The sequence below is a fragment of the Chroicocephalus ridibundus genome, chromosome 3 (genome assembly GCF_963924245.1).
Source record: "Chroicocephalus ridibundus chromosome 3, bChrRid1.1, whole genome shotgun sequence".
NCBI classification, from domain to species: Eukaryota; Metazoa; Chordata; class Aves; order Charadriiformes; family Laridae; genus Chroicocephalus; species Chroicocephalus ridibundus.
This window is the reverse complement of record NC_086286.1, coordinates 125587267-125657759: the sequence shown is the minus strand read 5'-3', so window position 1 is coordinate 125657759 and position 70493 is coordinate 125587267. Positions and strand designations below refer to the sequence as shown.

Here is a 70493-nt window from a genome sequence, read left to right as displayed (position 1 = left end):
AGGGGAATAAAACCCCACCAAGCAACTTGACACTTCTACCTGTAAATAATTATTCATACAAACCCTAGCGATAAGCACATGACACTGTCCACGCAGATTGGGACCCTGCCAGAGAAAAAAACCCTTCTTGCTTTCCTTCTTCCTATCAAAGGCCGTATTGTTCCCAAAGAGTTAACAGCAAAGCAGGTCTGCAATTACCCGGGAATAATGGGGTGTGATTGGGGCACTAAAGAGTTGGAATTGATTTTTTTCAGGCTTTCAGCCCTAGAAGCTCCTCCCTGACTTCCTGGTAACTCATGACCAGCAGGGTCAATAGAGCAGAAATCCTTCTAAAGGGCCAATCTGTATTTGAATTATTTAAACAATGTAGTACAGCCAAGTTAAATGGGGCTTATCAAACGTTACACCTCTTAAAGCACAATTGGAGACAAGGATATTAACTGCTGAATGCTCCACTGCTGGACTCAGAGAGGGGAGGCGAGAAAAAAGGGGGGACAAAGAGGAAAAATTAAAGGGGGGCCAAGGCAGGCTGGTTTGTACAAGGGGAGGAGCAGGTGTCTGCTGCATGGTCTTGGTCAGAGATGGTCTCTTCTTCCTTTTGGAGACCCTCCATTCTTACCCAAACTGTGGTTGGCTTTACAATCTTAACCCGAGGGCATTAAAAACCCAGACTTGGGGTATTTGAGTGCTTAATCTGCATCATCTTTCCCCCAGGATAAGAGCAGTTGGGGATATGGTACAAGAGGATACAGGTCTTTTCTTCGCCCTTCCCCAAGGAAATGCAGGCAGAGGTTGTTTCCATGTTGGGATAGGCTGCAGGTTAGTAACCCCGTGCATAGCTCGGGTTGTGCACTTTGCTCAGAAAGGGTTGAGACATGGAGCCATCCGCAGGGCGCAGTGGAAAAAGAAAGAGGAAGCAAAACCCCATAATAATAGCAGGATTTTCCTCCAAAGTTGTGAGCCAAACAAAAACCTCTCATCTACGGAGAGGAGCTAAGGACAACTAGGGAAAGTCCAGCTTGCCGAACAGCCCGAAAAAACGGTTGCAAGTATTTTTGCCCATAAAAGTAGTGAGATTGATTAGGTTTAGGAGCCAGGAATTTATCCAGGAAAATAGCTTGTGATTTTCTTGCAAAGGTAAAAGCAAACAAGATTCTACCTGGGTGCTTTTTTGTAAAGCATTTATCCTGCTTTACCCCAACCCTTTTGTGGTGTTTCAGGTCACCGGCCGTGCATTGGGAAGCTCAGAGGGTCCCTGGTGGGGTGCAGGGGGTAAATAGTTCACAGGTAATTCACTGACATTTTCACATGACTTATTTGACCCGGAGAGAAAACAAATATGTTTGCAAGTAAGAAACTGTGATCTGCCAACAAACTGCAAACAGACCCCAGAAGAGCCTGAATTCACTGGGTGATGTATGGACGGGCGAGAAATAATTCAGCCACATACAACCGTGCAGTAAGGATATCGGGGAAAGGATATAGGGGGAAAGGGGTTGTAAATGATTCGCAAACCAAAAATGTATAAATATTGGTTAACTGACCTGCAAAGGTTTTGCCAGAAAGCCATAAGTCAAAAAGCAAAGGAGAAAAAAGGGAAAAATACAAATTAAAAATGTTGTCTTAATGACCCCCGTTCCCAGCTCCCGAAAAGGTGACTTTTTTGGGGAGTCTTTGTCCAGCCCTGAGCTGAGCTGCTGTGTCCGGGATGAACCCCCAGCCCTACGGCAGCGGGTCTGGGACGTGCCAGGAAAACCCAAAGGGAAACATTTCCTGCTGCGAAAGGCTCTCCCATCCAAACTGGAACATTTCAGGAGACGTTGCTGATTTCACTGAGGTTGTGCATTATTTTTTTTAAAAAAAAAAAAAAAGAAAAATAATGAGGGGAAGGAGAGGAAAGTTTTCCTGACTCTGTTCCATCCTTTTTATCAGAAGTTAGGAATATAAGAAGGTGCCTCGCGGCTCAAATCCAGCCCGGTGCTATCTCAGTATTTGACATTATTTGTCATTTGGGGAAGAATTTCAAAATGTTTAGATTTCGTTACGCTTCAAAATGAAGCCCCAAACACAACCCTTCCTCCCCCTCCTCGCCAAGGAGCGTTTGCCATCCTTCCCCGTCCGTGCTTTTAGGACCATCGTTTGCTGCAAAGCCAAACGGGTTTTTGGGCCAACGCCTGTAACCTCCAGCTCAAACAAAATCGGGCACTGGGTTTGCTCACTTGGCCGTGACAGATCCAGCCCCAGGCACCCTCTGCCTTTCCGTGCATGGTGTGGAGGGGGTTCTGTCCCCACCGGCTCTGGACGTCACATCTCCAACGAGTTCTTCCACCTTGAAGATCAGACGTCCCAGCGAAGGTCACCATCGCCAGCAGCCCCTGCTTTCGCACACTGCTTTCCCACCCCGCAGCACGGGGCGACGTTGGAATGGGACGGGATGATCACAATATTGAGAAAGCTCAACCCAAGCAAATGGAGGATTTTATAAACTCCTGGCCTAGCCCGCAGGCTGCAAGGTCGCCCCTTATCTGAGTTTGCAGAGGGTTTGCAAAGTGCTGGCAGCCCTCCAAATATGTTTGGGAGTTTTTACTCTAACCTAAGGCTGCCGGACTCCCACATTTGACATTTTCCAAGTGCTGTTAAACGACGAGGCAGCGACCGGGAACAATGTGTGATTATAACAGCCGGCTGGGGTAGGGAAAGCCGCTAGCTGAGGCTTTCCAAGAGCCGTAGCAAGTGTGAAGGCTCATCAGCCTGGCTGCCTGCCCTGCAGGAGCCTTCTTCATTGGGGATACTACAGGGTGCAGAAGGGTGTGAGGCAAAGCCACCTCTTGCCTTTTGAAAGCCTTTTAATTGGGGCCCAAAGGTGGAATAATGAAGTTTTGCAAAGTGAAAATGTTGGGGTGCCTTTATCAGAGCTGCTCCAGGGGGATCCTCATGGCCAGTTTGGACAGAGCTTTGGGCAACCTGGTCTAGCAGGAGGTGTCCCATGGCAGGGGGTTGGAACCAGGTGGTCTTTAAGGTCCTTTCCAACCCAAATCATTCTATGATCCCTGTCTGCTTGACTCTGCTTTGCCTGCAGATACAGAATCACAGAAACCCAGACTGGCAGGGGTTGGAAGGGCCCTCTGGAGATCATCCCATCCAACCCCCGGCCAGAGCAGGGTCACCCAGAGCAGGTGGCACAGGAACACGTCCAGGCGGGGTTGGAATGTCTCCAGAGACGGAGACTCCACCATCTCTCTGGGCAGCCTGTGCCAGTGCTCCGCCACCCTCACAGGAAAGAAGTTCTTCCTCAAGTTGAGATGGAACTTCTCATGTTCAAGTTTGTGCCCGTTACCTCTTGTCCTGTCACTGGGCACCACTGAAAAGAGCCTGGCGCCATCCTCCCGACACCCTCTAAGTATTTATAAGCATTGATAAGATCCCCCCTCAGCCGTCTTTTTTCCAGACTGAAGAGACCCAAATCCCTCAGACTTTCTCATCAGAGAGGTGTTCCAGTCCCCTCATCATCTCTGTAAGCCCTTTGCTGTCCCCTCTCCAGCAGTTCCCTGTCCTTCTTGCACCGGGGAGCCCAGGGAACCCTACTCCGTAGGCTGCACCCTGAGGGATCCCATGCATTGCTCCGCTGGGATCTGAGTGCCACCCCCATTTCACAAAGAAAGGAGACCAAAAGTAGCCATACAGATGATTCAGGGTCAGTTAAAGGAGCTTGTGGACTTGAACCCTGGTTTCTCAAGGTCTGCGTTAACCCCTGCATAGACTATTCTTCCCCTCTGTGCCTTAATTAACCTACTAGTAGCACAAGCTAACCACAGTTATAGAGGTGCATTCATTAACGAATGTGGTCAATATTGCACAACAATTTAAATGAGCTGAGGTGCCCTAATTCTCAGTTAGAAATATATCTGTTATTTGCTGGAAAAAATGGGAAGAGAGGAAAACCATGCTGAAGACAGATAAAAATATAAATCCATTTGTTGTTTTATTTCCTCTTTTTCTTCCTTTATCTGGCTGGAAAACAGATTGTGCAGGACAGGGAGTAAAAGAAAACAAAAGAAAGAGGAAGGAAAAACAAAACCCGAAAGTGCTGTTTTTCCTTCTTTCTTTCTTAAGAAAACAAGTCCAGAAAATTTCTTCAAAAATACAGTTTTTCACCTGACAGCTGCCCGCACTTAAAAAAATGTATTTTTGAGAGGGGAAATGATGAAAGGAGAGGAATGGTTGAGGAGAAGCAGGATGTGCTTGAATACAAATTGGATTGGAAGGGCAAGGGGGTTATTAGTGTGATAGGGAGGATTATTCTACATCTCAATCACCTTTACAAATGCACGTGTGACCACCTAAATGAAATGTTGTCTTAATTATCCTGGTCAAAGTCCTCTGGCTACAAACAAGGCTTGTTGTACTGGGGATTAACACGGGGAGGGGAGGAAATTAAGGGATTCTATATCTACATTTTTTCTGTCTTTCGTTAGAAACCCCAGGGTCAGAGAAAAGCTCTGATTTCACACAACTGTATTTTGAGTGATCCTGTTTATTCCAAGTGTCTGCTGAGGCTTTGACTCCGAGCTATTAATACAAAATAAATAATTTTCACACGAGCTATTTTTGCCTCCGTTGCCAGAAAAATAAAGCCAGGCAGCCACAGAAGCGACGGGTGTGAACAGCAGCGAGGGCACAAGTGGGGGCCATGGGCTGCTGTGATTTTCTCGGCTGATGAATGACACACGGAGCATTGCTGGCAAAGGATGCTGAATGAGATCGCCTCGGCCAGCACAATGAAGGATGTTTTTGCGACACATACGGGGTGGTAGGAGACTCCCAGGGTGGTGGAAGACTCCCAGGGTGTGTTAGACCATGGGTTTTACGGCATCTAAATCCATTGCTGTTTGAGAGGGTGTGTGACCTGCAATAAAGGCAGCTTAGCTTTTGTGAGCGGTAGCTTCGAAAGCTGCCCCTTGCAGATCCTGACAGGCAGATGTGAGCCCAGATCATAGAATCACTGAATGGTTTGGGTTGGAAGGGACCTTAAAGCCCACACAGTTCCACCCCCCTGCCCTGGGCAGGGACACCTCCCACCAGACCAGGTTGCTCCAAGCCCCGGCCAACCTGGCCTTGAACCCCTCCAGGGATGGGGCAGCCACAGCTTCTCTGGGCAACCTGGGCCAGGGGTTCACCATGCTCACAGTCAAGAATTTCTTCCTGATGTCTCATCTAAATCTCCCCTCTTTCAGTTCAAAATTGTCCCGCCTCGTGCTATGGCTCCCCTCCCTGCTCCAGAGTCCCTCCCCAGCTTTCCTGGAGCCCCTTGAGGGACTGTCAGGGACTGGAAGGTCTCCGCGGAGCCTTCTCTTCTCCAGGCTGAACCCCCCCCAGCTCTCTCAGCCTGTCCTCCCAGCAGAGGGGCTCCAGCCCTCACAGCATCTCCATGCTAATATTTAATCTAAATCCCCTCTCTTTCAGTTTAAAACCATTATCCCTCGTCCTATTGCTACACTCCCTCATAAAGAGGCCCTCCCCATCTCTCCTGTAGGCCCCAATGATGCAGATGTGCTGCAGGAGACCCTGCAATGGGTTCAGATGCATCCAGAGGACTGTACTTCTGTGAGGCTGGTTGCAAATATGTTTTTTTTGGAAGCAACATCCCACCACTGTGCTCCCAAGCAGGGATCCCTTGAGGAGTCTCATTCCCCGTGCTGTGGGACCCATCCAGGCTGGCTGGGATGTGCTTGGACCCACAGCACTTGGATCCTCAGGGCAAGGGAACAAGAGGTCAAGAGGTAAAGGCAGCAGGGTCCCTGCTCAGCTGTGTTCCCAGCAGATGCCAGGGACGAGCTGTATTTGCACACCTGCATCCGAGCCCCCTCCCATGCGGATGGTCAGAAGGTAAGTGGGCCCACTCACGGCCCGCTTACCTTCTCCACCAGCTGCTTTCCTGTTCCCCTTTCTGAGGGTTGATGTCTTGAGCTCACCGTGTCTCTGCATCTGTCTACTGGATTTCAGATCTAGTGATGGAGTGAAATGGGAGGGAGGTTCGAATAGTATCATGCACTCCAACAAACGAGGGCCTCAGAGATGGGATATAGTTCTGCAAAGCCTCTGCAGAGGCCACCTGGCCTCCTTCTGTACTGAAGGACAGCCCTGCTATTTTTCTCCAAGAACCACTTTAAAGTCTCCGCTGCTTCCTTGTGTGCTCCCTGTAATAAAGGGGCTTCACTAGGGTTTAGAGGTTCAGAAATGACAGTAGCCCTGGGGGGCATCAGCAAGGCAAGGAGAAGGCAGCTAGTGAATGAGTAAAGTGATTGCTTCTCAAAATCACAGCCGTTAACCTATATCCATGTCAGGCACTCAAATATGTTTGGGAAAATGGAGATGTCCGCTCTCCTCTAACACCGTGGCCTCTCCATCGAAATGAGCATGAGCTGGACCAGGAAAGGCTCTCCCACCTCCTGCCTCTGCTGGATATGAAGTATGGAGGGACACAGCCTGACCCTGAGGTGTTGTGCATGCTCAGACTCACACAGGCACAAGAAGGACCCTCAAAGGTGCCAGACAAAGGACCTGGTGTGGGAGGCTCTCCCCAGAAAGGGCAAGGAATTGGTGGCTGTGAAGATGTGGGAGGTGTTCGCTGGAGTCTGCGAGTCTGCAGGGAGAGCACGTGGCTGGAAAACTCTACCTACCATTCATGTCTGGGTCCTGTAGTTTGGGGGCTGGTTTTTAAGGATCTATTAAACTATGTATTGATCAATCTATCCAGCTAGCTTAGAATACCAGATCATAAAATGACATAAATTCATTTCAGCTGCAAGATCTCCAAGATGGGACTGTGTCCTACAGAAGGCGAGCATTGCAGTGAGTTGTAACATCCTTGTTAAACTACTGGGATGTAGAAGAAGAAGACAAGGCATTAGAAACACAGATGCTTCTTGGGGGAAAAAAAATAAAATTGAAGATAAGGTTTTAAACACAATTATATCCATTTGGATTCTGGATATCCACCACCTGCAATTTTCTAGAGGCAGGGGAGCATACCAGGGGAAAATTAATACAAGCTCACCTTGGTTTTATCTTTTTCCACAGATACCTCCTAACAGCCTCTAGTTACAGTTGGGAGGAAGGAGGTATAAACACAGTCCATCACTGTCACAAATTATGCATTTCAGTTTTCCATGTTTGGCAAAATCAGAGCTCAGCATACCCCTAGTGCAAAGCACCAGCTTGATTTTAGTGTCACCCTTGGAGACCCCAGGGGCTGGACCACTGTCACGTTAATGAGGTCTTGGTCTCAAATGGAGCACCTATGCACCCCATAATATGGCTAAATAGCAATAAAATTGTATGTGTCCTGCTCCCGGAGGGGCCTGGAATCTGCAGTGTCCCTGAGGAAATCCATGAATAACCCAAATCTGAGGTCCCACCAGGACCAAGGCAGGAGAGCAGAGGGGGCCAGCTGGCTTTCTCAAGCCCTGAGCTGGAGGCATCTATTAACAATTAGCTTTTTGGCTCCGCTAAGTGCACTCAGCCTGACTTGGTTTTATTGGCATCACCCATCTCCCAGTAAATGTGATAAGAGAGCCTGATTAGCCGCGATGTTCAGACCGGGTTCTGAGCTAGTCTCCAGCACAGCTGTCTGAAGGCTACTTACCACATCTGCTTTCCATGCCACGCTTCCAGGCCCAGGAGGGTCTAATGAAGATTGTCCCTGGACCTCATTGTTTACTTTTAGGCAAGCATCAGAATTAAGACCAATTTAGTTGCTCCTTCTTTTCCTTTCCTTTTCTTTTTTTTTTTCCACCGGGCTCAGTCTAAACATGCATCTCAAGAAAGAGACTTTTTTATTGCCAAGACAACGCACGATAAGGAAAAATCATCTGTCTGCGAGAAAATTACTTCTGTGGGGTTCGGAAAGTGGTCCCAGGGGTCTGATTCCAGCACAGGCACAGCCCCTGGAGAACGTTAAAGAATTATAACTCCTGTGATAAGGCACTTTCTTTTATAGTTTTTTATTTCATAGCAATAGTCACAGCTTAAAGATAAGAACAACATACATTTTGTTTAACTAGGCTCTTGTTCCTTGGTGTGGGGCTCGCTGCGAACTGGCATCCATCAAACTCTTTTGTGATTTACATGAATACCTGATTCTCCTGATAAGGGAAAGTGTAAGTCAACACAGTTCTGTTGTAATTGGGTGTTACCTGTTTAGATACTGAACTGCTATCTCAGCATCAGTTCACAGGCAAGCTCGACTTCACCTTTCCTTGCTTGGTGCAGAGAGAATGTCTCTTGGTTTTGCATTGGCCCCCAGGTGTGGCAACAAGCTGCTTGAAAGCATCTTTTCACTTCAGCCAGGTAGAAGCGGCCACAGGACGTTGTTAGAAGTCAATGTTCAGTCAAACAGGGATGGGGAAAAATCACAGAAGGAAAAGCCCCAGTTAAACCCAAAGTCCCCACTTCAGGTTCAGCACCATCCTTGGCCACAGACTGGTGCAGACTGCGTGGTCTAGCAAGGATGCACTACCATATCCTTATATTGCTAATAGAATTATTTATCTTAGCAAGCAGCATTTCATGTTACAGTATAAAAAAAAAATATTACTGATGTGTGTATGATAGCAGCAATCTGACCTTCAGCATGCCAAAGCTTCTTTGCACTAAATGACAGGGATACTAAGACATCTCAAAGCCTGGTAAGTTTGTAACCTGAAAACAAACCAGAAAAGGAGCCCAGTAAAGGATTTGATGACTGCCATGAAGCAGGACTTCTCAGAAGAGAGACCATAACTCCTGCCTTGGACTTTACCACCTTTAATTAGATGCCAGTGTCCCAGGAGACAACTGCTTTACTTCTAACAAAAATAAAAGCACCTGATCTTCCATAATAAGAATAACTAGAAGCCAAAAATAAAGAAGGAAACACCACGAGCAGCCTGAATTTCCCACCTGCAGGCTTTGAGGGTCAGAGGATTGAAGAAATTAAATGCAAATCACTAACCAGAAATGCTCGTTTTTGGACGAGGAATATCCCAGAGGCTGCCCAGTGTTTGCTCTCTCTCTGCCAGGCATCTTTAGCAGAGCCAAGCTCAGGAACCTGAAGTGGAGTAGCAGCACGGAAGTCAGCCGTTAGCAGCAAGACAATCTCTTCTGCTTCCATCCCAAGTTTTGATATCAGCCTAGATCATTTCATGATTTCTCTGGACTAAGCCAGGGCCCCACGAAACCCCCTGGAGCAGCAGAGGTGTGGGCAGCTGCATGAGACTGCAGGGATCTCTCAGGAACTGCTTGTAGAAGGGCCAGGAGACCATCCGTCAGTGAGATGCAGACTGGGAAGATGCCATACAAGGTCTGTAAAGGGATGTCTGGATGTACTCCCCTCCCAAAATCAAAGGTGAGTCTGGGTGATTTGCTGGCTCCTAGCTGGGATGATACAGGAATGCCCAAAGGTCTTTTATTAGGCTAAATTCTTCACTTGGTGTGAACCCACCTGATAGCAGCGAAGGTGCAGCAATGCTTTGTCATGAAAGGGCTGTTTACAGCAGATCTTCCCAAACCACAGTGATATCCCACACGCTAAACCTACACCACTGCCCAGGCGGGAGGAACATTGCTTCCTGCCAGCAAACACTCAGGGATGGATAAATAAGAGAAGCAGCAGGATAGATACAGTCTTCCTCCCAGAAGTGGGATCCAGGTCTTCACAAAGAGTAAGACTCAAAGCCTGATCCCTCCTCATCCTCCCCAGAAGCTTCTGCTCAATGCAAAGTCTTGGTTGAGCCGCCTCATCCAAGTGTTGAGCTCCAGGGTGCAGTAGGTCATGCACCACCTAAAACACCATCTTGGAGATGTTTGGCCGAAGCCCCTCTCTGTGGAGCTACCTACGGGTTGGGTGGGCACCTCCTGGCAAGCAGAGATCATGGCCCTGTTGGCCTCAGGAGTCCTCAGAGGCTGGGAATATTTGAATATTGGGAGAGAACTGAAAAAACGCTCCAGCCTACGTAGCTGAAAAGGCAGCTTGTTGTATTGGCTTGGTTTTATGAGTTTAAAAGAATTTCTTTAGCACCACACTGTTGGAAGACAAGGATTTTATGGCGGTATAGAGACAGACAGATATATAGGTATGTATATATATAAAATGCTAAATATACTTTTAGCACAGGAGAGCTCAGCTTTAAGAGGCTATTTCCGGGCTTAGACTAATTCTCTCACTAGACGTTTTCCTTCACACTAAGTGAAATTCTGGCTGAATTAAAGAACTGCTTTTCCTCTTATCTGCTCTCCCTGTTATCTAACTCCAAGGCAAAGGCTGGGAGCCGAGAGACAGCCAGCGCATACCATTTTACAGCTCGCCTTCCCACCGTTCCCCTGGGCTTGCATCAAATGCCAGGAAGATTTGTTAAAAAGCAGCCTGTCGCTCTCAACCCAACCGTACAGGGGGAACAGCAATGGGAAAGCCACAAAATACGTCACTTTGCTGGACATCTTGATTTTTTTTTTTTAGGGTGGAGGCTCACAAAATCTCTTACAGACCTCAGTGAAATGGTGGCACTATGACCTCTGTGGAGCAGGGACCATCCTCTCCATTAAAAGGTCCAGGTCTAGTCACATGTGCAAGCCCACAAGGGTGTCATGAAAAGGGAAGGAGTAAAAAGCACCAGTCCCATTCCCTATTTACTGTCACTACTTGTTTCTGGCTCTTGACCCATGTTGGTGCAACCAGCAGGAGCCAAGAGACCTCAGCTCCCTCCCTGAGTCCACCATTGACTTATTTCTCTGCCCCGGGCAAGTCCCTCCACTTATTTTCACCTCTTTCTCCCCCTTCAGCAAAATCTCTATCTCGGTTACAAAGGTTGCCAGTTTTGGGGGAGAAGGATATGTTTGTCCAGCACCAAACACAACAGGAACTCTAACTTGCAAATGATCCTCTTCATGCCATGGTGAGAACAATACGCATGCCTAATTTGGGTAGCCCTTAACTAAGAAACCTCTTTTATCCTCGGATTTTTCATTAGTGTCTTGTCCCAGAGTTATTCACTTACCTGTCTCCAGGTTCCCTCCAAGTCCTCCCTTGTCTCAAGGTATCATCAGCCTCTTCCACGACTCGTGTTTGCGCGTCCCAGACTTCTCAAACTGAGTTAGCTCTGCCAAGAGCTGCACTTCTCACTCAAGCCAGGTTTATTAGGTTTACATTCTCATTTTCTTACATGTCTGTTCCCTAAATTAAGAATACGCTGGTAGGCACAGAGGTGTTTAGAGACCTTGAAATCAAATTAGCTACTCTCCATTTTGCTCACATGCAGAGAGATATTTAATTCAGGCTTCTTGCAGCCCATGTCCTTGCAGCATCCTGCTCTCTCTGGCAACATCAAACAAACAAAAAAAAAAAACCAAACAGGGTTTGCTGAGGCAAAGAAAGCCAACAGGATCCTGGGTTGCATCAACAAGGGCATCACCAGCAGAGACAAAGAAGTCATTATCCTACTCTACCCAGTGCTTGTCAGGCCATACCTGGAATACTGTGTTCAGTTTTGGTCCCGGCTATTAAAAAGAGATGTGGACACACGGAGAGGGTCCAGAAAAGGGTTATCAAGACGATCAAAGGAAAGGCTAAGAGAATTGGTGGTTCAGCCTTGAGAAAAGAAGGCTTAGGGAAGACCTTATCACCACTTTCCAGTATTTAAAGGGTGGCGACAAAGAAGATGGAGACTCCCTTTTTACAGGGAGTCACATGGAAAAGATGAGGGGTAATGGGTACAAGTTACTTCAGAGGAAATTCTGATCAGACACAAGAGGAAAATTTTTCACAAAGAGAACAATCAGCCATTGGAATAATCTCCCCAGAGAAGTGGTGGATACCCCATCATTGGACACTTTTAAGATTCAGTTGGACAGTGTGCTGGGCCATCTTGTCTAGGCCGTGCTTTTACCAAGAAAGGTTGGGCCAGATGATTCTTGAAGTCCCTTCCAACCTTGTATTCTATGATTCTGTGATGTTGAATGGCAGCAGCCTCAATTTCAGTCATAGAATCACAGAATCACAGAATGGTTGGAAAGGACCTTTGAGATCATCAAGTCCAACCAAACAACCTACAATCTCTGCCACTAGAGCATGCCCTGAAGTGCCACATCTGGACGTTTCTTAAATACCTCTAGGGATGGTGACTCAACCCCCTCCCTGGGCAGGCTGTTCCAGCGCCTGACCACTCTTTCAGTAAAGTCATTCTTCTTAATATCTAACCTAAACCTCACCTGCCGCAACTTCAGACCTTTTCCTCTGGTCCTGTCATTATTCACCTGGGAGAAGAGGCCAACACCCACCTCTCTCCAGCCTCCTTTCAGGGAGTTGTAGAGGGCAATGAGGTCTCCCCTCAGCCTCCTCCAAGCTAAACCGGCCCAGCTCCCTCAGCCTCTCCTCATATGCCCTGGTCTCCAGACCCCTCACCAGCCTGGTAGCTCTCCTCTGGACACGCTCCAGCACCTCAATGTCCCTCTTGTACAGAGGGGCCCAGACCTGAACACAGCACTCGAGGTGAGGCCTCACCAGTGCCGAGTACAGAGGCACCATCACTTCCCTGCTCCTGCTGGCCACGCTGTTCCTGATACAAGCCAGAATGCTGTTGGCTTTCTTGGCCACCTGGGCATACTGCTGGCTCATGTTAAGCTGGCCGTCCACCAGCACCCCCAGCTCCTTTTCTGCCAGGCAGCTTTCCAGCCACTCTGCCCCAAGCCTGTAGCGTTGCTTGGGGTTGTTGTGACCGAAATGCAGGACCTGGCACTTGGCCTTATTAAAGCTCATACAGTTGGCCTTGGCCCATCGATCCAGCCTGTCCAGGTCCCTCTGTAGAGCCTTCCTACCCTCAAGCAGACCAACTCTCCCATCTAGTTTGGTGTCATCTGCAAACTTTCTGAGGGTGCACTCAATCCCCTCATCCAGATCGTTGATAAAGATATTAAACAAAACGGGCCCCAGAACTGAGCCCTGAGGGACAGCACCGGTGACGGGCCACCAAGAGGATGTCACCCCCTTAATCACAACTCTCTGGGCACGGCCACCCAGCCAGTTTTTAACCCAGTGAAGAGTACACTTGTCTATGCCATGATTCGCCAGCTTCTCCAGGAGAATGCTGTGGGGGACGGTGTCAAAGGCCTTACCAAAGTCCAGATAGACAATGTCCACCGCCTTCCCCGCATCCAGAAGGTGGGTCACATGGTCACAGAAAGAGATCAGGTTGGTTAAGCAGGACCTCCCCTTCCTAAACCCATGCTGGCTGGCCCTGATCCCTTGGCTGCCCTTCCCTTGCTGTGAGAGGTCACTCAAGATGATCCTCTCCATGATCTTTCCTGGTACCGAGGTCAGGCTGATAGGCCTGTAGTTCCCCGGATCCCCCTTCCGACCCTTCTTGTAGATGGGCGTCACATCAGCCACCCTCCAGTCATCTGGTACCTGCCCTGTTGACCAGGATTGTTGATAAATGATGGAGAGAGGCTTGGTGAGCTCTCCCGCCAGCTCCCTGAGTACTCTAAGTACTTCAAAGGCAATACTGATGCTGGGTCTCTGGACAATCTGTTATTTCCAAGGTTTTCCAGAAGCAGAGAGGGCAGCAGGAACTGCAGTTATGCCACTGTGAAGTTCTACCTATACAGAAATGTCTAAATAGGTAATGCCACGGATGAAACATGGTTGTTGTTGGGCATCCACTGGGGGACAGCTAGGGGGGGCTGAGATGGGGTTGATGGACCAGGTTTTTGTTGCTGCTCTTCACAGAAGCACAGACTGGCAGGGGTTGGAAGGGACCTCTGGAGGTCATCTAGTCCAACCCCCTGCCAGAGCAGGGTCACCAGAGCAGGTGGCACAGGAACGCGTCCAGGTGGGGTTGGAATGTCTCCAGAGATGGAGACTCCACCACCTCTCTGGGCAGCCTGTGCCAGGGCTCTGCCACCCTCACAGCAAAGAAGTTCCTCCTCATGTTGAGATGGAACTTCCTATGGTCAAGTTTGTGCCCGTTACCCCTTTTCCTGTCACTGGGCACCACTGAGAAGAGCCTGGCCCCATCCTTCTGACACCCACCCTTTCAGTATTTATAAGTGTTGACAAGGTCCCCCCCTCGGCCGTCTTTTTTCCAGACTGAAAAGACCCATATCCCTCAGCCTTTCTTCATTAGAGAGATGTTCCAATCCCCTCATCATCTTTGTAAGCCCTTTGCTGTCCCCTCTCCAGCAGTTCCCTGTCCCTCTTGAACCGGGGAGCCCAGAACTGGACCCAGCACTCCAGGTGTGGCCTCACCAAGGCAGAGTAGAGGGGGAGGATGACCTCTCTCGACCTGCTTGCTACACTCTTACTGATGCACGCCATGGTGCCATTGGCCTTCTTGGCCACAAGGGCACATTGCTGGCTCATGGTCATCCTGTTGTCCACCAGGACTCCCAGGTCTCTTTCCTCATTTTTTTCACCATCCTTTTGCACCATCAGTGTTTATCTGTAGGCCAGAAGGCCAATATTTCAGGAGGTGGAAATCAGCAGATCCACCTCTGAGGGAGCCAAAAGGTCTTGGTTTGAAACATGATATCATGCCCAGAGCAATGAAGAGGCACAAAGGATTTGTCCTCCCAGCCTTCTCCCTCACCTCCTGGGGAACTTTTCCTGGGGAAAGTTTCCTGCCTTGATTTCCCCTCCTGTAAAACAGGAGTGAAATCTGCCTCCTCTGAGATTGGCTAGTGAAAAGAGATGCAGAGCATCACAAAGTGCTGGTGATCAGAATGACATGCCTCTTCCCATTTGAAATAGATAAAGATCTGGCCCAATAATGCCACAAAAAATCTCGGTCTGGATATCTTTAATACACTGACCTGATTTAAAAAGAAACAGAAACCTGGAGTTGAAAAGCAGGTGGGTTTTATCGCCTCTTTTATTATTTAATTTGGCTGGAATGTCTTTCTTTTCTTTTAAGATGAATGAACCTTCTGCTGACAGCAACTCCCTTACTTTTTGCTTTCAAACCAAAATTGACGGGATTTTAGGGGATTTTCTGCTTAAGAGAACCCAACAACTTCCTCATAGCGTGTTCAGCTGCTGTCCTGAAAAACTCTGGCTAAAACCACAGTGTCCTTCTGGGGAAGTTACTCCACGTAGAGTAGTTACAGCCAAGAACATGTCTGGTCTCTCCTTCTCTGGCAGGTTTAGATGCCCAGTCCTTCAGACATCCGCATAAATTCGGGCTATGGTAAGGACAACTTTAGGGTGCCTGGGACCCGGTCATCATCCTTGCACCTACCTGACACAATGCACTAATCAGGGCTTGGACCTTTTTAAAGTTACACTGAATCAGATGGTGTGTACCTTGGCCAATGTCACCCAAGCGTGGTTTGCCACCCAAGCTCCAGGAAACTCTGCCTCTAAGACACACAAAACTTGGTCCCAGAAACCTTGTCATGGTATATATGTTTACCTAAGACTGAGCATTTGCTCGCACACTGCCAGAAGATGAGTATATAACAGCACCACAGGGGATACCTCCCAAAAAATGGGACCACCTGGTGACATTTCCCAGACAATGGTCTTGGCTTCATCATCTTAGAATCATAGAATCATAGAATCATAGGGTTGGAAGGGACCTCTGGAGATCATCTAGTCCAACCCCCCTGCCAGAGCAGGGTCACCTAGAGCAGGTTACACAGGAACACGTCCAGGTGGGTTTTGAATGTCTCCAGAGATGGAGACTCCACCACCTCTCTGGGCAGCCTGTTCCAGTGCTCTGCCACCCTCAGGGTAAAGAAGTTCCTCCTCATGTTTAGGTGGAACTTCCTATGTTCCAGTTTGTGCCCATTGCCTCTTGTCCTGTCCCCGGGCACCACTGAAAAGAGCCTCGCCCCATCGTCCTGACACCCACCCTTTAAGTATTTATAAGCGTTGATAAGGTCACCCCTCAGACGTCTTTTTTCCAGACTGAAGAGACCCAAATCCCTCAGCCTTTCCTCATAAGAGAGGTGTTCCAGTCCCCTAATCATCCTCGTAGCCCTCCGCTGCACCCTTTCCAGCAGTTCCCTGTCCCTCTTGAACCGGGGAGCCCAGAACTGGACACAGTACTCCAGGTGCGGTCTCACCAAGGCAGAGTAGAGGGGGAGGATGACCTCCCTTGACCTGCTGGCCACGCTCCTCTTGATGCACCCCAGGATGCCATTGGCCTTCTTGGCCACAAGGGCACATTGCTGACTCATGGTCATCCTGTTGTCCACCAGGACTCCCAGGTCTCTTTCCACAGAGCTGCTCTCCAGCAGGTCAGCACCCAACCTGTACTGGTGCATGGGGTTGTTCCTCCCCAGGTGCAGCACCCTACACTTGCCCTTGTTGAACTTCATAAGGTTCCTCTCTGCCCAGATCTCCAACCTGTCCAGGTCTCTCTGTATGGCGGCACAGCCTTCCGGTGTGTCAGCCACCCCACCCAGCTTGGTGTCATCAGCAAACTTGCTGAGGGTGCACTCTATCCCCTCATCCAGGTCATTGATGAATATGTTGAACAGGACTGGACCCAGTACTGACCCCTGGGGAACACCACTCGTCACTGGTCTCCAACTAGACTCTGTGCCCCTAATCACAACCCTCTGAGCTCTATCTTTCAACCAGTTTTCTATCCACCCCACTGTCCATTCATCTAACCCACACTTCCTAAGCTTCCCTATGAGGATGCTGTGGGAGACCGTGTCAAACGCCTTGCTTAAGTCAAGGTAGACCACATCTACCGCCCTCCCCTCATCTATCCATCTAGTCATGCCATCGTAGAAGGCTATCAGGTTAGTCAGACATGATTTCCCCCTGGTGAATCCATGCTGAGTACTTCTGATAGCTTTCCTTTCCTCCACGCGCCTTGAGATGACACCCAGAACGAGCTGTTCCATCATCTTTCCAGGGATGGAGGTGAGGCTGACCGGCCTGTAGTTCCCCGGCTCCTCCTTCTTGCCTTTCTTGAAGACTGGAGTGACATTGGCTTTCCTCCAGTCCGCAGGCACCTCGCCTGTTCTCCAGGACTTTTCAAAGATGATGGAGAGCGGCCCAGCAATGACTTCCGCCAGCTCCCTCAGCACTCTCGGGTGCATCCCATCAGGGCCCATGGACTTGTGAATATCTAGATGATCTAATTGGTCCCTCACTCGCTCCTCCTCAACCCAAGGGAAGTCATCTTCTTTCCCTGTTACTTTATTCAATGCCTGGGACTCCTGAGGGCTGGGCCGAGCAGAAAAGACCGAAGCAAAGAAGGCATTCAGTAACTCTGCCTTCTCCACATCCTCCATCACCATGACTCCTGCCTCATTCAGCAGTGGGCCTACAACTTCCCTGGTCTTCCTTTTGCTTCCAATATACTTGTAGAAGCTCTTTTTGTTTTGCTTGATGTCCCTAGCCAGGTCTAATTCCAAGGCAGCCTTGGCTTTCCTTGTTTCATCCCTGCACGCTCTGGTGGCATTCTTGTAATCCTCCCAAGGGGTCAGTCCCTTCTTCCACTTATTATAAACTTCCTTCTTCCACTTGAGCTTTTTCTGAAGCTCCCTGCTCAACCATGCAGGTCTCCTGCGTCCCTTGGCCGATTTCTTTCTCTTAGGGATGCATCGATCCTGAGCTTGGAGGAAGTGGTCTTTGAATATCAACCAGATATTCTTTCTTTTCTTGAATATCAACCAGATATCTTTCACTCTCTCAAGCCCTCCCAATTGAATCTGTGGGGCTACTCACTTGGGTAAGACAAGTTAGCTGTAAATTCATCTCAAAGACAAGCCTCGCAGAGATTTTTGGCTAGATGGCCTTCACAGATACACGGCACAGAGGGGCTGGCTCACGTTAATGCCGTCCAGCTTCCCATTGCCAGGAGAACATCAGGGCTTGCTTGGTTTAGATGAAGAGATAAACAAATGATCGTTGGCGAAAAATTACCTCAGCAACAGCTAAACATGGCTAAACATGTGGATGCCCAGTATTTGCTAGTAAAATTCTTTTTTAAGAAGGAAGCCTGTGCCTTTACCTCTAGACAAATATCCTCCTGAGCATCATCGGGAGAGCAGAAAGCCCTCTATCTAGCAGAGCACAAGCTGAAGACCTCCAAAACTTTCCTGAGTGGCCTTAGCTTATCCTGTAAAAAAATAGTACAATCATCTCTCCGTATTTCTTCTAACCCTGCATGAGCCTGTCCAACCAGCTGTTGTCAATACCTTTATCTCCCTCCTCTCACCCTTGGGGGATGCCGCTGCTTGGCCCAGCAGAGGAGGACCTCAGACGACCCAGGAAGCCTGGAAAACAGAGCATCAACTTGCCAACCCGAACAGAAAATACAGCAAGCAGCTAAATATTGTCTTTAGACAAGGCATACCAGGGACAATTGGAGCATGGACTTTGCTTCTTCACATTGTGTGGATTGTGAAGGTTTTTCTTGCTGCAGCAATGGCCTTTGCTCACTAGAAGTAACCTCTGCATCTGCAAGTGCATAATTCGTGGGCTCTGCCAAGTGGACAGGAAATTAATGAAGTTTAAATGAAGAGCTGCTCCCTTTTCTATCCGTCTGATTATTTCTTTTGATTTAGTATAATCCTGGCAGAGCGCTCCTGATCTAATCACAGGAGCTTGCACTTCATGATCCAATTACTGCCAAGTTTCTGGACGTTCTTTTTGCTTTGATGGGAACATTTAAATGTGTGAACTTCACAGGAGCTGGCTGACAGCTCTCAGCTCTGGGGTCTCATTTTAATTCTAGACCCAGTGGAAATGTGTGTAAATCAGTTGTCTCAAAACATCACCTTGAGAAAGCAGGTTTGTCTGCATGGGAAAGCTAGAATCTTATTGTCTGGGGGGAAAAAATGAAATTGCATGATTTTCCACAAACCAGAACATCTACTTCACCTTTAGCCAGTCTTGCAGCCTGTCCATAGCTTAGATCTCCAAACAGCTCCTGGTGCAGCGTTGCTTCTCGCCAGTCTATAAATCCGGATACCTGGTACCTTCTACCTGCAGGTCTCCACACCTCTGCCAAACCTGGCTTGAACTAATCAGTAAATTTAAATGCTATCTGGGCAAACGTGCAGCCAGCACACTCAACATAGTTTTGTTTTTAAAAAGGAAGCTACAGGCACAGAGATAACACTGAGCCTGTTCTCCAACAGCCTTCCCCAACCTGAACTTGCACAAAGCTGGGCTGAGAACTGACGATTTCAGTGCATTTGGTGAGAGAGACCAAGACATCTGCTTTGCACGCTGATTTTCCAGCACTGTCACCCAAACTCCATCACATTGTACCCTCAGTCTTTTATGACCTAAGCTTGCCGCAGCCACCGATCCCCTCCCAACACCGCTGGGCAGAGAAAGCAGCTCCCAGGGTCTGCCTTGCGAGATAGCGACACCCCAACAACTCCCAAAGCCTTTCTTGCAGTGCCGCTGCCCAGTATTTGCTCATGTCTTCACATTGTCCCCGACCCTGATAACTCCTCTGGTCAGTGTTACCATCTTATCACTGCCGAGCCATCAGCCCTCCACGTTTTGCAGGGAGGGCACCAAGCTCTAGCTGCTGATAGACCTATCTATAAGCCCATTCAGGATTGTTTTGATCAATGGCTTAATCTCTGTTTGTACGGTCAGATCCCTCCCTCCCTTGTCTGTGAGCTGGATGTTGGGATGAACGTCCCCTCAACTCATGCCATCTCAGAGCTTGGCGATGTGGAGAGCACGTTGCAGTCAAAGATGCACCTCTTGCGCCCCATGAGGCTTTATTACCCCTATTCTAGAAGATGGGCAACTGAGGTCCCAAGAGAGGTGCAGTGGCCTCTCCAAAGTCTCAGGACGATTGAGAATTGAGCTAGGGTTTCCCAAGCCTTAAGGACATCTTCTCCTCCAACAGTGCTGTAAAGGATCGGTCAAATCAGGACATTACAGAACACAGGCGCCTCAGCCAGAGACGCCTTTCCATCTAAAGTCCTGATATCTTTTGAAGACGTGACCATTTGCTTAGCTTTATTTACCGAGCAACCCTCTTCCAGTCAATGGGATGGAGATAAGCACATGTAGCGATCTTGATGAGATCAGAATTCATCTGATTGATAGGATGAGAATAGGGTGGAGAAGAAGAAAGAAAAAAAGTAAAAGTGAAAGCTCATTGATGAGCCAGGCTCCAAACAGGCCAAATCTGAAGGGCAGAGTTTTCCTCAAATGCTTCTCTTTTGTTTTTTTCAAAAACAGCAATGTAAGGCATTGGGTCTTCAGCATTGAACCAGCAGCAGAGAGAAAATAAATGAAATAAAAGAAACCAGGAAAAATTGGGAAAAGCTCTACATATATTTTCACCTCCTTTTTTTTTTTTTTGGTCCAAACATGAAAAGAGTGAAATTGACCAAGAATTCTGAGAAATAAATCCATCACCAACAGAAGATGTCCTCGCTCTCCACCTTGTGTTTAACGTTGGTGTCCAGCTTCATACAAGGGCAGGAAACGAAGCCCGTTTCACAGAAGGACGACCTGGCCTGGAGGCCCAGCTGGACCCACTTCAGATGCTTCTCACTGGTGTCTAAATTATTGTCAGTAACTGGTGGAGAAGGATGGTTCCTCCACCTGAGAAGCACCTACCTCTCTGGAGTGACTGCAGAGGGGCATTAAGCTTATGTGATTTGCCCAAAGCTCAGCTTGCAGCAGAGCTAAGGGAATTGGCCACAGAATCCTCAGCTAGGCCAAATAAATTATAACAGAGTCAGGCTTGATTTTTGTCCAGGTGGCCACATCCATCCTATTAAACTCCATCTCCCAGCTCATAGTGGCAACAGCCAAACCACCTCGGTCCTGGCACATTCCCACACAGAGTTTGGGATACTTCTGCTTGGTTGCCCCTGTGGCTGATGTCCAGTACCCTTCCTCCAATGTGGCTAAACCTACTAGGAGACATCCTGGCTCGAAATCTGGCAGGAGACCCTTAGCAGAGAGATCATCTTCCCAGTCAATGACAGAGCAAAGTGGACTCGCAGCTGTTCGCTGCCACCATCTCCTGATCTCCACATTTGATGGGACTCCACCATTTGATGGGACTTCTGTCTATGGGCCCTGCAGAAAGGGAAGGGACTAACCCTGGGAGATAAGGGGCCTGACTCTGCCCTTGCTTTCACCAGCTGCACCTCAGCCACGGCCCCTGCATGCGGTAGATGGGGTGTGGGTATGACTTGATTTGGTCCTGTTCAGCTGAAGATGCAAGCAGGACATACATTTTGCAACTCATAGGAGGTACTTGGACAGCAGAGGAAAGGAGAGGATCAGAGAGATTTCCATGATTACAAAAAATCCCTGAGTTTTGCCCACATTTTTGAACGTCTGAAGAAAGTAGAGATGGTGGCAGCAATTCTCCAGGCATCTCCCCCCATCAGCACAGTGCCCAGGCTCCATCAGACGTGAACAGCCCTGCAGGGCATGTTAACTCTGATTTGGGGCCAAAATCCCAAGGACAGATAAAAAGCAGGAACCAAGACAGGCGCAGCTAAGGCTCAAAGATGCTTGTCACGCAACAGATGATCACTGGAAAATTAAAGATTTTAGGGTGCCCACGAAAAAAACCCTGTGATTTATTCCAAATGGTGTCTGAAGATGTGCCGAGCAAAGGGCAAAACCTAAAGTGCATCTCGCCTCCAGCCCCGAGGCCAGGGATGACGTGGCGATGTGACGCAGCTACGATGCTGAGGTTTGCTCAGAGAGCGGGTGAGTGCAAGAAACATCGGCAAGGGAGGATGATAGAAATGTCCATCTCGTGGAAACGAGTGAGAAAAAAAACCACCGGAGACTTTCCTGTTACGCTGCTATTTGTGGCAGAGAGCTGTGGCTCTCACATTTTTAATAACATTTTCCATGGAAGATGAAAAGCCAGGAAACAAATGGTTAAACAACACAGTCCCTGTTGGGTTTTATTTTGTTTCTGTGTTTGCTTTTTGCCTGCAACAATATAAAATGTAACGTCTTTTGCCCCTTCTGTGTTTTTCCCACTGCATTCTGTTAGCAGCCAAGGCTTTTTAGCCTTGCAGGCATGCAATAAGAGGAAAGAATTTTCAAAAATGTCCTTTATTCTCTATATGAACCCCAAAAAAGAGAAGACTTTGGAAAGAAGGAACACATTTTTACTGCAAACTAAGGAAAATACTTCAAAATTTTTTCACCTATAACTAGTAAAGCCCATCTGAATTCATGCTCCCATTATATTGTCCTTTCAAGAAAAAAGCCTCGATCCTAAACGTAGCTGAAAACAATCAGAAACGTTTAAACTTCTTGCTTGTAGCAGTTCAAGTCTCGCTTCACTTTTTATTGAGTTCAAACAGTCATTCATCCAGAAATGGCTTCAAATCTTTTTAAAACAAGCAAAACCAACCAAAACCAAACCAAAAACCTGAAAGTGAAATTCAATTAAATAAAAAATAGTAATAAATTGAATAAGACTGTTATGCTTTGGAGCTTTGTTCGGCCAGCAACAAAAAGTATTGAACCTTCCAGTTTCCTGATTTTGTATTTCTGCCTCTTCCTGACAAAACACAAACGCCATTTTTCTTGATTCCGGGAGGATTTTCCACCACGTTGAAAAACACGTTTCCTAATCAGTTCCCCTTCTGCCGTGTGTGTTTTTCTGGAGCGAACATTAGACACACAGCTCTACCGCAGTCTGTGTGGAGAGGCGCTAAAAAATTGTGCTTTTTGCACGTCAGAAGAAGACAGTAAATCAAAAGTATGCATTTTGCAGAGGAGCGCTCCGTGGGTGCACGCGGCCATTTCTCCGTGGTGGTTTGCCTATCTTTGGGTGTTAACAACTGGAATACGCTCGGATGCCTCCGATGTCCCGCTGGCATTACAGTGAGATTTCACAGCTGTTCTGCCAAAAATACATAATCCTGTGTTAAGGCACGGGACTAAGTGCTGTGAGAGACGGGTCCAGTCCTGGATCTGCTGTCCCTCTCAAGCCTTTTAATCTTCCTCTCCCTTGTCTTCCCAGATAATAAGATCTACCTACCCCGCAGTGTTGTTTTCAGGCTTAACTTGGTAATCTTTATAAAGTGCCCAGGGATGCTTTGTAAAAGAGAAAAGGAAAGGAAAAGAAAAAAGAAAAATACATGATCCAGCCTGGTTTTGCTCTCAGATGGCCAAGGAGTGACTCCCAGGGAGATAGAGCTGATCGAGAGAAGCCCAAGATCAGCTGTCTCTCTTGGAGGTGTCATTGCAGAGCACAGGAGCCACCCCCTTCATCTAACCTCTTGGGTACCAGCAAGGGTGACACTTGCATGACTTAAGTTTTTCCAGTCATGTGAAGATCGGTGCTTTGAAGATCATAGAACCACAGAATGGTTCGGGTTGGAAGGGACCTTCAAGATCATCCAATTCCAGCCCCCTGCCCTGGGCAGGGACACCTCCCACCAGACCAGGTTGCTCCAAGCCCCGTCCAACCTGGCCTTGAACCCCTCCAGGGATGGGGCAGCCACAGCTTCTCTGGGCAACCTGGGCCAGGGGCTCACCACCCTCACACCAAAGAATTTCTTCCTAATATCTCATCTTTGCTGTTATGTACTAAATCAAAGCCTGCTTTGTTCCCCTTGCTTGAATTGCTGTTAGCGCATCTTTTCACCAGCGCAATAGTCCCCTTAGAGTCAACCATGAAGATAGTGGCCACCCAGATGGGAGAGCAAAGGAAGATCTCTGCCTCTACCCAGAACTTCTGACAGGTCAGGGAACCCTGCTCAGCCTAAAAAAAATGGTGATGGCTCCCAGGCAAAAGCACACTTATTTTTCCCCAAAGATGTCAGCTGGTCTAATAAAAGCTACACCCTCTTCCTGCACTCCCGCTCCCCCTTTATTACGGTTTTCATGTTGCTAGCAAGAATGTTAAGCCAAAGAAATCTCAGAGTCTGGTTATGGGGCAAGACCCCAGGAGTAGGTGCAAGATGCAGTTCATACTATCCAGCTCAAGGAAAGATTTCATTTTCCTTTATGACAACAGATGAGGATCTCCCGCCACCCTCCTTACGGCATCCTTCCAGGCCCTGGTACCTGGCGAGGGAAGGACAACATGGGGCTAAGCCTGAGCTCTGTTCAGATAGGTACGCTACAAACTCATGTAGCTGCATGTTTAAGCACATGAGACCTTATCTAAATCTATATCTATATTTTTTTTGTATATAGAAAAAAAAATCTATATAGAAAAAATATTTATATTTACCTAAATCTATATTTTTTCCACCTGGAACGATAGATAAATTAATTGATGGATTGATGGATTGATTGACAGACGATAGCTAGAACTACAAAGACATTCAAGTCCAGGTTCCTCCTGCCTCTCACTGGCATTTATTATTTTTTTTAATTTCCAATAAAAACCTCCAAAACTCAGTCCATGCCCAGGAATCCCCTTGTTCCCCCTCCTACACTGCCAGCCCCAGAAATCACAGCGCTCCTCCTGATTTGTCTTACGCACGAAAAAATCAGAGGTGCATCCGTCCCCAAGCACATTGCCTAGCAGATATTACTGCTTATTAATGATATCAACACTGTATTAATGATCTAAGAATGAGGGCTAATTAGATATAAATTTGCCAACGCACCTGAGTATTTTTTCCACGGTGTACTGCGCAGGAGTTTTTTGCTTAATGATAACAATATCTTTCTGTGATAAAATGAACTTTCATCTTACGGTGACCTGGTCTAGTGGGAGGTGTCCCTGCCCATGGCCGGGGGGTGGAACTGCATGGTCTTGAAGGTCCCTTCCGACCCAAACCATTCCATGATTCTATGACAGCATGCTGTGGATTTTCTTGCTTTTCCCCATGGATGACAAAGATTCACCCAAAATTTTCCATCCTGGAGAGCACTCCTAAGTCAGTGTGAAGCTGTGTCCTGAGCCTGGAAGCCAAAGCCAAGCTGGGTTTCAGCAGATTTAAGGGGTCATCAGCTCTGCCGCTCTCCAGCAATGCCAATGCATCAGCAATATTAACTACTCCAGACGTATTTTCCTTTACACTACAAACCCAAAAGAGGAGAAGCAGGAGAGCCAGCAGACTCTTTCCGATGGCAAAGGGAAGCTGGAAGCTTTATTTGTGGAGCTGTAGGAATCTCAGCAGCATAGTCCGAATTCCTGCTGCTATGAGGGAATCTAGGGAAGGCTGCGACATTCGCTCGGCTGGAGAACAGCAGCCCAAGGGGTGCTCTGGGTGGGTTTTTGGTGGGATATTTCCCACCAAAGATGGATGGATATTAGTTAGGAAATAAAAAAAATTCCCATGATGTCACCTCAACTCCAGAAATCACAGGATCACAGAATGGTGGGGGTTGGAAGGGACCTCTGGAGATCATCTAGTCCAACACCCGGCCAGAGCAGGGTCACCCAGAGCAGGTGGCACAGGAACGCGTCCAGGCGGGGTCGGAATGTCTCCAGAGACGGAGACTCCACCACCTCTCTGGGCAGCCTGTGCCAGGGCTCTGCCACCCTCACAGCAAAGAAGTTCCTCCTCATGTTGAGATGGAACTTCCCATGGTCAAGTCTGTGCCCGTTACCCCTTGTCCTGTCCCTGGGCACCACTGAGAAGAGCCTGGCCCCATCCGCCTGACACCCACCCTTTCAGTATTTACAAGCGTTGATAAGGTCCCCTCTCAGTCGTCTTTTTTCCAGACTGAAGAGACCCAAATCCCTCAGCCTTTCTTCATAAGAGATTAATTGTTGTGTGGATCACATGGAAATCAGATCTAATCCAAAAGAGCCCTGGCAGCGCATTGAGATTAACAACTGTTTAATAGCACCAGCTCCGCTTATCCACCCTCTGCTCCTAAACGTCCTCATCTCCGAAGGATCTGAGTCCTTCCCACCTGTGGTTGTCCTACCTCTCGGGATGCCCGAGGCTTTCGGGTCCCTGATCCCTGCGGGAGTCTGGGTCCTCCTTTCCCTTACAAAGCCGAGGCTGGGGAATTTGGGAGGGCTGTGTGAGCATCCGCTGCGTCCCGAGCTCAGGGAATTCCTCTGTGATGGATCAGGTGAAGAGAGGGAGATCCCCAGAAAGCTCCCAGCCACCTCCAGTGTCCCTTGGAGGACACCACCAACCTCAGATCACACGCTCACCCTGCGCCAGAGGGACTGGTTTTTTCTCCTTGTTCAAAAAGACGAGAAGTTTTTACTCTTTTTTTTTTTTCCCCAAGTTTTCCATTTTTTAAATTGTCAATATTTTGTGGGGGTTTTTTTGCCTGGCAATCTAGTCTAAGGTCAACCCAACCCCCTGCATTTACCGCTCATGAAATCCCAGCGCATGAATCCTTGTTTTTCCTTTGCTCGTGTGAGAGCGTTCCGCGTGCATTTGGCACATGGAGTTTCAGTGCTGGGACACCTGAGCATCAGTGTGAAAAAACACCATTTGTCTTTGCGGTTTCGCTTTTATTTCTCTTTTTTCTTTTCCCCTCTCTAGAAATAGGTGGATTAATTTAAACCCATGCAACCCCCCGATGTGTCGGTGCGGAGGGAGAAATGCTTTTTTTTCAGTCAAGAAGGAAATCGGCGATGAAACCTCCATCCTGACACCACATCTGCCATCCGATTTGGGTCAGGATCGGCCTTTTTCTCATCATATCCAACCAGTTCCCACAGGCGAGTGCCTGGTGGGTGATGCCGGAGGGAGAGCGGGAGCATCCCCTCTGTGTCCGGCTCTTCCCTTCCCGGCGGCAGCGGGGCTGGCCGGGGCGCTGACCCCAGCGCCGGGGAGTCTGGAGCGGAGCCGGCGGCCGTCCCTCCTCGCCGTCAACACACACCTCATCAATAGGGGATGACAGCCGCGGCCTCGCCGCCCCGACGGCACCGCTGACGGCACGGCTTGGCTCGGCACGGCTCGGCTCAGCACGGCCGGGAGTCGGGGACGCCACTGGGGCAGCCCCCCAAGTCAGGGATGCAGGCAGAAGGTCCGAGATGCAGGCAGCCCCATCAGGCCAGGCTGTAGGGAGACCAATGGATTCAGGATAGAGGGCAGGCAGGGCTGTGGGTCTGGGTGGTGGGAGCCCTGTGGGTCTGGGATACAGGCAGGGCTGTGGGTCTGGGTGCAGGCAGGGATGTGGGTCTGGATGGAGGGAACCCCGTGGGTCTGGGTGCAGGCAGGGATGTGGGTCTGGATGGAGGGACCCCCGTGGGTCTGGGATGCAGGCAGGGATGTGGGTCCAGCAGTATAGATAGCCCCATGGGTCAAGAGGGTCCAGGCAATCCCAAAGGCATGGGGCGGGCAGCCCCATAGGTCTGGGGTAGCGGCAGCATCACTTTCCAGGGGGTACAAACTGCCCTGTGGGTCTGGGAAAGAGGTAAAGCCAAGGAGCCAGGACAGCCGTGGATCCGGGGGGGGTACAGGCAGCGCCACTTGTCAGGGGGACACAGCCCCATAGCTGAGTCGGTCCTGGCAGTCGTGTGGGTCAGAGCTCAATGGACAGACCCATGGGCAGACGGACACATAAGGGAGAGAGAGAGACATGGAGAGATGTGTCTAGATAAATAGGCGTTTCAGCAGGTGGATAGGCACAAATAGGCAAATAGATATCGGAATAACTAGAAAGTTACATAAATATATGGATATATGGATATGTGGGTATGAGGTTATGTGGATATGTGAGTATGTGCATATATAGATAAAGGGTTATATGGATATGAGGGTATATGGATACTTGGATATGTGGATATATGGATATGCGGATATGCGGATATATAGGTAAAGGGATATATGGATATGTGACTATGCGGATATATAGATAAAGGGATATATGGATATGAGGGTATGTGGATATATGGATATGAGGGTATATGGATATGTGGATATGTGACTGTGGATATATAGATAAAAGGCTATATGGATATGTGGGTATGAGGTTATGTGGATATGAGGGTATATGGATACGTGGTATGTGACTATGTGGATATATAGATAAAGGGATATATGGATGTAAGGATATGTGGATATATGGATATGAGGGTATACGGATATGTGGGTATGTGACTGTGGATATATAGATAAAAGGCTATATGGATACGTGGATATGTGACTATGTGGATATATAGACAAAGGGATATATGGATACGTGGATATGTGGACATATGGATATGTGGACATATGGATAAAGGGATAAATGGATAGATGGACAGCGATACTCGCTGAGGTTCTGCACTGCTATGCTCCAGCATTTCCAGGCAGCTCAGCCCTCTGCCTAATGGAGGAGGCTTTTCCAGCCTCTCCCGCAGTGGAAGGGGCTTTCCATCGCCGTCACTGCCGGACACGAGTGGCTGTGCCCGGACCTGAGCCACTGGCGGGTACCCACCAGCCAGGGAGGTGATCTCACCGCAGGGTGGTGGCAGGTGAGCTCCACACGCGTCGTTTCTCTGTCGTTACCTCACAGCGCCCTGGTAATGACAGTAAAACCACACGCGTGGACGGTGCTGTGAACGGGCCACAGCACCCCAGCAGTGACGCACCCCCATTCATCCCCTCACCCGTGAGTGACACCCACCCATTCACCCCCGCACCGGGGGGCCCCGGGGATCCCCCCCTACCCACCCACCCATGACGTGCGCCCACAGGTGCCCACGCAGCCATTCATCCATCCTGGGGGGTGGTGGCCACGCAGCCCCTCTGCCCCCAGGGAAGCTCCCGCTTTGCTTGGCTTTCACAGCTCCCCACCACTCGAGAAGGTCCCAGATGGGGAAATGCAGAGCCCTGATATTTTAGGCTGAATTCGTTTGATTTTGGCAGGAAAACCAGAGCACATTGATCCATGGCGTGTCTTCAGTGTCTACCCTGGGACACCTCCATCCCCGGCAGCAGGGACCTGCCACACACACGCAGTGGCACAGACATGGGTGGCATCATGCAAGGGTGCGCACGTTCTCATCCTGTGGCTCCCGTTTTCCCTGAAATTCCTGGTCCTGGATGGGTTTCAGCTCCTGGCTCCCCCCAAATCCCCCTGGCACCAACCCTCCCGGCTCAGCCACTGTCCCCTCCTGCTGCGTCCCAGCACGAAGTGCTGCCCCATACACCCCTGTTCCATTGGTGAAAAATAAAAGAAAAAGAAAAAGAAAAAGAAAAAGAAAAAGAAAAAGAAAAAGAAAAAGAAAAAGAAAAAGAAAAAGAAAAAAAGAAAAAGAAAAAGAAAAAGAAAAAGAAAAAGAAAAAGAAAAAGAAAAAGAAAAAGAAAAAGAAAAAGAAAAAGAAAAAGAAAAAGAAAAAGAAAAAGAAAAAGAAAAAGAGAGAAAAGAAAAGAAGAGAAAAGAAGAGAAAGGAAAAGAAGAGAAAGGAAAGGAAGAGAAGAGAAGAGAAGAGAAGAGAAGAGAAGAGAAGAGAAGAGAAGAGAAGAGAAGAGAAGAGAAGAGAAGAGAAATGAAATGAAATGAAATGAAATGAAATGAAATGAAATGAAATGAAATGAAGTTTGGGGGCGGAGGGGGCCGTCAAAAAGGGTTTAGAAACGCCCCCGGAGCATCGCTGAACCGTGATGCTCTTTGGACACCCCTCTCCCGAGCGGTCATACCTGGCCTTTGGGGGGGGGGGGCGGGGGAGGGTTTAGATGGGGGGGGTGGTGGCATTTTAGGACCGTTGTCACCTTATAAACAGATGTGAGGTTTGTTTAGGAAAGTGTCTCTGAAGGTACGACAGGACACTGATAAGTCGGGGGGGAAATCTGGCAGCCAAAAGCAGCCCCCCCACACCCCGGCTCTGACACCTTCCTGCCCACACACTCCCCCGGCTGCGGCTGGGGGGGGTGTTGTCCCCGCTGGTCCCCCCCGTGTGTCCTTTGGGAGGGGGGGTCCGTGGGGGTGCAAGATGGTCCTGGAGAGAGGAATGCAATGCTAATCCCGGGGGGGGGGGCGGGGGGAGCCAGGATCAGTCCCCCGGGAGGGGGGACCGCTCCATCCCTCCCCCTAGTAGCCCTTCCACCGGGCTTTGATGCTGGGGGGTCGCCCCCTTTGCTCCGGGGGAGGGGGTCAGCAGCATCCCCCCCCCTCCATCCTCAACCCCCCCCACCCCCCGCCAAAGGTGGGCGGGGGGGCGGGTTTGGTGCCGCCCCGGGATGTCTCCGGGCTGACAGGGCTCCCCCTCCCCCGCCCGGCCTGATCCTGCCTCGAAATACCCCAAAACCGGGGGTGCAGCCGGGCCCAGGCTCTGCCAGTTTGGACACCCCCCCACCCCCACCCCCCCCCCGCCCCATTCCACTTCCCGGCCGCTCTACTGCAAGACAGCAGCGTGCGGCCCCCCCCGCCTGCACCTCCACAGCACCTATACCTATAGATATATACCTATATACCTATAGATACCCCTATAGATACCCCTATAGATATCTACCGCCCATAGGTGCCACCCAACCAAGGGCACCGGTATTTTGGAGCCCGGTTACTCGCCCTCGCTGGCCCGGGGTGGCCCGTCCCCTCCCTCAGCCCGTACTCCGCCCCCCCCGCCCCGACCCCTTCTCGGCTGGCAGCTAAGGCATGGAATAATTAAAATAATTTAAAAAAAATAAATAAAATTAAAAGCTGCCGGCTGCGTTTATCCCTTTCTCTCTGCTGAAACCACACTTGCTCGATTTTTTTTTTTTTTTTCATTTTTTAACCTTTTTTTTTTTCCCCCGCATTTTTTTAAAAATTCACTTTTCGGCACGGCCCCGCGGAGAAATTTTTCAATCAACTTTGCCCCTCACACACCCCCCTATCCACAACTCCTAATGTGTATTTTTTTTTTGTTGTGTTTTTTTTTTTTTTCTTTTTTAATAGTTTTTTTGTTCACTGCCACTCGCGGGGGCATCTATCAACAGCCGCGGAACTTTTTAACTCTAAAACCGCCGCGGAATTAACTTCGATGCGGGCAAAAGAAAATAAAATCCCGGCATTTTACGGGTTTCTTTCCTCCCTGGGGGACAAGAGGGGGCTGGAAAAGAGAGCGGAAAGGCCGAGATTTGTTCCGCAGGGTTATTTTCAGCCAGATTTCGTTAAATTCTTCGCTTTGCGGGCGAGCAAATTCCAGGGGGGGGAAAAAAAAGCTCCTTCGAGTGCGGAGCAGAGATTTTTTTCGCTGCGCTCTGCTGTGTCCCATCTTCTGCTGCTTTTTTTTTTTTTTTTTTTTTTTTCGGGATAAAAAGTCACTGAAATCCATCCCTCTCCCTCCCGGCTGTTAGTTTGCACCGGGTTGGGCTCAGCGCCTCACGGCACTGATTTTTTCGGGATGCTGGGCGCTAAGGACTGATATTTCCCCGCTGAAAGAAGCTGGATCCGACTGCACACACGCAAAACCCACCACGGGAATTAATTTTTTTGTGTGTTTTCTTCACAGAAAAGCCAAAGCCAAGGCAGGTCCTTGAAATCGTCTGTGCTCCTGGTACAGCTGCTCGGGCAGTTTTCATCGGTTTTAACTGGATTTTTCCTCGGTTTTATTATTATTTTTTTTTTAAAGAAAGCGCTGATATCTGATATTCAGTCGGAATTCAACGAAGCTTCAGCAAAACGCTGCTTCGCTAGAGAAAATCACACGGGATCTTGCAAGGCGTGGAAAGGGAGATGCGTGTCCAAAACCCTGCACATCTGGATTTGCAGCTGCTTTGAGGAAAGGAAAAAAAAAAAAAAAGACAAGACATCGATATATTTAATTCTCCTTTCTTTCTCTGCGTGCCGATAACCCTGTGTTCATAAGCTGTATGTCCGTAAACTTATATGTCCATAAGATATATTTTTATGTATCTATACACACCGCGTGGTATAAATTACACTATATTTAGGTATGGGAGTATATATATATTTATACGAAACACACGTTCCCGCGTCTAATATGCATTAAGTCCCGTCTATATGCAATATTTGCATTGTATGTATATAACCACAAACTTATTACCACAAACCTATTTCCCCCGTGTGCTTAAAGCATAAATGTCTCCGAGACACACAGGGGCACCGCTGCCGAAATTTCCCCCTGCCGTATTTATGCGCCTTGGAATTTTATTTCTACACGTGCCCCCCAACCACCTTCCTACCTATATTTGTGGATTTGCCCGAATTTAACTTTATCCGCGTTTTTAGCCTCTGCCGATGCCCGCAGGCATCCCCTCCACACACACCCCGGGATGGAGATCCCTTTTTTGGGGGTTTCCCAGCCCCAGAATTCCTGTGCCCTCCCCCCCCACACCTTCAAGTGCTCCCTTCGCTTTCTACCCCCCCTCAATAAATCGCTTTCCTCTCCCCCACATCCCTCCACCTCTTTCAAACGGAGATTTTTAATATCTTCAGAGATTTTTTTTTTTTCTTTCAGACCCCCCTAAAAAGCTGCTTCTAGTCCCCCCTCTCGGCCGGGTAGCACCCCCACATTTCCAAGGGGAACCCCGCAGGTGGGGTGTAGGAAATATTAAGGATGTGAGCGTTATTCCCGGGGAGCGGGGCTGTGGGGACCCCCCCACCCTGCGCTGCACCATTATCCTTTACACCCTCTGCAGCGCACGGGGAAGCAAGAGATGGGTGTCCAGTTTTGGGGGGGGGGACGACCCCAAAAAGGCTGGGATGGAGGGGAGGGCAGCTGCCACCTCTTCGCTCCGCTTGGAGCGTGAAGGATTTGGTGCAGGACCCTGGCGAACCATCCCCCCACCCGCCCCCCACGCCCGTGCAATATCCCCCAAAGAAAGGGGTTGCCTCCAAAGGGATTGGGGAGCTGAGGAGGAAGTGGGGTGTCTCCCCCCCACCCCCCCAAAAAAAAAAAATAGCCTTATAATTTCTGGGCACGGGTGTCCCTCCAGTGTGGGGGGGTGCGGAGCGGGGCTGGACTTTGCCTGCAGCGTTGGGCCGTCCGTGGGGTGGTTTGATTTTATTATTTTATTCCTTTTTTCCGTTTTTGTTTTTTTGTTTTGTTTTTTTTTTTGCACGGCAATGAGACCTGGCGCCCGGCTGATGGTGCAACAGATACCGGCCTCCTTTACCCCCCACCCCCCGCCCCCCTTCCCCACCTCTTTCCTCCCCCATCGCCGCCCACTTCCACGTGACGTGGGCAAACCAGTCAGCGAGTGGGACTGGGGAGACTGGCCACACTGGGGAGCCAAGGGAAGGGGGGGACACGGACAGACCCCCCCCCGCTGCCCCTAACCACCCCCGCGCTGCGAAGCAGGAGCGGGCAGGAGCCAGGTATCTCATAGCCCTCTGCCTTCCCCGCAGTGAGGGGGGGGTCCTGCCCCACGGCTTCACCCCCCACCACCCCTTGCCCCCCCAAAACACCGAAGGTGGGTAGCGCTTCTCTGTCCCCTCGCCCCTCCCCGTCACGCCGAGACCCCGGCGAGCCCCTTCCCACGGGCCTCCCCTGGAAGCGTCCTCCTGTTGTCCCCTCGGGCTCGATTTTGCTTTTTTGGGGGGGGAGAGGGGTTGATTTTTTTATTATCATCATTATTAAGGCAGGCGGGAATTCACTCCCATTTTTTCCCCTCCTGTGGATCCTGCTTTGGAGGGGTCCCGTGGGAACGCTCCGTCCTAGGCCGGTTACACGCACACGTTCCTCCATCCCCTGGGTTTCGGGGGGTTGGGGTGGAGCAGAGCTCCTTTAAACCCCCTTTTTTTCCCGGCTCGCTTCCATCCTTACCCCTTCCCAACGCTGCCTCCGGCTTCTCCCCCTTCCCTCCGCCGCCTCCCGGTCTCCTGCTCTCCTCCCCGGGTATCAGTCCTTATCTCCCGGTTATCTCTTCTGCTGCTAAATTCAGCCCGGCGGAGGGGTTCAGCCTGGGGAATCTGCTAGTTAAATCTAAATCAGTCCCAAGAGTTATTTCTCCGGCCATAATTCCCCCCGTCCCGTGCCATAATTCTCCCCCTCATCCAGCCTTTTTCCGGGTGTAAAATGGTTTTCTAGGATCCCTCCACGATCTGCAGAGAAAACAGCGTCTGCAGATCACTTCACGCCCTTCCCAGACCCTCTTTGGGATGGGTGATTTCATCCTGACCCCCCCCCTCACAACTGTTTTTTTGGGGTCTCGGCATTGCCACCAGATTGCAAGGCCTCCATGGCATCCCGCGGCCTGCGCCATGCCCGAAAACCAGCCCTTCCCCCCCAAAATTCCCCCCACACCCCCCAAAAGGACCCCAAATCAGAAACCAAACCCACATGGGACAAAGCACCCCCCTTGCTCCGTGTCCTTCCCCACCCCCGGACCCACGGCGTCCCCGGTCCCTAGTGGGTCGCCCCCGTCCCATGTGGGAAAAGCGATTAAAAACACCCGGGAGGGGGGGTTTGTGGGGGTTGTTTGGCGTCTGCTTCCCGCTCACAAGTGGGTCTGGGCAGCATTGATGGGGGAGTCCAGTTGTTAATGCCCCCCCCCTCCCTTTTTAAGCCCCTCCACGCGTGGCCGGCCGTTGGGGGGCTGCGGACACGCGTGGGGCGGGCGCGGGGTGGGAGGGTCGAGCCAGCCAGCCTTCCTCTTCCTCCTCCTCCTCCTCCCCCCCCCCCCCGCCCTTTCCCCACTGTCTGCCTAATTTAATTTAACCCCCCCCCCCCCCAGCCCTCCCCAGCTTCAGCCTCCGGGTCGCCTCCCCGCCGCCACATCAAACGCCGCCCCCGGGGGCCATTAACAACTTAAAGCACCGATCGTACCTGCGGGACAAAGGTTTTCTAGGAGAGAGCATCGCTCTGTCTCTCACCTTCCCGGCTGTGTAACCCCCCCCCCCCCCCCCGCCCCCCGCCACGAACTGCTCTAACCTCCTTATCTCCTCCGCCCCGGGGGGGGACACACACACACACACCCCGCGCCGTCGCCTCCTCCCGCATCCCCGGCCGCATCTCCCCCTGCATCCCCCGGAGGGGCTGTTGGACGGGGCGGGGGGGGGGGGGGGGGGGTGGAAAGAAGGAGAAAAAGGGGGGAGGAGACTGACCGAGGGTTTTAAGCAGCCCATCCCCATCGTGTTGGGGGGGGGCGGGGGGGGGCGGGAGGTGATGGATGGAGCCCGGTGGGAGAAGCTAAATCCAGGCGGGAGCTAAAAATCTCTCCTCCCGGAGGGACCCGGACTTCTTACTTGGGGGTCTCGAAGCGGCGGCCGGACCTGCTGAAGGTGGGGAAGGAGGGTGGTGGTGGGGAAGAGGGGAGGGTGGGGGGGGTGTGTTTTGGAGGAAAATTGCATCGCTGGTGGTGTTTTGGTTTTGGCTGGAAGGTTGTACCCACGCGAGACCGCTCCGGCCACCGCTCGCCGGAGGGGAAAGCTGAGCCTGGGGTTTGTCACCCGCTCCCCATCGCTCCGGATTGTGGCCGGGGACCCGGCTGGGGTTTGGGGGGGCCCATCGCGAGATGTACCAGAGTTTAGCCATGGCAGCTAACCCCGGCCCTCCGGCGTACGAGGGGGCAGGTGGCTTCATGCACAGCGCGGCCGCAGCGTCCCCCGTCTACGTGCCCACCACGAGGGTCACCTCCATGCTCCCCAGCCTGCCGTACCTCCAGAGCAGCGGCTCTTCCCAGCAAGGCAGCCCCGTCTCCAGCCACTCCATCTGGACTCAACCCGGAGCCGAAAGCGTCGCTTACAACCCCGGATCTTCTCACCCTCCTGTGTCACCTCGGTTCTCCTTCTCCACCAGCACCCCCATCCCCGCCACCTCTTCCCGGGAAGCCGCGGCGGCTTACAGCAGCTCCTTGAACCTTTCGGCTAACGGGAGGGAGCAGTACACCAGGGGGTTCGGCAGCTCCTATTCCAGCCCTTACCCGGCTTATATGAGCCCAGAAATGGCCACCACTTGGACTTCTTCACCCTTCGACAGCCCCATGCTGCACAACCTGCAGAGCCGAGGGACGCCCGCGGCCGCCCGGCACGCCAACATAGGTGAGTGCAGCAGCCGGGATTGGGGGTAGGGGAGGGAGGGTTTCACCCCGAATTTGGTGGGCAATTTGGTTTGACCCCAAATTTGAAGGAGAAATTCGGGATATTCGCCAGAGCCGCCCTCTCTGGCTGCAAAACCTGGGGGTCCCCACCGTCGTGTGGTTGCACACATACAAAATCACCATTTCAAAAGACCCTCAAGGACCACACTTTAAAAGAAAAAAAAAAAAAAAAAAGGAAGTATAATTTAATTTAGGCCCTGAGCAGTAAAATGCGATGTGCCGAACTCTCGCGTAAGGGCCTGCTGGCTCCACAGTCAGTTCCACAGGGATTCCGGGGCTGCGTTGGGGATGACCGTGGTTGTGCAGGACCACGATTCTCCATGGGCATGCATGCACCCCCTTCCTGGGCTTTCTTTAGGTGTAAAATGGGTGAAATTTGTTTGGAAAAGGAGGAAATCAGAGTTTGGCCCGTGAATCCCAGATCTTCCTTTTGGGCTATTTTATGTTATGTCTTTTTTAAATTTTTGGGAAGGGCGGTTAGGCTGGAAAAAGGGCAAGCAAAAGGAAATTTGGTGCTGAGGGGGTAGAGACGATGGAAAAGGAGGAAAAGAAATGCATCCACATTTATTATCACGCTTTTGGGGGGACTCGCAGGCACATCGTATCGACCCAGCCCTATATTTTGGCGTCTCCTTGCCCAAAAAAATCTCAGCCCTGACCTCTCCTGCCGATCCCGATCTCGGAGCCTTTCATTTCATTAAACGCCCCTGGCTCCTCCGACCAGAAATGGCTTAAAATATCACTTTATATTTTAGATGGTGGAAAAGGGAGAAAGGGAGGGGAGAAATGCAGGGCACATCTCTGCATCGCGATTTCATAAACTCTTTTTTCTTCCCCGCCTTCTCTCCATGAAGGTATTTCTGTCGGGGTCGGGGTTAACAAAGAACGTGATGAAAATTTGTCTGCAGATGCATTTTAATTTTGCGTTCTTTAACCTGAATTTTGGAGGGTAATTTTTCCCTCCAGTGCAGCAAGATTTGTGTTATCTTTAGCATTATTTTAAGACGCTAAAGAAAGGAAAGTTGGGCATCGGTGAAGGCTTGGCCTTGCCGATGCCTTTTGCTTTTCTTTGGGCATTATGAAATTGCTTAAAATGGGGAGCAGATTGTCTTTAAGGATAAAGTTTTGGCCAAGCAGGCAATGTTTTTGGGAAGCCACGTGAAGGTAGAAAGCGTAAGAAAAAAAGGCAGGATGAATCAAATAATTAAGTAATAACTGAATATTATCAACTAGGACATACGCGCATTCGTATTTGACTACCATGCCGTCTCTTCCTTAGGAAAAAAAAATACCACCTTTTTGCTTTTGCGATGGTCTCAAAAGGGCTCTTAGTAATAAAAATAACTTAAAACCAAAATAATGCAGATGAAAAATTGCAGTTGCAAAAATACCCGGCAGCTTTTAAGGTGCTGGAGATTGAGTGTAGTGATTTTGGCTTTTCAAGCCCTGAGTTAAGCGGCGGTTTCGCAGGTTGCAGCCTGTCTTTTGGTGGCAAAAAGTGCTTTTTTATCCGGGCTCCTAAGTCGCAGCGGGAAGCCGGGATGGGTTGAGCCGGTCCAGAAAATGTTAGTGGTCTGTAATGGAAGAGGAAGGAGCCGGGAGCCCCTTCCCTTCCAGCGCCGGGTCCTGGATTCGCGGCGTCGCCTCCGGCATCACCGAGGGCAGCGCGGCAGAAACCCGGGGGATTTATTAGCGGTGGGTCTGATTTCGCCTCTGCCTCGAATGAATTGTGGAAACAGAAATTGGGTTTAAATAAAAAATGTTCGGTTTTGGTAAAAGAAAAAAAAAAGAAAAAGAAATAAAAAAAAATCCTGAAATCTGAAAAGTTTTAAATTGGGGATTAAAATGGATTTTTTTTTTTTGGAAGGCAAAAGTGGTTGAAGGTCCAGACCTACCCCTTCCCCTCTTCTCCCGAAGTCGGGACGCGGCCGGGCTGTTCCCAACCGGGTCCCTTCTCGGCACCGGGATGCAGCCGGACTCCCCCCCCCACCCCCGGGTCCCTTCCCGACGCCGGAGGGACGCTTTGCCCAGGCTGCGGGTATTGAGGGGGGTGGTATGAAGCACATAAAAGCCGGCTGGTGGTTTCTGAGCGGGGAGAAGGTGTTGGGTTTGTTTTTTTTTTTGGATAAGCGAGGGTGAAAAGCCCCGATGGGCTGAAAAACTGAAAGATTTAATAGGAGGGAAACACCATTGTGGATTGCACCCATCACAGACCCGCCTCAATAACACATCCGAGCTCAGTCCCTGGCACGGTGGAGCCCAGGCTCCTTCCTCTGCCTTTCCTTAGCAATAAAGGTATTTTTATTCTCTGGACAATGAGGAATCTCAAGGTAGAAACACAATCCTTGCGCAAGGCTTTATTAAATCAAGGGATTTTTGCAGCGCTCTCGTGTCCCTCCAGTGATTTTTCTTCCCGGAGAACTGTCACCTTTGGATAGTGCTAATTGCAGAGCGCCCCTGGGATCATTAGAATATTAATTATTACCATTTATTTAATAACTAAGAGCAAGTCTCTGCAGGTGTAGCCGGCTAGGCAGACACAGATATGCAGTCTATGGCATTTTTTTTCCCCGCTGTGAAGAAATGCGCTTGGGAAAGTTTGGTGAAACTGTGTAAAAAGGTGATAGAAAATGGGAAAAGCAAGAATCTCTTTATTTCTGCTCAAGAAATAAAGAACTTATTGCTTTTTTTTTTTTTTTTTTATTAAGAGGAATTAAAACCTGTCAATGCAGCTCTGTGAGGGCAGCCATCCTCTGGGAAGGACGGCTGCGTAAATCACATGGGCCTATTTGAAAAACTTTCCCTGGAGTGAGTTCAAAATGCCAAATTTGGGCTTTTCAGGGTAACTTTGGCGAATGATTTCATTCACCTGAAGGGCAGGATCAGACCCTGCGGCTGAGGCCGTGAACTTGCTCCGGGCATCGCCTGGGATGGGGCTACAGTGAATTCCCGACTTAATGAGGCATGAAAAGGACCGGCTGCAAAGTCCCCCCTTTCAGGAGACTTCCCTGCCAGAGCCGAAAACCTCTGGAAATCTGTCCCAAAATTAGCACAGATGGGCAGTTTGCCCCTTTCCCCTTCCCCGGGTGGAGGGGAGCGGGGATCGAGGGCGGCACGGGAGCTGGGGGGAATCCATCCCTCTGCCTCCTGGATGTTTCCAGGCTGGGGATGGAGGGCCAGATCCTGCTTTGCCATCCTCAGCCCCTATAATTTGTCTTTTCACACAAAAAAACCCCCCAAACCAACCAGCGGGGTTTTTCTTTTTTTCTTGGCACAGAGGAGGCTGATGGGGCTGTGGGCATTTCTGCTGGGTGCTCTGCATTTTGTTTGGACTGACTCGAAGTCAGGGTTCCCCGAACAGGCACCGTTTGAACACAGCAGCAGCATCTGGGAAGATCAAAGCCCGGAGCAGACGCTGCTGGGTTGGAAAATGTCCTCTCTGCTGCTGGTGGGGGAGAGATGGTGAATCAGATCTTAAGCTTTCCCATAGGGATGCTAAGAGATTTGCCCTGTAGCGTCCCCCTGGCCGGCATTCCCGGTGACTCATCAGCATTTGTTACAACTCTCTGCCCTACAAGCAGCCCCTGACCTTCCCCACGCACCTAAGGATGAGTTGGCCGCTCCCTGTGGAGCAGCGGGCGAGGGGGGGAGCCCAGAACCTCTGCTGTCCTGCCCTTGGAGGGATGGGGCTGCAGGATGGAGTGGTGGGACCTTAGGATGGAGGGATGGGGCAGTGGGATGGAGTGATGGGACCGTAGGGTAGAGTGATGGGACCGTAGGATGGAAGGATGGGGCCGTAGGATGGAGTGATGGGGCCACAGGACGGAGGGATGAGACCGTAGGATGGAGCGATAGGGCTGTAGGATGGAGGGATTGGACCTTAGGATGGAAGGACGGAGCCATAGGATGGAGGGATGGGACCTTAGGATGGAAGGATGGGGCCGTTGGATGGAGGGATTGTGCCATAGGATGGAGGGATTGCGCCATAGGATGGAGGGATGGAGATGTAGGATGAAGGGATGGGACCGTAGGATGGAGGGATGGGGCCATAGGATGGCGTGATGGGGCTGCAGGACAAAGAGACAGGACCATAGGATAGAGTGATGGGAGCTTAGGATGGAATGATGGGGCCATAGGATGGAGTGATGGGGCCAGAGGATGGAGGGACTGGACGTTAGGAAGGAGGGATGGGGCCATAGGATGGAGTGATGGGGCTGCAGGACGGAGGGATGGGGCTGCAGGACAAAGAGACAGGACCATAGGATAGAGTGATAGGACCTTAGGATGGAAGGATGGGGCCATAGGATGGAGGAATGGGGCTGTAGGACAAAGGAATGGGAGCGCAGGATGGAGTGATGGGACCTCAGAATGGAGGGATGGGACTGTAGGAGGTGTCTGTATTTTGCACAGGACCCTACATCCCCCGTTTTGCATTTCTCACCTCGTCTCTGCCGGCGGGGAAGCTTGGCCCAGGGCTTTGTTCCCCCCCCCCCCGCCGGTTTCAAGCCGCCGTCTGCTCTCCTGCCTAATTTAATTGTCACCCATCAGTCTGGGACTCGGGATGAAACCCACGGAATTAAGGGATGCAAGATCAAGCTCAAGCACACAAGTGATTATTACCCGCACAAATCCCCCAAAAGGGTATTTTAAACTGTAAATACAGCAAAGATAGGAATAAAAATATCCCCAACGTGGGCACTATATCACACTCATTAACAATATGGTTCCTTCATTGAAAACTGCTTTATTACCGAATAACCGAATACCGAATAACCGAAAACACTTTATTACCGAATACAAATGCATATGATGCATAGAACAGCCATGGCGTAGTATACAATATGTTATAAAAGCTAATGAATTTTTGTCAAGCGGTAAAACTTAATGTGGTGGATGGTGGCCCTGAATCTGAGACTTTATTAAGCCAGGATTAACTATTTTTCTCCTCCACACACGCATTTGCGTGCGTGTCTTTGTCCCTGGAGCGATAACAGTGATTTTTTTTTTTTAAGAGACAGCTTACATTTTGCTCTTTCTGTATTTCTTTCCATCGGGTTTTGGGGGAGAAAGAAGCGAAACCCTTGGAAATAGATGAGGGTTTATCTGGTGTTTCCCCAGGGAAATTGGGCCCGATCCTGCTCCCTCCGTGCTCCTCTGATGATGGAGAAACCTTGGCTCGGCAGGCAGAGAAATAATTCCCAAAGCTGGTTATCCCCGACGCAGCCGGGTATTTTTAATGGGGCAAATTATCTTGCTCCCAACAAGTGTAAAATTAAGGATGCCTTGTGGAAAAAAAAAAAACCAACCACAACAACCAACCTCCAGCCAAGCGCCAACCAGCAAATAAAATCCCAAACCGGGTGAAAAAGCGGCAGCGTGGTGAGATGAGCAAGTTTTGGCACCTGAAGGTCGGCAGCCTGTTGCGGCTGAAGCTGCTAAAATACAGGTGGAAAAATGCAATTCTTTCATAGAATCATAGAACGTGAAAAAATTTTTAGGAAAATCCCATATAAATGAAATTTTTAGAGTAGTCCTCAAACCTGCAGAGACCTTGTTTCTCATCGACGCAGGGCTCCGGGCTGAAATTTTTGCTCCTCAAGCCCGGCGCACGTAGGAAAAATGGGATTGTAAATATATTCTGTCCCCTATATAATGTATCAAGGAGGTTTTCTTTCCCAAATTCCCTGCCCTGGCACCCCAACCTGCTGCGTCCTTCCCTCCCTTACAGTTCCCTTGCTGAAAAGGAGGGGCAGAAATGGGATATTTGTGGGTCTCCCCCATCTCGGTGACGCTCCTTGCGGGGGGGCACAAGGCGGAGGATGGTGGGGGGGATGCAGCCGAACATCTCGGGTCCTTCCAGCCTTTTGCAACCTTGTTATAAAAAGACTTAACGAAGCGTCTGCCTCCCATTTGGGGCTCACCCCTGGCTGCGAAACCAGGCGGGGAGCCGTGGCCAGAGCTCAGATTTGGGTTTAAAGCAGCCGGTTTTGCTCACGCTGAGAAAAAAAGGCAGAAACGCAGATTTATTTGGGTTTTTTTTTTTTCTTTTTTTGGCTGGGACAGACGCCCCAGCCCCGTGTTACGGGGAGGTGTGATCCCCGAATAACGCGATGACGCTGCCAACGGCAAGGTGGGGTTGTTATGGGCAGGGTTTGCTTTGGGGCGGGGGGGGGGGGAAATGGGGGAAAAAAAAAAAAAAATGTGTGTAATTCTGCCCGTGGGAGTGCAAAAAGGGGAGATGGGGAGGGCCAAATATTCACCTCGTCGATGGGATCCCGAATTCACGCTGCCGTCTGGCAGGAAGGTGTAAATACGCCTTCGGCGTGCGCGTGCGAAAAGCCGCTTAAAAAGCCAGGGAAATATCCGAGAACATGGTCTTACCTCCCAAACTCACCCGAACTGTAAAAGCAAATTTCATCATGAGGTTGCATTGATTTTTTTTAATTTTTTTTTTTAAATTCATTTTTAGGGGAATAAAAAAAACCTTTTGGGTCCCATCTGTGGGGCAAAAACCTCGCGGCTGGCTGTGACAGCGGCAAAATATTAAAAATTCTCCGGTTTTTACAAGTTTTCCCCACGTCATCGGTCGCGGTGACCGGTCCAAGCTGTAAATACATCTGTAATGAGAAATTAAACCCAATTATCTGCCGTGCCTGAGCAGTGAGGTCTTTCCACCCGGGTGCCCACACGTGCGTGACAGCGCTTGAAAACAATTCCATCAGCGCTGCCTTCGCAGCGGCTGCTACGAGGGGTATTAAAGGCTCTTTTGAAAATGAAAAAAAAACCCCCAAACCACGTTTGCACCGCGCCGAGCCGTTGTAAGGCAGAAATGGGGGCGGGGGGGTGTTCGTTGGTGGTTTTTTTGGCTTTTTTTTTCCCCTTGCAGTTTTTTCGGAAGGTGACTTGCTGCGGGCAATGCTGGAGTTGGCAGCGTTTCCCCCTGCGATCGCACCCTTTTAAACACCGGTGGGTTTTGTTTTTTTTTTCCCCGCTGTTTTTTTTTTTTTCGGATTTTCTCAGCTCCCCCCCCTTCCCCCCCCCCCCCCCCCAAAAAAAAAAAAAAAAATAGAGCAGGGAGGAGGGTGGGTGCCGGGTCTGCCAGGAAAGAAGATCCCGGGCAGAGATTTTCAAAGCTGGACGTCGATCCGACCCCGCTGTCGGCGCTGAAATATTTCAGCTTTCAGGTTTTTTTTTTTTTCGGCCAGGGCTGGATTTTAAAGCCAAAGTTTGGGACAGCGGCCGCTGGAAGTGAAAATCCTTTTTTTTTTTCCTTTTCCAAGAATTGCTGGGTGATTTTTTTTTAATTTTTTTTTTTTTTTTTCCCTCAGTTATTTGCTGGCGCAGAGGGTTCGGTGTGTTTTGTCGTTTTTGCTTAATTAGGTGGACACCTAAATGTAGGATGCGCCCTTTGCTTGGAAGGGGGACAAAGTCGTGTCCTTCCCCCGTCTTTCTGCTGCTTTCTCTGCCTTTCCGAGGCCAATCCTGCTGCTTCCCCCCAGGCAAGGCTTGCAGAATCAGGCCCCCCCTTATAAAAGACATTCAGTATGGGCTGTGAAAAAAAAAAAATAACCACAAACACCCCCCCACCCCCCCCCCATCTTGCTTCCCCAGAGCTCAAACCATCCTTGTTTTAAAGCAGAAGGAGGTTCACCGGGCGCTGCTGCAGGATCAGGCCCACGCAAGAAGTTTCCATAGGGAAGAAACGCAGCCCCCCCGCCCCCCCCCCTCACCCCCCCCCCCGCAAATCATATGGCGACCTAGAGGTTTTTCTCAGAGAAAAAAAAAAAAACAAAACAAAAAACAGTGTGACTTTTTCTTTTTCCTTTCTGGAAAACAGCCACTTGGTTTATACGTTGCGGAACGAAGGGATTTGTGCTTTTTTTATTTTTTTAAATTATTTTTAGTGACCCGTCAAGCCGGTGAAGCCCTTATCGCAGCCAGCGGGGCTGGAACGGCGCACGCCAGCCTTGGGAGAGACTCGGACATTCGTTTTGTTTGTGAAGGGGGGGGGGGAAATAATTAAATAAATTCATGGCAAGTGAAGGAAAAGTGAGTTTTCCAGCAGAGGTGGGGCGAGGGACGCAGCGGGGCCGATCTCCCATCTCTACCAGGGACTGGTACCGACAGCTTCTGAATCTGGGAGAAGGAAATCACCGCCTTGGAAATGTTTTCCTCCTAATCCCTCGGAATTATGGTCGGTGTCTGCCGGGGGAGCATTTCAGGAGACGTCCCGTGGTGGGATGCCACTGCCTGCTCTCGTTCTCCTTCCCAAAACTCAGCCGTTCTCCTCAGGTCGATGCTTCCAGCCGCGGCCTCATGTATTTTGGGGGTGCCGGAGCAGGGCTGGGCACCTGGTGCCATCGGGGTCTCCTAAAATGTTAAAACCTGAGCCCAGCAAAAGAATTTGTGGGCAAAGATGGAGCCGGGGCTGGGGGGGGGAGAAGGAGACCAGACCTCTCCCTCGGAGCAAGGTTTTGCCAATTCTTGCTTTTTTTTTTCACTGCTCCTGCTCGCACGGTCTATAATATTTAGGCAAGTCGTAGGTTGTCCTCTGGCCTCGAGGGCTGGGGGAGTCTCCTTTGGCTCTGCAAACATCTCTGAGCAGTTTGGGAGGCATCTGCCTCTTGTCTGCTTTTCGGCTCTTGCTGGCCCTGGTGCTTCATTTATTTCATCCCGTTTTTCCTTCAAGCTCCAGCTTCTGAAGTCATGTACGACAGGCTTTGGTTTTGCAGGAAGGGAAGGAGAAACTTTTCTGGACAAGAGAAAAGCTGGGAAACCCTGATTCCTACATGTTAAAACTCTAGAAGAGACATAAAAATAATCCAATATTTATTATTTAAACTCCTTTCCAAGTTCTTGGGTTCGCAAGCCAGGGAGCCATCATTATTAAATATTCAGGGCTTGCAGCGCTGGAGCTGTAAAAAAATCAGCGAGGAGGCAAGCCCCAGACATCAGGACTCCTCCGAATGACATGTTTGGCCCCCAGATGTCTGAGATTATTTTGGGAAGGGAGCACTGGCCCCAGGGGCTGGCTGCTCCGGGGACAGGCTGCTGGGAAGGACACTGCGTTGGGACACGCCTTGGTGATGCGGCGCACGAGAGAGGGAGCTGGCTTGGGAGGTGTCTCCTCCTCATGCTCCCCAGGGCTGGGAGGATGCTCTGGATCCTGGGCACCACCGAGGCTTTTCTCCAGGGGCTTCCCACGTTTGGCCCTTCATGGCTTCAACGGGGCACATCATTGATGCTCTCTGATTGACCCTGACCCTCTGGATGTGAAGATCTGACCTCCTCCAGGGTTTGCCCAGATCCCACCAGGAGGGACCACAAGCAGGAGGGGCAAAGAGGGGAGATTTAGATGAGATATCAGGAAGAAATTGTTTACTGAGAGGGTGGTGAGCCCCTGGCCCAGGTTGCCCAGAGAAGCTGTGGCTGCCGCATCCCTGGAGGGGTTCAAGGCCAGGTTGGACGGGGCTTGGAGCAACCTGGTCTGGTGGGAGGCGTCCCTGCCCAGGGCAGGGGGCTAGAACTGGATGAGCTTTAAGGTTCCTTCCAACTCTAACCATTCTATGATTCTACAATCCCCCTTGTTCCCCCTTCCCTTTGCCCCCAACCAGGGCAGGGTCTCCCCCCGTCAGGGCTCTCTGCCTGCCCCGCTGCCTCCTCTCTCCAACCATTTCTACTCCTAAACCAACATCCCAGTGAGCCTCTGTCACCTCCCTTCGCGCAAAATCAATAACAACGGGTGAGCAGGTTAATTATAATCACAGAATAAACGCCGCGGTCTCAAAGTTCGCTCAACTTTCAGCAGTGTTTTCAAAATGAGCGGACGACGCCAGGAAACTTTCATTGATTCCTGCGGGGCAGGTTGTGGGAGTTTGAACCTGTCCCCGAGCTGATCTCTTGATTCGAGACCTACTCAATTTTCTTCCTTATCTCGACTTTCGCCTATCTTATAATGCCTGTTATTTTAGATAAAAAGTCCAATCAATTGAGTTAGAAAAACTGCAAGTTATATGTTGCCCTGATAAGTCCGGTACCTGCCGGTTTATTGGTCCGGGCTGCAGTTTCTGCGCAAACTGACCTTTGCAGATGCTTTATCGGCGGCCGGGAGAATCGCTCCGTCCTCCTGCCCCGCTCGGGGGCTGAGTTGACTTAACGTGCGGAATAACTAAGAAAAGAGGAAAAGCGAAGGGCCAGGGGTTTAGGCAAACTGACCGTCCCCTATAACGCGATGAACCGTAGTAAACACCTTTTTGTTTGTCCCTGGCTGGCGGCCCGTAGGGAGGCCAGGATCTGGCCTGGCTTATTTTGCTGTAACTCCTCTGCATGGTTATTTGCCAGCGTATTTATCACCTCCCAGTTGGAGTCAGAGCCTGTGTCTAAATTAGCGAGCTGAAGAAAACTGGGGCTGAGGGGGGGGGTTGAATAGGCACATGATAATCAATATTTGTTCGTGCCGTCATGTTCGGAGCTCAGAGCAATATATACCCTACGTATTTCATATATTACTATACATGGCATCTATATGTTTTATATATATAAAGTGTGGTGGGGGTTTATATATGTGTGTGTGTTATATTTGTGTATGTATATATAAATATATACATACATGGTTCTATACAGCTATGTTCTATATAGCCATAGAGTAATAATTCTAGTCGCAAAACCAGAGAGAATTGATCAGAGATGACTCCGAGCTTGCTACGACGGCATTCTTAAGGACATGGTGTATGTGTGTATATATACAAATATGTAAATTTATATAAATGTACGTATTACATACACACGTATAATACACGCACACACATGATAACAATAATACAATTATTTGTATTCCTACAAGCAGGATGTTGCCCATTTGACTTGGATAAATGTCTTCTTCTCTGATCTGTACCAGTCTGGGAAAGAAAAACAAATCAACTTTGAGTTTCTGAAGTTGCAGGACTGTAGAAACACACGTTGGAGGGATCTCTAGTCCAGCCTCCTGCTTGAAGCAGGACAACCACTGGCAGTAGCTGAGGTCAGCTGTGGATCCGCCTGGATGAGGCTTGGAAATGCCCAGGGATGGAGATTCCCCCGGCTCCTAACGAAAACCCTTTTCCTAATGCCCAGCCTCTCGTTTGTGCTGTGTCCCCTTGTGCCTTCTCCCACTACTGGCTCTGTTGTCTGCATACATCTGCCCAGCTGCTCCCTGGTGTCTTTGTAATGATCCCAAACAGCACCAGTTTCCCTGGGCCCGGAGCTGGCCCTGGCTTTGGTCCACTTGGGTGCTGGTAGTCACCTCTACAGACAGACAGATGGTCACCATGAGACAGACTGATGCTGCACTGGGGCGTACGGCCACAAGTCAGTGGGTTCCCATGGTTTAAGGATTTTCAGCTCATAGAATCATAGAATCATTTAGGCTGGAAAAGACCTTTAAGATCATCAAGTCCAGCTGTAAACCTAACACTGCCAAGTCCACCACTAAACCATGTCCCTAAGTGCCACATCATCAGTTGCTCTGTAGGAGGTCGAGAGGGCCAAGGGCACGTGAAGGCTGTGTCATGCTTGATGACAAATTAGAGCCAGATGCCAGCCATGGGGAACCCGACAGACCACGCTCTTCATTCGTTAGCACAGCCCCTGGCATGGTCCAAGCACCTCAGCCTGATCCAAGCATCTACTGGTGCAGCTCCTGGGAAGCAGCTGAGATGTGACCACTGTAGATTGGGGTCTGAGAGCATCTGAACATGGCCAGACTCTGCTAGCTGGGCTTAGGGTCAGCGTTCACCAGTTACCCAGTAGCCATAAGGCCAGTTCCCATGGCTCAGCCGCGGAGCAGCAGCTTGGCATGTCTCCACCGCACACCTGCTTGTGGTCCTCTGTGGGTACAGCAGACACGGCCGCACATGTTGGAGATGGTCCATTGCCTGTGCGCAACTCAGAAATGGCTGCTCAGGTGGGATCATGGCATTGCAAATCCCAATCTTTTCTGATCCTCTACGTTTTTTTCCACACCATCCCTTCCCTTGCAGTTATCAAAGCAGAGCCTCTGCTAGGGCACATCCATTTGGAGATGGGACACGTTTCAAGGAGAAAAACGCTGTAGTTTTTTTCCATTGTCAAAAAAGAGAAAGACCATTTCCAGGTGCCTCCTGCCAAGCAGACCCCAGACTGTGGATGGCCCCATCCTGGCCATTCCCCGGGCTCTCCGTGCTAATCTAAGATTTGTTAAAAAATATTTGGACAGTCGATAAGCCGAGGAATCTCCTGTTTATCAGAAGAGCCTCAGATATTTACAAGTGTAAGAACTGTAAGTAGGAGTAAGAAAGGGGAGGTCACTGGTGGGTGGGATCAGGCTTACATCCCTGCAAAAGAAAGCAGACCTTGGACCTTCACACGTGCACAACTTGAGAGTCAGCAGAAGTTGCTGTAGGACACCAGGTTGCTATCAAAGGGGTGGCCAGCAATTACTCCCACCAAAAGCACACCACATCTTCAGGGGTGTTCGCATGCCGGTCTCCTGTAGGGCAGACTGTGTACCTGTTGGATGTGGGCATTTCACGGTACTTCAGTGTGCTGGTCAACCGTCTCTTCAGTCAGCTCTGGTACAACCATTGGGCTTGATGGTTTGCAATCTGGTGTGTTGGAGAGCTGTCAGTGCTTCTCCAAGAAACCAGGTTGGCCAGTCCCCCAGGACCATCCCCTGCCCCTTCCCAAAACAGGCAGTTTATCTGTATCTGCTTTGGAGGAATCCATCCCGTTTCCACCCACCCTTCTTCCATACACTGCTTATCTCCACATCTATGACCCTGGCCTCTGAAAGCTGTCCTGTTGTCTCCCTCTGGTGAGGCAGGGAAGTCATGGTGGAAGAATAGCATTGCAAAGAGATGAAAAACCTTGCTCAAGAGAATCCTATTGCAGAGCCAAGACCGAACTCAAATCCAGGCCCAGGATTTGACCAACCTCCCCGGCATCTCCCTCTTGCACATGATCTCAGCTGGTCCCTTGGCTGCTTCTACCTCCACTGTCCTTCAAACCGGGGAAAACATATCCACGAAGGAAAGGAGTATTCTTGGCTGTTGGCAATGGTGCGTGCCATAGACCTTGGCTTGCCGCAGGCAGAGGAGGGAGCTTTGCAGGGGAGGGACGCAATGTTCCCTTTGCCTTGACGTGAAACATTTGGCCTGAGAAGGGCTGCACAGGAACAGCCAGGCTGTGGTGTTGGACAAAGCAAGGAGAAAACAGATTTCTTTGCCTTTTCAAAAGCAGCACGTGGCTCAGCCAGGCTGTAGGTTCAATTTTTCCTGAGCAATAAGTAGGGTCTTTAGGTTTGCAGGGGGAAAGCTGTTTGGTCAGGCAGCCAACTGAGTAACCAACCATTTTGTCCACCGTAGACGCATCAGATAAACCCCAAAACGCTCTGGGACAGCTTCGAGCCATTTCTGTGAAGCTTCACAGTGATGCATTTTGCTTGAAGCTGTCTTTCTGGTTAACAGTGATGAATTTACCGCCTTCTCCGTTTCCTGCAGACCAGCAATCGCACAGGAGATGTTCTCTGATAATCTGGATCAGAGGAGAGCAGGGAGCCACATTCCCACCAGCAACCAACCCACTGATAGGCACTACTCAAAGAGGCACTGTCCCGCTCTCCCCGTGTCTAGGTCCCATTAGTCTCTAAAATAGCGGGGCCCTGGATGAATTTCCCCCAAAGTCAGTCAGAGGGGAGGGAGGGAAAAAGCCAATGGTCAGAACCTGCTTTTACAGAAACATCCTCATCTCCATTAGTTTATCATGGGCTTTCTGATCCCAGTCTGTGTGTCGAACTGAGGATGTCCCTGCCAAAAAACGAAAGGCTCACTGACAGCTTGCTTTGGGCTACAGATCCCTCCCAGGCGTATATTTGGGCTCCTTTATTTCCAGATGCTCCATGTCGCTTCTACTTTTGTCTCTCCTTGGTTTTTGCTCCTGCTTTCCTTTCCAGTTCAGCCCTGCTCTGCCACGATAATGGACCAACCAGCACTTTTAACTGCTGCGATCTGACCAGAAACCACCATTTTGGTGGGTTTTTCCCCTTGAAACTTCAGCTTCTGGAGTCATGCAATTCATGGGAGCATCTCAGCCCATTCAAAAGAAATAGAAGATGTGACTTTCGGCTCCACTAGTTGCAGCAAAACACTTATTAAAAGGACTCCTAAAGGCTCAGGAAGGGAATCCTTAGGAAAAATTCCCACTGTCACTTATTAATGGCAACAAACTTGGGATTTGGGACGAACCATCCTAAGGAACTGGGAATGGCAAATCCCATGTCCCCCTGCTGTACTGTCGTGGCTGTCCCTTGAAGGAGAAGGGGAGGGTGTCTTGGGTGGGATCCCAGGGTGCCCATGTGTCCGAAGGGGCCAATGTCCTTTGCCTCATCTGCGAGTTCCCCTGAGAGTCCATTTGGGAGGCGTGTATACACAGGATCGTGGCTCTCACCTCTTATCATAACAAATTGTTTTAGGAAACTGCTTCTCTGTGGGGAAAAACTGCTCTCAGGGTCTGTTTAGAGCCTGTAAGTGCCTGGCTGTGTTTGAAGGACAGCTTCTCCTTTGCTGAGTTGCTTCATTGGGTTGAGAAGACACTTCTGCAGGGGGAAATGTTGATATTAAATATCCCTCCAGCTGTAAACAAAACTCCAGGGCTATATTAATGGAAGTCTCTCTCCATTTCTCTTCACCCAGAGGGGGTGAAGGCAGGAGGGGGCTGGAGGGCAGAAGAAGGTAGACAACCTTGTTGAAGTTTCTCATGCAGCAGGGTCTGACCCCAAACCAGGGCAGGGAGGGCTCTTTGTCCCCTTCTAGAGGCTGATTTGGGAACAGAGACTTATAAACTGGTTGTTGGCTTTGAACTGAAGGATTCAAAATCTCCCTATCGGAGGTGCTTTTACTGTTATTATTCTTTTGGGTCCCGATCCCTCAGGTTTATGTGTTCAGGATGGTCTCTCCAAGGTTAACAGATTCAGGGTTGCTAAGAAAAGCCCAAACAAACCCAGAAGGTCTGGACCTAGGAATGGGAATGCTGTTGGAATTGGGGTTTGCAGAGATGGTGGAAGGACCCAGAGAGGGGATTTCAAGCCACCCTTCGGACTCGAGCCTTGGGCAACCTCCCTCTGATCCCCAGCTGGCTTAGTTGTGAGAGGGTATCTGATTCTCCTTGTTGGGAAGACAAAAGCACTCAGACTTTGGGTGGGCTGGGTCCTTGGTCAGAGATGCTGTCATGTCCTAGCCATGCTGGAAAAAAGTGTCTGTAGGTGTGGGCTGGCTGGTGGTGCTCAGATCTGCTTTCTTGTTTTGCCCTGCATTGTCCATACCAGTTGATCTCTGTGGACCTGGTGGTGGATGTGAAGGACCACTCCCAATGACTAAGAGCCATGAAGGGTCACATCGAAGAATGCTTTTTTCCCTACCAGACTCCAGCAACCCACTTAGGAGCTGCTCCTGGCTCCCAGGGGACTGAATGTCCCATTGTGGAAAGTATTTCTGACATTAGCATGCTCAAGGCCTCACCCAAGATTAGGAGGCTGTTGTGCAACACACAAGTGACATTTCCTGCCCTGGGGACCTTGCAGTCCTCATAAACAGTAGGTATGAGGGGAAAAAGATCTTTTATACAGCAAGCTGATGACCAGGATAGGGACAGGACCCAATCCATCCTCTCCACTGCCTGGGTCATTCAGCGAGATTTCATGATCTGCTCTCATGTGAGAAGCTTCTCCATGGACTAAAGGTAGAAGGACTAAATCAAAGGCCATTAGCATTAGTCAAGGCCAGGGACCCAACCCACAAAAAGGACTGAATGATCCCGAGGCTGATATTATCCAAGACAAAGGCTGGGCAAAGGCACTCAGGGGAGCTGTGTGTTCAAAGAGGAAGATGAGGCCACTCAGCACATATGAGGCTACTTCAGCCATGGGTCTGTGTCCTTCTCAGCCTAACCAGCAAACGTTATCCTTTCCTCAACCCTGTCCCATACCTGGCTTCGGGAGAGGGAGTAAATCTCTCCAGCAGAAAGGCTGTTACAGAGGTCACCAGACGGACCCATAAATCTCCATTATCAGGCAGCGGCTCCTGTGCCACAAAACGGAAATTATTGCCCTGAGTGCGACTGGGGGAGCCTTTCCTTCCCCCCGCATTGTTCAGGGCCCTCCGGGAGCTGCTCGGGCAATTTGCTGCCTGAATAAACGTTTCCTTTCCCGGCTGCTAAGTACAAGGAATAAGTGTCAGGGGATCTCATAATGCCAGGATTTAGAGCTCCAGCCCTGAGACGGAAGCCAAGAAAATGCTTTGCTGCTTTTTCCTGGGGAGCCTCCAGTCTGCTGCGCCTTAATCCCCATTATTAATAACAGTGGCAAATTAAACAATCAGTGCACTTGAAGCCCAGTGACCTCCATGCCCAATATAGCTCAGCTCGCTGGTGGATCACGGTTCTTCTGGGCTCTGAGCACTGGGCTTGTCTTGTCAGGGACTTTGGAGATATTGCTGTCTTCTTGTGAGCACCCAGGCACGGAGAGGTGGTCTTGCCCCCAGCTATGCTCCTGGGGGAAGGAAGCAGGCAGAGACCATGGCCCAGATCTTCAGAAACAAGCATTTTGAGCATTTGTGTTTCATAGGTCTTGGACACCCACCCACGTCAAACTGCATGGGCTGCAGCTCTTCAGGCAATACTTTCTCACTATTTCGTAGACCCTCAGGTTTTCCAGAGCAGCTGGGATGTCTCAGCTGTGTGGCCCGAAGGTCAGCTCAGAAAGCTCCCCTCGGCAACTTCATCCTTGATTTTAGTGATGCTGTGAAATTACAGCATCTGTTTTAGAAAGAAATCCAGTCCCTTGCCTTCCACTTCTCCATTGGGGCCCAAACGCCCTTTGTCCACTAAAGGGCATGCACTAAGCCTACGCCATCTTCTCTGAGCCAGCAGCCAGCAGTGTCCAAGACAACATCCACTGCCACCTCCAAGCATACTTTGAAGCAGGAGAGGATATTTCTCCTCCAGGTGAGATCTCTTGAGGTCAAGGAGCTCCCTCTGCTCTGATGGGGCTCCAGGAATGGGTTTAATGAGGTTGCACTCTGCAGATGTCATCTTCTGACTCAGCACTGGGTGGTGCATGCCAGGGACGCACCCATCTGATATCACCCCACGAGGGCTTGTGAGTAGGGAGAGCCACCCATTGCGTGGAGCCCCAGGAACAAAGTCTGTTCCTTCCCCATCTCAAGCACCGGTAATTCTTGTTTACTAACGTTCACAAGGAGCACCTTTGTCTGCAGCTGAGAGGGGGAAATCACACAAATGTTATTACTACAGAAGTAGAAGAGGGGTTTTTTTTTTAAAATAAAGCAGTGAAAGTCCCTCAAGAGAGACGCTCCGGTCCAAATTCCACGGAAACTGAAATAAACACCCCAAACAAGCAGTGATGATTACAGCTCAAACAAAACCAGATGAAAAACAAGAGCAAAAGAAGCAAGTCGCAAGACTGCTTTGCACTGGGATTTTGGATGTCTGGTTACAAGCCAACGGTGAAAATAATGTGGACAGTGGAGCTGGGTGTTACACAAACCCTTAGGAAATAACACTCAACATTCAGTAGCAAATTTGCTTATTGTCAGAAAATAAAGAGATTTACGGTTTGCCTGGTTTCAACTCCACATCCTCTTTTTTCTTTTTTTCCAAAAGCAGAAGTATACCCACCCATACTTGATATTTCTTCCTATCACACCCATTTTGAGGGACATTCTTATTCAAGAGTTAGTCTAACTCAACATTTCTGAGGGACTGATAGGAATTTTCTCCTTTTTCTTTGATTAAATCTTCCAGATTTTGGTTTTATGGTGGAAAAATCTCCAGGAGAACTGATATTTTGTAATTACTCACAGACACAACTCAAATCGGTCAAGAATTTTAACTGTCATCTTTGGACTACCTCTGCTCTGCTAAATTCTCCCTGGATTATGTCAACAACTTCGTACTGAATTATTTTAAAAGAAGAAGGGATTTTCTCGCAGGATAAAAACCACTATGAAAATAATTTCGCTTTTATTTTGGAAAATGATAATCAAAAACCTCAACAACTTCTAAGATGAAAAAAAAATAGTGAAATGTTTTCCTTTCTTGAGATTTTTCAAGGAAATTAGTTCTTTCCTGACCAGCTGTTCCAATCCCTTCTCTTTTCAAAGGAAGTTTATTTGATCTAGATTTTGGCTGTGATTCAATCATGATTTTAAAGGGGAAAGCGAGGCATTGCGGTTACAGTATCACTGAATCCATGTGTACAAAAATCACCTGGAGGGATTCCCAGCTTTCCTAAACCACCAGAATTGTTCAAAGGCAACGAGATTTTCCTAAACTCATGAGAAGATACTGGATTGCTTCTTTTCTGGTTCCAGAACCCCTTTGGTACATTCATTTACTATTTTCTAGTATTTCCCCTGGCCACATGGTGTAATCTCATGCCAATTTTACCTTGGTTTTCTAGGGAGAATTAGGCTCACATGAATCTTATTTCTCCGTGTCTCTGTTTACCAGCACCACTTCAGTAATTTTTTAATCCTTTGGCTGTTTCATGGTTATGTAGTTTCCTGCTGATTTTCCAAAAATAGTCTGGAGAAAAGAGAAAATAGGGCTGACGTTTGAACATAACCCGTATTAGATAGAAGAGGATTCACATGGGACTGAGACACAGATCAGGGAGAAGCTAAATTTAGTTGGTTTGGTCTTTGGTGAACTGTTATCTTCCAGCAGAAAGCTGAGGTACTGGTATAACACGCAGGTGGACAAGCAAGAAATATAGCAAGATGCACAATCACATTTTAAGAATTAACATTATGGTGGTCTTTAATGGCTGAGGGTCCTGATGCAAAGCTCTTGCCGTCCTCCAAACATCTCCTGTGCTCTGCAGTTTGTTGGGAATTTTTTTACCAGCTTGGTTTAGTCCCAGCCTACGTTAAGTGACAGAGCCCTTTGCTGTCATTTGTCGTTTCCTTCTTCTCCCCAATTATTTTACCATCTAGTGTTCCCTTTCTGGTGCCCACAACAGAACATGTCCATGTGCAGGGAGGACTGGTTTTGTAACAGAAGAAATACATCCCCCAGCTGAACTCAGTACTCTCCAGGCGGGATGACCATCAGCAACATGTATTTTCAAGGGCCGTGCCAGCTGGATGCAGCTATATTTACAGCTCAGCAAGGCTGTAGGTGATGCTTGTATTCTATTAGGCGAAGTTCTTGGCTTCTAGAGGGCATCGTGTCCAAGGGTGAGCTGACCTGTGTCTTTCCAAATGATGATGCAGTCGAGGTGCGTTGCGTTGACCTCTGCACTGACGATGGGGACCTGTCAGAGACAGAGGGATTGGGCTGGCCCAGCCCAGGGCAGCTGTCCTCACCCTCACAGTACAGCTGCTGCTGGGCTTCAGTGGAGGGTCAACCAGGAGCGTGGTGGGTGAACGCACAAACCCCTGGAGAGTGACATCAAGCACGATGGAGATTTGCATCAAAAGCTGAGTTACTGTGATACCTGTGAACCCCCAATGATGTCTGTTAGCTCACAGCCTGACCTAGCGTTGTCCATGTGGAGATGCTTCTTGTGCAGAGAACAGGTCAAAGGCACGCAAATGTCTCTCCCCCTTGGCTCTTCGCAGCCATTCCCCTCCACGGAGGGTGGGAGCTGGCATGGGCTGGGTGAGGAGAAGTCCTGCGGGGTAACAGGGCATACAGGCACGGCTTTCCCTGTCCATGTTGGCTTGAGCCCCACTGAGAGATGCTCGGGTAGCGTCTGATCTCTGGGCAGTTCTGCTTCGTGGGTCTGGGATTGTGTTTGTCTGTGGTCGCAGGCAATTTGTCTTGGTTGTAAACACGGCTGTTCGCCTGCCCCAATCTGTTTGCCCTGGCTAAGTCCAGTCTTGAAAATTGGATAACGTCAGAGCAGAAGGAGAGGTTTCTATTTCTGTCTCCTTGTATCCGTGTCCCAGCACATCCCTGCTGCCACAGAAGTCCTGCAGCCAACACTGTATGGCAGGGAAAGGGGTTCCGCTTTCCCAATAATCCCGGGGGCTTCCTTGAGAAGGGAAGAGCTGTTTCTTGCACCTTGTAAAATCTGAATGTTTGGGATTTCTCGAAATGCCACTTCTGGGCTCAAATATTGAGAACCAGACCAGAAATTAAATGTACAGCTGCCTAATTAACCACGTCTTTCCCTTTCTCTCCCATCATGGCAGCAGAATTTTTTGATGATTATTCTGAGGGGCGAGAATGTGTCAACTGCGGGGCCATGTCCACCCCGCTCTGGAGGAGAGACGGCACGGGGCACTACCTCTGCAACGCCTGCGGGCTCTACCACAAGATGAACGGCATCAACCGGCCATTGTTCAAACCTCAGAGGAGGCTGGTGAGTCAAGATCACACAATGCATGTGGGGCACAGCTGCGTGTGAGGATGAGGCAAAAAAGACCTCGGCAAGGTGGAGATGCCAGGGGTCTTTCAACTCCTTCGCTCCTCCTCTGCCCAATTTAGGTGGTTTTGATCCGGATTTCCAAAATAAACCAGATAGATTGTCTTGTACTTGGTACACTCCAAGACCTTGAACTGTCCAACCTGGTTCTGCAGACACCTAGGCCAGGCAGTGGAAGAGGCTGTAGGACACAGGGACAGAACCTTGGTGTCAGTTTAGCATAAGCCAGTCTTTGCTTTAGTATCCCTGTAGATATATCAGGACGAATGGAAACCCTTTCCAGCTCCACCACACCGTCAGTCCATCTTCTCTTACCCTGAGGGTCCTTATTCCCTGGTCGCTTCATGCTAACTGGCCACTTTTTTTGGATACCGTGATCCCAGCTCCATAAGGTGAGCCGAAGCAGAGCTTGTGGGGCAGGTCAGGTCATCCCAGAGTCTGTGGGGTCAGGATGGGGTACGCATGGGAACATCTTGGTGTTGATACCTTGCCTGTCCCTGCCTGTTTTGGTGAGGGAATTTGGGAAGGTATCTGCAGCCTGTGCCCCAGGGACATGGGTCCATCACAAACCCAGGTGAAAAGGAGCCACCAAGGAGTAGCTTTCCCCACTCCTTGTCTTCCATGAGGCTTTGTCCCCAACCTGCCCTGCCCTTTGCACCGCCCGGACCTGCCTGTGCTCAAATCCAGCCGTCCCCTGCAAGTGTCAAAAATGACACTAGCAGCTTGAGTGCTGCCACCAGCCACAGCCACCCAGCGCCCTCTTGTGAAAACCCTTTCCTCAACACTGCACTAAGCCAGGCAGTGTCGTCACCCTGCCATCCAGGCCCTTGCCCTCTTCCATTTACTGGTCTACGTGTTGTCCTGGGGCACATCAGTGTGGTCAGGAATGGCCCGTTGGGTACCGGGCTTGGTCCTTTACAGAAAGGAGCAACGAGTGTTCTTAACTCTCTGCACAGCCTTGGGGTAAGGCTTGGAAAACCTCATGAGAAATATAAATGCATGAGGTGTGCAGATCTCTACAGGTGTTTTTGTCACTTGTCTGGGGAGCTGGCAACCTGGAAAGCTTGCAAAAAAAGGCCAAATTCCTGTTTTTTCTTTGGTAAGAGAATTTCTATGAAGAAAAGGAGGATATGTCTAGGGATGCAATGTCGAAGTGTGGTTAAAGTAACGCCAACTGGTCTACCTAAATAAATATATTCAGTACAAGTGACTGGGCGTCATCTGTCACTGTGTAACCCCTTTTTTTGTAGAGAAAAAAGAGAAGAGAGAGAGCTCTGCAAGGGGAGATCTTTGCCTTTGATGCAACCTCTCTTTTAAGCTCTCGGTCTACTTACAAAGGCCGATGACTGAAGCTAATAGATGGTGAGGTTTCAACTAAAGGAGACTCTGGTTTCTCTGCACCAAAGGGGCTTCCAGCTTTTGAAGTTCTTAAGAAGTACTTGAATTTCAACTTTTTATTGTCCTGCTGCTGTAGATTAACCAAACCTGGTTTATAATGAGGGAGAAGGCATGGAGAGAAGGCTATGGCAAAGATCACAGAGGAAATCCTTGGTAACTGCCAAGTCCTTATCTCCCAGGCTTTCACCCCATTACACAGCTGCTAGCTAAGGGTCTGCAGAGCTGGATAGGTGTCCAAGGCCACCAGATTTCCTCCCTATAGGCTCCTCTTCAGGCACTGCGAGAACCGGCATCTTCACCCAGCTCTAGCACTTCTGTTCAGTCCCCAGTTTATCGGCAAGCAAAGAGGGAATTTGACCCCAGCTCATCCAGACTTTATCCTCAGCCTCTTAAGACCTGAACTTTGAAGGATGCTGGGAAGAGTCAGGCAGGAGTGGAGGATGTGGCTTTTTCTTTCTCCACCTCCTACTCTGCTTCCAAGCTCAAAACTGTTATTTTATACGGTTTCAAGCCCATTGTCTTCCTCCTGTGGCCTTTTGAGCCTGGCTAAACCAGTTCACCCAGAAAGGGAACTTCAAAAGGCCTGTTCCCTGCACTGCTTCATTAGTGGGGATTGATTGAGAAGCACTCTTTTTCTTATCTTTCCCTCAAGCCACATGAGCAAAGTATGTCACATTCATGGCATTGATAACGTCTTCTTGGGATGATGCTTGGAAGGTGAAGGACTTGGGAGCCTGAAAGGGCAGGATGGTCTGAGATCCAGACACTTTAGTGTCGGTGTGTGCACATGTGGTGGGTCTCTAAGCTTCTACTAGACTCACTGGAGCTCTATTCAGGTGATGTCTCTGGCACCATCTGAGATGCCCCAGCACAGCTGAGGTATCTGCATAGCACTGGCAGGCAGGAGGCAGTGGAAAGGCAAGAGAAGAAGTAAAAAGCAGCTGTTTATCCACTGCAGCAAGGCGAGAAAAGACAGAGAAATAAGAGAGACAAGAGGAGAGGAAAACTCGAGGCGTGCTGCAGTGAGCTCATTGGGATCTGAGGTGCTGATGGTGGGCTGATGTGTTTTCGTCCTCTGCATTTTCTCGCAGTCGGCTTCTCGCCGTGTCGGCCTCTCTTGTGCCAACTGCCAGACAACGACGACCACGCTCTGGCGCCGGAATGCTGAGGGAGAGCCCGTCTGTAATGCCTGCGGACTCTACATGAAGCTCCATGGGGTAAGGCCTTCATTGATCTTTACTCTATGGGGAGGGTATGGATAGCAGCAAGCTGTGGATTGGCTTTGTTGTACAATTCTCTGCTCTCCTGGAGCTTTTTCCGTCTGTCCCTATGGGCCTTAGTCCCCCTCGATACTCCACCATGTTTATACTGGCGACGGGTGACACAGGACATTTCTCACACATTAATTTGCTACCCTTTGCATCCAAGTCTTAAAACCCAATAAAACTCGGCCCAGGTTCTTCTTGCCTAAATTCAGGCACTTAAGTGAAAACCTGAGTCAGAAGCACAAAGAAGGGCTTTGCTGTTCCACATGGGGTGTCAGATCCCACCTAAGACTTGGTTGTAGACTTGTTGTGGGAGCAATCAATGACTTTTCTTGCACGGGTGCCCAGATAGTCTCTTCCTGTCAGTGGGGGCTTCATGTATCTATGTCATGTCTGATTTATCTAGAAGAGTCTTGTTGGAGTCCTTCAAGATGCAAATCACCAGTCCTTCTCCCACCAGTCAATGGCAACAGAGCCACCCCCATGGCAGAGACAGAGGCCTTCAACACCCTGGCGATTGCTTAGTAGCAATGCCCCCTTCCACTTCTCATTGCTGGGTTTTTATACACATCCATGCTGTTAATGATGTCCAGTGCTTCAGAGCAGATGGAAGAACATTGATGGAAGTCAGGTTGAAGCTGGAAGACAAGGTGGCTGAAGGGAAGCCTTACCTAACCCAAAAAATGCTTCCTAGAAGTCCCAGGGTGTTTCTGACCATGAGGGTGACTACCTCAGCAGGATCAGTTCCTAAGGGAGGTCCCCCCCCCCAGGCTTGATACCTTTCCAGAAAGCAGGAATTAGCCAGAAAGATGTCTTCTGCTCTGAGTTAAATGGAAAAATAAATCACATGAACTGTTTATCCCGTCTGGCCTTTGAACACTCAATATCCATGGTGTGAAAAGCCTATTCTGTTCCTACTTGGAATGGAATGGAGTAGTATAGAAATAGAAATAGAAATAGAAATAGAATAGAATAGAATAGAATAGAATAGAATAGAATAGAATAGAATAGAATAGAGTATTTTAGTTGGAGGGAATCTACAGTGATCATGTAGTCCAACTGTCTGACCACTTCAGGGCTCACCAAAAGCATATGATTAATGGCATTGTCCAAATGCCTCCTAAACACCAATAGACATGGGGTATCCAACACCATGTGGAAGCACATCTTATAGCTTTGACATATCTCTTCACACCCAGTGACTTTGGGCTCCATCTTGTTGTTGCTTTCAGTTAAATCAGGTGGTTTTCAAGACCCTGTGAGGTAGAGCTGGAATCATGTTCTCCTAGATGACCTTATGGTCATCATACAGAAACCAATAAGTTTTTGTATTTGGGTCCATAGGTTCCAAGGCCGTTAGCCATGAGAAAAGAGGGCATTCAGACAAGGAAGCGCAAGCCGAAGAATCTTAACAAAACAAAGACACCAGCAGGTAAGTGATGAATAGGGAAGTTTATTGTATGTCTATATGTGTGTTTCTGACCATCATGTCCTGCAAGTCAGACACCCAACCAAAAAATGGGCTGATTCTTCAAAAGTGGGGGATCTCTGAATGCCTTTCAGCAGTAACAAAGCCACTATTTATTTTTTTATTTTTACCCACACTAACTTCTTGGTGGGTGGGTATATCTCCATACTGAAATGTTTTTGGGAAGAGCCGGTTTACCATCTGCTTTCTCACAGGTCCATCCAGCAGCGAGAGTCTTACCCCGACCACCAGCTCCACCAGCAGCAGCAGCAGCACCACGACCACTGAGGAAATGCGTCCCATAAAAACAGAACCTGGGCTCTCATCTCATTACGGGCACCCCAGCCCAATTTCTCAGGTACAGAGAGGAGATGCTGGCAGTAGGACAAAGAGGGGAACTAGGATGGTAGACATGTTGAGAAGAACATCCTCAAAACCTCTGTGGAAAAATCCTTTTCAACCCAGGGGTCTAGGAGCTCGCAGTAAAAGATCTATCCTCTGGGATGGATGCCCAGAGGAGCTGTGGACACCCCATCCCTGGAAGTGTTTAAGACCAGGTTGGACGGGGCTTTGAGCAACCTGGTCTAGTGGGAGGTGTCCGTGCCCATGGCAGGGGGGTTGGAACTGTGTGATCTTTAAGTTCCCTTCCAACCCAAACCATTCTGTGGGGCAAAACCCCCATGTTCTTGTCACAATGTCTACAAGCACAATATAGCTTTTTAATGATGTATGGCAGTTCTGAATGGACAAAAAGTAGTAGCTTTGCTGAAAACATGAAGTTCCTTCTAGCGAGGCAGCTATATAGGTCCCATAGCAAGAAAATGCCCGTTCCGTTTTTATTATTTGATTTGTCTTGAGCAAGGAAAAACTTTGCAGTATTACCCTACTTTCTCCACACTGCCTGGCTGCATGTCGGGCGATACGAGAAATGCAGTGTGAGGAGAATAAACTCACACAAGCCCCAATCTAAGTGAGACGCGTCCCCGCGAAGGTAAAGCAAGGAAGCAGAAGTGGTGTGCTCTGTGCCACATCCACCACTAGATGTCTTGGCTCCAGCACTGCAGCCACACAAGGTGGGTCTCCTGCTGAGCAGCACACAGATCTGGGAGCTGATCTGCGTTGAGTGTCCGCAGGTTTAATAACCGTGCCTTGGTTAATGATCCTTATAGCACAGCACAGTTAAGAGGCAGAGCATATAATATAATTTATGAGAGTTGCTCTACCTTTGGGTTCATACAGGGAACTCCAGCGTTTAAAAAAGATGATACCTGGAGGGAAAAAAAAAAAAAAAAAAGTGGTTGAGTGTTGTGCTGGACTGATCCTGCACCTCAAGCACTTTGCAGCACTGTTAATATGTCCTGCAATCCACAGGAGGCCATTTGAAAGCTAGGAGAGCCCAAGGCCAATGAAATCTCAAGCCTTGGGAGGTAAAATGATCATAAGAGAAGGTTCTGAGAGACCTTATAGCGGCCTTCCAGTACCTAAAGGGAGCTTACAGGAAGGATGGGGAGAGACTTTTGATCAGGGAGTGTAATGTTAGGACATGGGGTAATGTTTTCGAACTGAAGGAGGGTAGATTTAGATTGGATATTAGGAAGAAATTCTTTACTGTGAGGGTGGTGAGGGAGAGGAACGGGTTGCCCAGGGAGGTTGTGGATGCCCCATCCCTGGAGGGGTTCAAGGCCAGTCTGGATGAGGCTTTGAGCAACCTGGTCTAGTGGGAGGTGGTCCTGGCCAGGGCAGCGGGTTGGAACTAGATGAGCTTTAAGGTCCCTTCCAAACCAAACCATTCTATGATTCTATGATTCCTGACATTTAGAAGGGAACAAGATGCCCCATGTGCAGCAATAGGAAAGAACAGGGTATAGAACAAGGAAAGAGTGTGTCCAAAGCATCATGCATAAGTTGCCATCTGCAGCTCTACAGCAAATCCACAGATACGTTATCACAATAGCACCAGCCCCCCATAAAGAGACTCTTGTGGTCCTCTATGGTTCGAAGCTTTGTTCACGGGATTTTCCTTTTTTCCATAGGCATTCTCAGTCTCTGCCATGTCCGGACATGGATCATCTATTCACCCTGCGATTTCAGCTCTGAAGCTTTCCCCGCAGGCTTACCAGTCAGCTATCAGCCAGTCTCCACAAACCAGCTCCAAACAGGACTCCTGGAACAGCCTGGTGTTAGCTGAAAACCACGGGGACATCATAACTGCATAACCTGGTCTTCCACCCACGGACTCCAGGTTGATCTGCTTGAGAGATGAAGAAGATGCCATGTAATCATCAAGTCAATGTTTCCCACCTCCTCTGCTCTCCTGCCTTCTCTCCCCTTGTGAGATGTTCCAGCAAAGAGGTAAAGAGGACTTACCTGAGGTGTCGAGAGCTCTTATGAAATGAACAGAGAAGACTCAAATCTCAAAGTACCTAATGGATTTGAAGCCTTTTTTCCCCACTTTAAATGAGCCTCTCTATATTTGATTGTCACCACCTTCCACAAAATAGCCAGAAACACAAAGATGGACACAGTTCTTGAGTTTAGTTTATTTAAAAATATCTGGCATTTAAGACTCAAGACAATTGTGGAGCAGAGACACTTTTTTTTTCTTCTGTCACCATCTGTTTTTTTCCTGACCAGAAGAAAATGCCACCATCTTCTCATTACCCAAATTCAGTGATCTTCCACCAAATGGAGCCAGTTCCAGAACAGTTTGTCGAACAGACTTCACTAGATGTGCTGTGGTGGCTTTAGTGGATTTGATATGATCTAGGGCAGAGAAAAAAAGCGACCCTCCCACACACACATCGTCAGCTTACACATCTAGAACATTGTCTTCATTTTCCTCAATGGTCTGAAAAGCTAATGAATGTCTGTATTTAATAGTAACTCCTTTCCTATTTATCATTACAAAATCATGGGACTGTGTTTCCAAAAGGTTGTTGGCCGAGCCTGGAGAAGGTCTGTCCAAAGTCAAAGGGAGATTTTGGAAGGAGGAACCTTCTGGAAGCAGGTAGAGGAGACCCACATTTGTCACCAAATCCTGGAGGAGATTGCTGGGCTCTTCCCTTATGGATAGCTACAAGACAGGCTCAGAGATCATTCAAGAGCACAGCAAGTGAAAGATGCTCTTCTAACACTGCTGTGCCGTTGCTTTGGAGACAGTTAATTTAATTATTTTGCATACTTTCCTGTCGGTCTTGATGTCATTGTTGAAATCTGATTGTCATTTATTTTTGCCTGTGCTGTGAGTGCCCACTTCTCCCCCTAACAGCTGGCTCGTGACCATTTCACACATCTAACCCTTTAGGATTTCACCTTTTGCGACAAGCAAAGGCTTCAGCCTCTAACTGTTAGCCCCCCCCCCAACAGTAGGCAGGGGCTGTTTTCTTTTCCAAGCATGTGCATAGACTCGCTTGCCTGCAGGAGAAGCATAACTCCATTCACACACGAGTATTAAACAAGACTCGTGCTTTTTCCTGCCCGTAAGGCTCTCGGCAATCAGGGAATCCTAGCAAACGGAGTTGGAAGAGATGCTGAGAGCTCACTGACTCATTCCCTTTTCCCAATGGGATCAAGTCCACCTAACCTAGCCCTGACTGCTCTTTCTCTAGCATGTGCTTAACAAACTCCAGCGCTGCAGACGCCACAGCTCCCCTGTGCAGTCTAAGTGCTTCACCAGATGCTTGCCATGACGTTTTCATCAACATTTCTGAGAAGGGACAGCTTTGCCTGTCCAAGCAGAGAATTTCTGCGAGACCTCGTCCTACAAGATTCTCCACTCTTGTTTCTGTCCGCTCCCAAACTCTGTTACTCTTCTTGCCTTGCCAGCTCCTCTCCTCCCTGCATCCAGAACTCGAGTACGGAACTACCAAGTAAAAATCTGGAAGAGGGATTGCGCATCCCTCCCAAATGTGCCATCCTCTGTCTCCCACGGTTTAACATTCCCACAAAGAATGTTTCCACGCAAACACCAAGATACACGGCTTGGCGAAGAGGGGAGCCACATACATGTTTGAAGCAAAAGAATGGCATTGTGTTGTCTTTGCTTGAACTCACCTTTTTCCTCCTGATGGTAGAAAAGCTTCTTTAAGGAGAAGAATTCAACTGGACTGGTGGTGATAAAGACTGGGACTGGAGTCACAGGAGAGACCTGGACCCTTCCACATTCCCTGTGCTCGGCGTAATGCAGATTTGCAGGGTTTTGGAGGGGTGGCAGAGCCTCTGCACTCCCCAGAGAAAAACACCATAGCGGTGATGCCATGGGAATGGCTGGATGGTGTTTGCACCATATTTTCCACTCTGTCTTGCTGAGCTAATGCAGGGTCTAGCCTCATTGGTGTTTATTAAAGACAAGGAAAAGACATTCATGAAACATGAATAAAAGTAGGTTAGATTCTGTGATTCTGCTCAGGCCTGGTAGGCTGCAGAAATGAGGCCAGAAATAGCACCTAAAAATATGAATTTGGACTGGAAACATGAAGGTGTTTTTCCCTGGGCATGCAGGTCGTTACCCATCCTCCTCCTTGAACTATATTCCTTTGTAAATGGCAATTGAGCTCTCTTGGGATCTGGCTGTGAATTCCCATCTGTGACAGAGAATCATGCACCACAAAGATGCCACTTGGCTAACGGGATACCCTGGACAACCTGAGAGGGAGGGAAGTGGGTGGTCTCCTGGAGAGAAGCTAAGGTCCAGACCAACCACACGCCCCCTTTCTCTTTCCATCTAGAAGCTCCCAGGGGCTTTGTCCACCTTGCCTTATTACTGTGCTCCTCCTCCCACCCTCAAAGCCAAACTCCCTGGCTGAATTTTTTGCCTGCCCTCAAAACACACTCCGAGATGCCATAAAGGAGTCTGTTTGCCATGCAAGAGGGGAAAACCCCTGCAGGATATAAGCCTGCCTTGTACCCCCTCAGGTTATCTAAATGACCACGGTAGAGATCTGTTAACTGGTTCTCAGCCTTCCACAAAGCCTTAAAAATAATTCTAGAAACACAGAGAGGAGCATTTACAAGGACCCTGATAACAGAACAAGATGTCTGCTTTCAAAAGGTGAGGCTCTGGGGGCCGTGAGGACAACTTGGCTCTCTTTAGTGGTAGAAATCGGCTCTTTTGTCCCCACTTTTGCAGTCCAAGCTGTAGAAGTTCGGATGCACCTGGTTCGTCTTTCTTTTCAGTCACCCGAAACTGCGGTAGAGCTATTTTCAGCTCAGGGCCACTTGCCATATTGTGGCCAACACTGATATCAAGACACATGGAGAACCACTATGGCAGGTGCTGTACAAACACACCATAGTAGATGGGTCCTGTCCTAAGGAGCTTGTAGCAGTAGAATTACAGAGTAATTTAAGGCAGAAGGGACTAGATCAGGTTTCTCAGGGCCCTGTTCAGTCAAATGTTGAACATCCCCAAGGATGGAAATCCTACAACCTGTCTGGGTTCCTGTTCCAGTGGTTGATCACCCCCATGCCGGAAATGTTTTCCCAAATAGATGTTAGATTCTAATGAGAGGCAAAATCATTGGTAAATTAATTGCTCAGACTTGGGGACTCCCAAAAAATGAGTCACTGCAGGAGACTGAACGTTGCCTCCAAGCCCAGGAGTCACACAGAGCCCCTTCTTGGAGGTAGGAGTTGGGATGGCCAACACCAGAACTCACAGGACAAAAAAGTGCTACCAGTTCCAGGAGACTCATCTCATTCTAGCAAGAGGGACAGCTTACAAAACTCAGGGTTCCATCTGAGCTCTGCTTTCCTTCCCGTGATGGGGGAGGCATTTAGAGCCAGCGTTGCTAATATAATTAGACACAATTATTAGAGACTCGTTACAGCAAGATCATTATTGCTGTTATTATTGCTATAATTTATTTTATTGCAACGTGGCTGGAGAACCTAGTGAGGGTCATATCAGGCCAAGTCCTACGCAAATGCAGAACCAAGAACCATCCCTGCCCTGGGGAGCAAGAGGGAAGGGCCCAGTCCTGCAAAACACTTAAGCACGTATATAAATCCGTTTGCGGGACTTGTTCCCTTAGAGGTCCACATTAACCACACATCCAATTTTTGACGTCGAAGGGTTTGCAGCACAAGGTTTGGTCGTGCCAAACCAGACCTTTGCGATGGCTCGGTGGTCACCAGAATGCAGTGAGCGAATGAGAACCAGGACAGGGAGCCAGAGGGGTAGAAAGGTCATTCAACCATTCCTAAACGTCTTTCCTCTTTGTGGAAGTGAAATATCTTGAATCACTTCACCACTTCTTTTCTAAATTGATCAGAAGAGATCCACGTTTCACTTCCAATCTTCTGGGCTGGCTGGAGAGGGCGCAATCAGGAGGAGCTCAGGAATATTGTAAGGGAGCTTTAAAACCGATCAACAACTCTTAATATAACACTGAAGCTGTGACTATGGCAGGGGTGGTGTTTTGCTTCATTTTTTCCCCCCCCATGTATAAAGTCTGAAGCTTCCCAGATCATCTGGGAAGGTCCCTTGGAAACAAGATGCTTATTTGTAAGGGGGGAGAGGGAAATCAACCAACTGAACAAGCTGTAATTATTTAAAGATGTAAAAAAAATACATATTATGAAGTAGTATGGCTACCAATCCACGTAACTTCTACACCTTTAGAACTAATGGAAATAAAACAATGATAATAAAACCCGAAGGCTGCTGCTTGGCTCTGACTACCCTCGTGGGCTTCTTGGAGAGGGCTAGGGGCAAATGATCGCACATGAAGTGTGCCTGGGGAAGCAATGGTGCAATGGGTCCTGTCCTAGGGAGCTTGTAACGATACAATTACAGAGTAATTTAAGGCAGAAGGGACTAGATCAGGGCCCTGTTCAGTCAAATGTTGAACATCCCCAAGGATGGAAATCCTACAACCTGTCTGGGTTCCTGTTCCAGTGGTTGATCACCCTCATGCTGGAAATGTTTTTCCAAATAGATGTTAGATTCTAATAAGAGGCAAAATCACTGGTAAATTAATTGCTCAGACTTGGGGACTCCCAAAAAATGAGTCACTGCAGGAGACTGAACGTTGTCTCCAAGCCCAGGAGTCACACAGAGCCCCTTCTTGGAGGTAGAAGCTGGGATGGCCCATGTAGCATGACAAACACTAGAAGTGACAGATGAAGGGATACTCACAGGACAAAAGTGCTACCAGTTCCAGGAGACTCATCTCATTCGAGCAAGAGGGACAACTTACTGGGTTCCATCTGAGCTCTGCTTTCCTTCCCATGACAGGGGAGGCACTTAGAGCCTGCTTTGCTAATGAAATTAGAAACACTTAGTAGAGACTCATTACAGCAAGACATTCCCAGCTGAACACAGAGACTCCACCCTTAAGCCAAAATCACATTTCCAGCAAGGGCTGAGCTCTGCCACCACCACCCTCCGCAGAACCATATCCCTCCTGCAAACACCCAACCTTCCTCCCAGGGTGCCCAGCTTCCTTCCCAGTCCAAGCAGCCCCTGGACACCGGTACAACTGGAGGGGCTGAGTGTGGCCAGAACTTGAAACCCCACCCATTCCTGCCCCACCAGCCAACTGGGAAGCTCCCCTGCTATTTGGGAGGGGAAGGTCCTCCTCCCCTATAAAAGTGGGTGGGTTTTGGGTGCAGAATGTGTTACTGAGAGGGGGTAGGTTGGTTCTGGAGAGGCTGTGGGAGGTGGTTGGGGGCTGTTGGAAGGGGGGACTGGGGTCAGAGGAGGGGCTCTGGAGCACAGGGGAGAAGTGAAGGGTGAAAGGCTGCGTGGTCTGCTCTCCAGATGCATGTACAGGGTGGACCTGGGAAGGGCACTGGCATGAGGGCTGGATGTGGGGTTTGGGGGGAGTGCAGTGGGTGCCTCCACTGTCTTGGGGAGACGTGGGGGGAAATGGAGTAGAAACTCTGGGCTCAGAGAGCTGCAAGCAGGCGCTTGGATGAGTGCGAGAAGATGGTGAACTCTGTTCTGCTCTAATTGTGCGTGGAGGGGCAGGGGCTGTGCCTTGAAATCCCTGCAAGAGCCTTGCGTGGGGGTGTGAAGTGATGGTAGTGCTGCTTCTGCAGCAGGGTGTGGAGCCATGTTCCCTGGATACGGGTGAGCTGGCAGCGTGGGTGTGCACATAAAGCTGGGTTGAGGTGGATGAACCTAGCAGCCATGTCCTTGTTACATCCTGGTATGGCTGCTTGGCTTCTGTCTAAGCACAAGGACGGGAAATGAGCTCATACATGGGGAGGATTTCTTCTGGAGACCTGGCTCCCGGCCCCAGACCTGTAGTGGTACCAGCTCAGGCGGTTTGCTGCGACAGGCTCTGGGGTGCAGCGGTGATGCTCTTGGGGAGGTGGATGTCATACTCTGCAGAGGGCTAGGGGTGGTGTCCTCCTCTTCCTCCTTGGAGGGGGGGAGCATTTTGGAAGACTGAAGTAGGTCTGGAGTAAAAAGGTGAGCTAAGGAGGTCCATGGAGAGAAGGAGGAGGCAAGAGACAGCAGATGGTGGTTCCTCTGATGCCCTGGGGGAAGGGGCAGGCTCTTCAAGAGGAGCATTACTCTGCTGTCCAGAGTGGCCACAGCTGGGGGAGTGTGTGCATTAACACCTTACAAAGTGCTCAGCACTTGGAGTCTCTCACAGTGAGCCTGTTGTGAACTGAATCAGCAGCAATTGGAGCTGCGCGGCTCTGCTGGTGATGAGCTTCCTTGGGGTCTGAGCTCTGGGTTGTGTGGGCTGTCCTGGGGCTCATTCCAGGCTGCCTGTGATGAATCCAGTGCCTGGATAGTCAGGATGAAGACCCAGAAGATCTGGGGCATGAGCAGATCCCTTGGATGACCCATGTCCAGCAGCCAAATGCTGCTCCCAGGGATCCAGATTGCTGCTGGTGCCCTTGGCAGCAGGAGCATGTCTTCAGCTGACTCTTGAGCTGCAACTGGCTTGTGACTGAAGTCTGAACACAACATGCACCTTTTTTGGGTGAAACTGGAGCAGACCTGTGAATAATTATTCCATGCCCTGGAAGACACAGGAATAAAGCTCAGTCTTTCACTCCTGGTAAAGTTAGTTTGTATGACCACTTAATATCTTTCACTTTGTGTCTTGGATCCAGGGAGTGTTCCCTGACATGTTTTCCTCTTGTGCTTTGGAAAAAAGGGATTTGGTTTATGCTGCAGCACATGAAAGCTTTTATAGCCATGCTAACTTGCCTGCTCCTGCTGAGGGTATGTCCGCACCTCCCTGCTGTTCATGTCCGCATGAAGGCGGCTGCTGGCTTAAATGCCTCTTCTGGGCTAAGAGCTTCAGTGGAAAAGGATGTCCCTTTGCTGTGGCAGGAGCATGTGGCAGTGAAGGCTTTGGTTTCACAGTTGCTCTGAGCTGATGCAACAATGGACTGCTGTATCTGTGCTATCCCAGACAGTGGAGAAGCTGAGATACTAGCATGAGGTGGGAATGCCTCTTCTGGTGGGGGCCTGTGCACAAGGTTGCTGTTGATTTTCACATTAAGCTCTCTGAGCCCTGCCAGGTGGCTCAGTCTTGTACTGACTGCTGCAGAGTTTGAAGCTGAGCTTCTGGTCAGTTCTGGTCTCTGGGATTAGTCTGCAGGGCGTACTGGCACCATGGGATGAAAGCCAAACTGCTGCAGAAAATATAAAGTTGACTGCAGGAAGTACAGAAGTTTGTGGTTAAAAAAAAAAAAATATTTTTCATTAGAAAAGGTACTTCAGCTCAGGCTTCTTAGAGCCATGGAATGGTTTGGGTTGGAAGGGACCTTAAAGGTCATCTAGTTCCAACCCTCCTGCCATGGCCAGGGACACTGGCCCAGGTTGCCCAGAGAAGCTGTGGCTGCCCCATCCCTGGAGGGGTTCAAGGCCAGGTTGGCCGGGGCTTGGAGCAACCTGGTCTTGTGGGAGGTGTCCCTGCCCAGGGCAGGGGGCTTAGAATGAGGTGATCTTTAAGGTCCCTTCCAATCCTAAACCATTCTGTGATTCTGTGCTGTAGGATGGTGCTGCTTCATCTCCCCTTCATCCAGAGTCTTCTGATCCCAGATGCTGCTAGTAGAATGTATGAATGCTCCTGA

General features: G+C 49.5%; 1 protein-coding gene and 1 long non-coding RNA gene across 6 annotated transcripts; one reads left to right on the top strand and one right to left on the bottom strand.

The window, feature by feature from the left end:
• Positions 1-30718: 30718 nt before the first annotated feature.
• On the bottom strand, positions 30719-34800 carry LOC134513653 (uncharacterized). 2 transcript variants are annotated; one of them, XR_010070478.1, is made up of 3 exons: positions 34690-34800; positions 33583-33741; positions 30719-31565 (listed from the first exon to the last, which is right to left on the bottom strand). It is a non-coding gene; the product is annotated as an uncharacterized LOC134513653 (long non-coding RNA). The 2 variants fall into 2 exon arrangements; XR_010070479.1 differs by lacking the exon at positions 34690-34800 and adding an exon at positions 34585-34658.
• A 105-nt stretch (positions 34801-34905) lies between these two features.
• Positions 34906-67099, top strand: GATA4 (GATA binding protein 4). Of its 4 annotated transcripts, none has more exons than XM_063330684.1 (7): positions 34906-35039; positions 35557-35798; positions 56086-56255; positions 58808-58933; positions 60326-60413; positions 60665-60807; positions 62483-67099. In XM_063330684.1, the coding sequence occupies exons 2-7, from the start codon at positions 35690-35692 to the stop codon at positions 62663-62665; spliced, it is 819 nt and encodes a 272-aa protein (XP_063186754.1). In that variant the 5' UTR covers positions 34906-35039; positions 35557-35689; the 3' UTR covers positions 62666-67099. The 4 variants fall into 4 exon arrangements, with proteins under 4 accessions (XP_063186754.1, XP_063186753.1, XP_063186752.1 ...); XM_063330683.1 differs by having other exon boundaries at positions 34912-35039; positions 35331-35798; XM_063330682.1 differs by lacking the exon at positions 34906-35039 and having other exon boundaries at positions 35065-35798; positions 56089-56255.
• Positions 67100-70493: the final 3394 nt, after the last annotated feature.

Excerpts from the sequence above, each read along its gene's own strand:
- GATA4 (XM_063330681.1), top strand. The coding sequence starts at position 35,273 with ATGTACCAGAGTTTAGCCATGGCAGCTAACCCCGGCCCTCCGGCGTAC. Across the intron at positions 58,934-60,325 it reads TCTACATGAAGCTCCATGGG|GTTCCAAGGCCGTTAGCCAT; the intron begins GTAAGGCCTTCA and ends TTGGGTCCATAG. Across the intron at positions 60,808-62,482 it reads ACCCCAGCCCAATTTCTCAG|GCATTCTCAGTCTCTGCCAT; the intron begins GTACAGAGAGGA and ends TTTTTTCCATAG.